This window comes from Oratosquilla oratoria, chromosome 40, assembly GCF_046742065.1.
Source record: "Oratosquilla oratoria isolate Oo_2021 chromosome 40, ASM4674206v1, whole genome shotgun sequence".
Lineage (NCBI taxonomy): Eukaryota > Metazoa > Arthropoda > Malacostraca > Stomatopoda > Squillidae > Oratosquilla > Oratosquilla oratoria.
The window spans coordinates 19,404,029-19,476,117 of NC_134816.1; the positions used below are offsets into that span (position 1 = coordinate 19,404,029).

General features: G+C 39.5%; 3 protein-coding genes across 3 annotated transcripts in view; 2 read left to right on the forward strand and 1 right to left on the reverse strand.

Moving 5' to 3' along the window:
* Window positions 1-16,333: 16,333 nt before the first annotated feature.
* Window positions 16,334-17,207, reverse strand: LOC143020485 (uncharacterized; the record flags this gene model as incomplete). Its single annotated transcript, XM_076176909.1, has 2 exons — window positions 16,334-16,630; window positions 16,677-17,207. Coding segments are annotated over 2 exons (828 nt in total), but the record flags the coding sequence as incomplete, so codon positions are not given.
* Window positions 17,208-24,849: 7,642 nt separating this feature from the next.
* Window positions 24,850-47,650, forward strand: LOC143020486 (uncharacterized). The gene is made up of 8 exons (XM_076176910.1): window positions 24,850-25,071; window positions 28,662-28,852; window positions 29,565-29,661; window positions 30,713-30,864; window positions 31,629-31,852; window positions 32,327-32,513; window positions 43,977-44,094; window positions 47,581-47,650. Exons 2-8 carry the CDS (start codon window positions 28,663-28,665, stop codon window positions 47,648-47,650), a joined length of 1,038 nt encoding a protein of 345 aa, XP_076033025.1. The 5' UTR covers window positions 24,850-25,071; window position 28,662.
* Window positions 47,651-66,124: 18,474 nt separating this feature from the next.
* Window positions 66,125-72,089, forward strand: part of LOC143020487 (galactosylceramide sulfotransferase-like) — a 42,783-nt gene continuing 36,818 nt past the window's right edge. Inside the window, exon 1 of the mRNA XM_076176911.1 lies at window positions 66,125-66,523. The gene's annotated coding sequence lies outside the window, so the exon portion shown is untranslated. The remainder of the gene's footprint in view (window positions 66,524-72,089) is intronic.

Below are 72,089 nucleotides of genomic sequence, written 5' to 3' on the forward strand. Positions count from 1 at the left end.
TATATATATATATATGTATACAAATATATATATATAAAAATATATATATATATATAAATATATAACAAGTGTAACCCAATTCTATACAAACAAGACCGATTCCTGTTTGATCGCTTCGACTTTGTTTCCACGCCCACATTGACCTCTTCGCTTGCTGTCATCGGATCTATCGTCGTCATCCATTAGCCAACCTGAGACGCAGGTGATACAGGAGACACAGCACAGGGCAAAGATATAATTCCTGTTGCTAAATTGAAGTAAAGTTTGAGCTTCTCTAACTTGACGCTAACTCTAGACGCATTTCAGGTGAGAGAGAAGTTCAAACTGTACTTCAGTTCTGCAACCGGAAAACTGTGCTGCGTCACCTGTGTTACCTGCGTCTCAGTTTGCATTTAGGCTTATCAAGAATAAAATGTATAAAGTCCGTCACGATTTGATCTTGGAAGTCAACAACTTGGGCTCATCCCTATGACGTGTTGATCTGTGATTGGTCGAGGAAAGATTGGGCCAAGAAATGGTGGTTTGTGATTGGCCAAGACCGGAATAAAGGTACGGAGTCGATTTTTTATGTCATTAAAATGAATAGATTGTTATGTAGGTATTGTCTTTAAGCAGATTGGGGGCGGGGTTTCCTTAAATTTAATTAAGTCATCTAGTGACTGCATGAAATGTATCAAAATGGATCAAAATATGCTGGGTATATGGTCATATTGCTTTGTTTCATTTACTTTTCGTTTTTTCTTTTTATCAAAACAGTTAAGTTACTTTATCTCTCTCTCTCTCTCTCTCTCTCTCTCTCTCTCTCTCTCTCTCTTCCTCTCTCCCTCCCTCTGTGTGTGTGTGTGTGTGTGTGTATTTACCTTGTTGAATATTACGGGAAGGGGAGCTACGTGTATGTGTGCGTGTGTGTGTGTATTTACCTAGTTGTATCTTACGGGAAAGGGAGCTGTGTGTGTGTGTGTGTGTGTGTGTGTGTGTGTGTGTGTGTGTGTGTGTGTGTGTGTGTGTATGTGTAGCGATACGTGCGTGTGAGTAAGACGTTGGCTTACAAATGTCAGGCTAGAAATATCAACCCCTTGAATTCCGTTCACCAAAGGAGCCACCGGCATAAAGTGGTAAGATAAGATAACCCTACGAAGAAAAGTCCTTGTCCGTGCTAAGATGCCCAGTACACACACACACACACACACACACACACACACACACACACACACTCACTCACACACTCACACACATACACATACACACACTTACACACACACACACACACTTACACATACACACACAGACATACACACACACACACAGACATACACACACACACACAGACATACATACACACACACACACACACACACACTTACACGCACACACACACACACACACTTACACGCACACACACACAGACATACACACACACACACACACACAGACATACACACACACACACACACACACACACACACACACACACACACACGGCTGTCACTAAGGCGGTCCGGGATCGAATCCCGTCCAGGGCTGAAATAATTTCAGTATCGCTGCACTGCGAGTTGTTACTCCAACTCTTGTGGGTGGGAAGTTGGTGGGTTGTGTGCGTGTAAGGTCACAGCATTACCCATAGATCGGTCATATATGAGCTCTGAGCTCTCTTCCGGGAGAGAAATAGCTGTCGATCACGAGTCCAACACGTGGTCCAAGACGATGGTCAATCACACACAACCAGTCATTCAGTCCGCATGCCAGATTACTGGCCTCCAAAAGAAACTCCAAGAAGTAAAACGTTCCTTTGGATGCCCAGAGAAGTCTTTCAAGAAGACCTCGAATGGCACATTAGAGGCTTTCAACATGAGCCAAACCATATGGGAGAACTCAGCATAGGAATGTGGTAAATAGTAAGAGGATTTTTCGAAAAGAAGTGAAAATCTGTAAAGCCAACAGAGTTGCTGCTGCTGCTGTGCAATGTAGGAAAGTAAGAAAAAGAAAGGCAAAGATAAAAAGGAAGATAAAAGGAAAGAAAAAAGAAGGATAAAAGGAAAGAAAAAAGAAGGATGAAAGGAAAGAAAAAAAGAAGGAAAAAGAAAGGAAGAAAGTCAGAAACGTAAAAAGAAAGAAAAAAGACAAAAGGAAAGAAAAAAGAAAGACGGATAAAAGGAAAGAAAGACAGAAAGATAAAAGGAAAGAAAAAAGAAAAGAAGGATAAAACGTAAAGAAACGAAGAAAGAAATAAAAAAAGAATAAGAAAAGCAAGGCCATTAGAACTTCAACAGCCTGCTACCATTCCATGTCCACACTGCCAGAAACGATCCAATCTGTCTTGGATTAGACTAGCCAAGTCGCCTTCGCGTTCGCCAAGACAAACCCCCAACCATCAAATAATATTTCCAACCATTTTCCCCATTTTTGGTTGATATAGATGCAAGCCTCGATGTTCATGTCTTCTCCCACATATCTCTTGTACCACGATACAATCCCTAATAAGTATCCCGGAAAGTTGCTTAGTGACAATAGCCCCTTTTATACACGACTGTCATTTAATTTTCCTGCAGACTGTGTGTGTAAGGATGTGTGTGTATGTGTGTTTGCGTGTATGTGTGTGTGTGTGTGTGTGTGCGTGGACGCACGGTTGCTTGTGTAATGACTTGCAGTACTGCAGTCTGTAAATATCTGTGTGTGTGTGTGTGTGTGTGTGTGTGTGTGTGTGTGTGTGTGTGTGTGTGTGTGTGCATGCGTGCGTGGACGCACGGTTGCTTGTGTAATGACTTGGAATACTGCAGTCTGTAAATATCTAAGTGTGTGTGTATGTATGTGTGTGTGCGTGTGTGTGTGTGTGTGTGTGTGTATGTATGTATGTTTTTGTATGTATACGTGTGCGTACATACGTGTGCATTTTCCAGCGCTTCTAGCGCTATGGACAATCTCGCATCATCACAAGCAGCTATAATTTGCAGACACTTTCTTTTTCGTGACCCGAACCAGTCATCTCTCTAATCAAAACCCACCAATCACGAAAACCTCATCACCACAACTAATCGTTATAACCCTGAACAACCACGACCTTCACTAAGCTCCCACTATCCTCAGACACCTAACGTAACCTTACCTAACCTAACCTAAATCTAACTCTAACCTAACTTTACCTAAACTAACCTTACCTAAACTAACCTAACCCAACCCTAATCTAACCTAACCGTACCTAACCTGATCTAACCTAACCTAAACTAATCTAAGCTAAGTTATGCTAAACTAACACTAATCTAACCTAAACTTACCTAACCGAACCTAACTCTAACCTAACCTTACACAAACTAACCTAAGCTAAGCTTACCTAACCTAACGTAACCTTACCTAACAACATAAATCTAACTCTAACCTAACCTTACCTAAACTAACCAAACCTTACCTAACCTAACCAAGCCCAACCCTAATTTAACCTAACCTTATCTAACCTGACCTTAACCTAAACTAACCTAAGCTAAGCTAAGCTAACCTAGCCCTAATCTAACCTAACCTAACCTTACCTAACCTAACCTAACCCTACCCATCTACCTCAGACATTAAAAGCCGAGGCCTCATCAACAACGTTATCATAAATTAAAAATTTCATTCATGTTAACATATATATTAGATTTATTTGTCTCGAGGGAAGTGATTTTTCCAACTAAAGGAAACTTATAAATGTTTACAGAACTGCACCATATCCATTAACATAAGTACACCTTTCACATTTCATAATACGAGTATCTGCCATCTTTACGAGCAGCCTCGTTTACATGGGGCAAGTTGAAGGTAAGTCAAGTGTGCAAGTTACTTGAACTGGAGAGGAAAGTGATCAAGTGCATGTTCACACAGGCCAAGTTAGAGGCAAATGGCCTGTGTGAACATGTATTTGCTCGCTTTCCTCTCCAGTTCAAGTAACCTGCATACTTGACTTGCCTTTCAACTTGCCCGTGTATTCGAGGCTTAACATTAATGACAATATTGCTATTACCCATCATTTTACCATAACCACAAACTTTACTACGGATATCAGAAACCAATTATATTACGACTCGATGGCGCAGTTGTACCGTTCGCGACCGCTAACGTAGCGGTCCAAGTTCGATTCCCGCCTAGAATTTAAATAATTTCAGCATCGCCGCACTGCGAGCCGTTACTCCTACTCTCGTGGGCAAGGAGTTGTGTGTGTCTGTGTTTGTGTTTGGTCACTACATTACCCATAGCTCGGCCATATATAAGCTCTAAGCTCTCTTCCGGGAGGGTAATATCTGTCAATCACGAGTCCAACACGTGATCCAAGGCTGATGATTACACATTACCAAGTGGTTCATACCTTTTGAGTGAGGCTGTACATTTGTTAACTAAATTATAGATTAACCGTTTTTGTATGCATGGCTCATGCATACGCATACCGTATTTCGTAATTCTATCTTCCAGACAGCTAATTCTACCTTTGCAAAGGCACCTTATCTCATATAATTTTTTCAGCTGTTTAATTGGACAATTTAACATCATAATGTTAGGCCCATCATGAAAGTTTATTGATAAATTTAGCTCAGAAAACATTCAATTCACTCAGATGGTAGACAAATTATAAGTTATTTCGTACAGTTCAGTTTTGAATTTAATTGAATAAACACCTACACAAAATGCCGTAAGGTTCGCCATTTGACTCATTTGTTTTGTTTTATCTATATATTTATTTATTTATCTATTCTTCTTGTTTTATTTGGGTGTTTGCTTATTTTGTTATCATTATCATTTCTGCATGTGTCCTCGTTATGGAAATATACGTGTGTTGTCAACATACATTGTCACTGTTTCATTCTAGCAAATCTAGTAAACAAAGTTCTTCTATGAAATACATTTCTAGGAATATGGAGTCAGCCAGCTGTTCGTTATTTTTTAATCTAAAATGGAATATCATTGTATGCTTGTTTTGGACTAATTTCTTACAAATTATCAAATTTGACACCATGTGAGTATGAACCTTTATTATATGTACAACTTTCTTATAAAAATATATACATTTTTATGTTTATGAGTAGGGATATATTTTCTAATATTTTACCACAAAAAAAAAAATTAAACTTTCTCTTTTACTAGGTAAACATGTGTTGTTTATTCCAACTCTGTCATCGTCTTTTAATGCAAGACGACAAACATATTGTTGGTGTTCATTTCATGACACACTAACAGTGTTGACCGATTTTTTTTTCTACTTTTCTTTCTTCGTTTATATCTTAATAATTCATTTCTACCCGAATTCCCCTTTCCTTCTTTTTTACTAAAATTTTCACCTTGATTCGGATTCCGTATACCAAAGTGTCGAACGTCTTTTGTCACGATAAGAGAAAACGGATTTTGAAGACAGTGTCCTAACGGACACGTATACCCAAAAGAAAATCCACCAATGCATTTATCAAACAAAGAATAAAACAAAAACCCTCAGGGGAATGTTATAAGAAAAAATAATAACGAATCGAATGCTGAATTAAAGATAAACATCAATGCACTCCGCTATATCGATGAAAAGACTTGCATGCGGTAATGAACGATGTATTGACCCAAGGGGCCATTAGCACGTTACTTCAAAATTGGAATCGTTTAGGAAAATGACTTTCTTTAATCTAATTGCCGCCAGGTCACGTGACTGTTTCGTTTCAGAAGAAAATGAGAAGAAGAAAAAAAGATCTGATGTGATATGATATCACCTTTTGCATATTATGGCATTTGTTAAATTTTTATCATATCAATAAACATGTCATTTGTTAATTTTCTATCTTATCAATAAATATGTCACCTTGAATGCCTTGCCATATGTGAACTATAATATCTTCAGAAAATATATATTACTTATAAATACCAATCAATTGCAATAGTTTAAAAAATAACCATTTAGAACCATTTAAAAAAAATAATAAATACTTGGTAACCTAACCATTATGTTCGAAATACTTCTCTGTTTGTTTAATATACTCTTGAACTCTAAGAAGATATACACAAACTTGATGACAAATTATATGTGATGCTCATCATTATATTTCACAAACTAAAATATATTAAACATATTTTTCATCTAGAAGAACTATACCTTGGAACAACAATTACTTGTAAACGGGGATGATCATGCAATTCTAATATGGTCGCACTTCAACTCACGACTTATAAATATCATAATCATTTCCACATCACAATTGCGCCCTCTCTGTTATCTCTCAAAATTTCTATGTATGAATACGAATTCCAACCTCATGTAAAATACAACATAACCAATACAACTTCTGCCGTATCTCCTGACGAAAAAACAAAACAAAAACAAAAACTACGTACTAAACACATTGACGGGGGAAACGGCGAAAAATTGCGCCGTGGATTACAGGAGAAGCCGTTGTAAGGTTGTTATCGTGGTATTCTCCTCTCCACAATAGACATTCCTTGAAGGAGGATACGTGGGGGACGCTCACAGAATTCATGGTTGCTTGAGGAAGTTGACCGAACCTGTCAAAAGTTGTTTGGAGTGAGAAGAGTGGCTTCGTGGGAGTTTGACCCCAAATTGATGATGATAATGAACATGAAACAAGTAACCTGCCTTTCACTGAGCATTTGTTTCCTCGATCATGGATCTGGAGTCTACATGTGAGATTGCCATGGATGAAGTACAGTCAAGGGAAAGGATGAGACCATGTTATTGAGATTGGACTTGGTTCCATATACATACATTATATACATATATATATATATACATATATATATATATATATATGATTGACTAGATAAACACCATATGAGGACGGAGCCTTTATTTGTACGACGTTTCGCTTATTACAGCTTTTTCAAGTACAAGTTGAGATACAAATGCTTGAGATTAAATAAGGGGAAAGGAGGGAACGGGGAGAGAAAAAGGGGGGGGGAAGGAAGAGGAAGAGGAGGAGGAGGAGGAGGAGGTTGGGGGGATTGGACACTGGGAAAGGATGAGAATGCTGGCCCAAACGTCCGGGAGCGAAATGTCCACAAAGGGTGGTTTAAGTATTTAATATTTTGCTGGCCATGGGTATTAGGGGAATAATGTGAGGAGATATGTTAAACATGCCCCTGTTTTGTTCAATAGTGTTCGTTCCTTGAATGATTGCTGCTTCTAAACACTTCCTGCGGATTTTGTCTGGTTCCCGCATCAGCAGCTCTGCATTCTTCCAGTCCATAAGATGGTTTTCCTTGTTTCTATGTGTCACACATGCATTGGTGGTGACATCATGCCTGACGTCGTAACGGTGTTCACGTATTCGTGTATTCAGGTCGCGTGACGTTTCTCCGATGTAAACTTTATCACATCCTGAACACGGAATACGATAAACACCGGCTTTGGTGCTCGGTGTCTGGTTGTTGTGTGTTTCCGTCTTCGTGATGTCTTTTATTGTTCTGCTTGTCTGGCACACTATTTCCAAGTTGGTGGTTCTTAAAAGACGTGTCAGGTTGGTGGCAACGTCGCCGGTTGGCAACACGAGACGTCTAGTTGTGCTGTCCTGCTGCCTACGGCTTTCCCGAATCTTAGCGGCCTGCTGTTTGCAATTATCTAAAAGAAACTCTGGAAATTTTAGTGTTAAAAAGGTCTCTTTAATAAACCTGCCCTCATTTAATCTCAAGCATTTGTATCTCAACTTGTACTTGAAAAAGCTGTAATAAGCGAAACGTCGTACAAATAAAGGCTCCGTCCTCATATGGTGTTTATCTAGTCAATCTTGTCGGCAGACTGCCACTTTTAAGCATATATATATATATATATATATCTATATATATATAAATATATATATATATATATATATATATATATATAATGTATGTATGTATTTATGTACATACTCGTATATATATTTATACATGTATGAACTGCCGAAATACAGAAAGGATTTATTGTCCTTTTAAGGAATATTAGAAGGGTTATTCATTTGTAATTCCTGTATTTACATTTCTGTGATATATATTGAGTCTCGTTGGTATTTTCATAATGCCACATGAAGATAAGAGTGCACGGAGATCACTAAATAATAGATTAATTTCAACTTTTCAGTCCTTGAACAGTCTTTATGTGAGGCATCTGTAACAGAAAACGGAAATTGATGCGTCAGAGAGAACGTAAATGTAAGCAAATTCTTTATTATTCGCGTGAATTTTTTCTTTCTTTCTTTCTTTTTTACATATACCAGTAGGTATTTTCCCCCTTGTTAGGGGGTGGCCAGCTAATGTATGCGTCCACCCTTCACCTTTCCCACACTCATTTGCTGTCCCTTTTATCTTAGCTTTTTTGATATACAATTACGCAGGCTAGTCTTTCATCCACGGTGGTCGGTGTAAGCAAGGTAAAACGAATATATAAGGTACGTTGAGCACCCCCCCTCCGCGCACCTCCACCGTGACGTCATAGGAAATCCAGAGGGGGAGAGTGAGAGGTAGAAGAAAATGTAAACTTTAAAGGAAACCATCTGTATGTATGGTAAACTTTAAAATTTCACTATGATGTTCACATAATACTGTGGCGAAAGAGCATGAATGAATGTTGCATAGTGTGCCTGGATGGTTGGTATGGTCGTGTGAGTGATGCGTGATATCGGAGAGAGAAAGCATAGCAAGGGGTATTGTAGTGAGGGTATGCGTGGGGGGACCCCAAAAGGGGGGGGGGTCCCGGCGTCGCCCGCCATACCTCGCATAGCAGCAGAGTAAGCCTAGATCTGGTGTTGAACACACGTGTAAAATCCTCATATTCGTTAGTTAGAATAGAGTGAAGAAAGTGACACTCCTGCCTTTCCCTGACCCGGACAATTGTATGCGTGATCTTATGTTCATCACTCGTGGCATAAATGGTCACGCCCATCTGCAATAGAAAAGGTGAGTTAAGGTTCCAAAATGGTACCGTTACGGCATAATGGCAAGCCTGAATAGGCCCACTTTTGGCTAAGAGGGAAACCAGAAATGGGCATAAAGCGGGCCATTTCGGGCATGTTTACTGGGTGCAGTTCACCTTGGAGGAAGAAATCAACGATTCCCTTCCATTTTTGGATACCCTTATCATCAAACATGATAATTTTTTAAAATTTACAGTCTACAGGAAACCAACCAATAAGGACGATTTGACTCACTTCCTATCCCACCATGACCTCAGTATTAAAAATGGTGTAGTCATAGGTTTCTACCTCAGAGCTCTCAGAATATGTAGCCCTGAATTGTTAGAGGACGAGTTTAGGCACATAAAGGAGGTTTATCAGAAATTAAAATATCCAGAGTGCATCATCCACCAGTGTAAGAAAAAGGCACTCAAAATAATGGAAGGGCGGGAACCAACAAAAGATCCAGCTAGGAGGCTTATCCTTCCAGCCAGCAGCGTCACCGCCACCCTCACCCGGACACTTGGGCGTTGCAACATTCAGGTAGTGGGCCAGTCCAGCAGAACTATCAAAGAGCTCTCAAGAAGGAGTGACAGCCAGGACGAGATGTGGGGAAAAACGCTGGTGTCTACCGCATACCCTGTGCTGGATGTGATAAAGTATACATCGGCGAGACCTCTTGTGACCTGAAGACCCGGATCCGGGAGCATCGCTACGATTCCCGGAACAACATCACCACCAACGCCTGTGTTATCCACCGGAACATCAACGACCACCTGATGGATTGGGATAACGCAGAACTTCTGTTTAGTGAACCAGACAGTGTGAGGAGAAAATGCCTCGAAGCGGCCGCCATTCAAAGCTTCAAAACCATTGAGCAGAACAGAGGCATGTTTAACATCGCCCCTCCTATCATCCATCTGTTACCCGCATTAAATAAATGTATGATATGTCCCCCTTAGTCCACTTCAACAAACTGTCCGAAATGTCCTCCTTTGTCTCCACCAAGTCCCACCCCTCCCCGATAACCTCTCCCAGTTCCTTCCCTGTTGGCTTATATGTGCTCAGAGTGTGTGTCATGTCTGTACTTGAAAAATCAACTTGAGAATCAACTCAGCGCTCCTAGAGGTCGGACGTCTCTTCAACCAACTCTCTCCACAAGCTCCAAGTATCATCGCCGGCCGGTGGTGGCTGGGAGATATATCTCCTAGCTGCTGCCGGTCTGGCATGGCCGACCTCTACGTTGACGTCGGCAGGCGGGTTTACACCAAGACAAATACACACACACATTTCCCAAGTCACGTAAATCTCTGTTTTCAGAGTAGTGCTTGGAAGAAAAGAGGCACACGCACACTTTCTCACTAGCAAAGCAGAGGCCCAAACCGTCTCTCTCAGTACGCCCAATCTGACCGCAGGCTGGTTGACGGAGAGACTTGGGACACCTTTCTGTCCGACCGGCCCGCAACCAAACGCTGGCCTCTCGCTGACGCTGGTGAGCGAGTTTACACTTCTGACATTTACACACAATTCCCAATCGCGTAATTCTCTGTTTTCAGAGTTGTGATTGGAAGGAAAGAGACCATACAACACCCGCCCGTCTGCCCCTCCCTCGCACCGCCACTGAATCGACTCTTCCGAAATCCAAACCCAGCCTGGGGATAAACAGGCAACGCTCGCCCCACCTGTGGCTCATCAGGAACGCGCTCGCCAGCGGTGGCGGCGAGGAGTTATCTCCTTGCCGCTCCCGTTCTGGTCACTGATCTCTTCGTTGACGTCGGCAGGCGGGTGTACACCGCCCGTCTGCCCCCCCTCGCACCGCCCCTTGATCAACTCTAAAAGGACTTCAAACCCAAAACCTGGGGATAATCAGGGTACGCTCGCCCCACCTGTGGCTTATCAGGACCGCCCTCTACACGCGGGAAGTGAAATCAACTCACTTCTCGTAAGATACACACATACACCTCTCACGAACAGAGCCACAAATCACGCACAAACATCTACACTTACTTTTTCTTCTACTAAAATTCGCTTCCTTTCTAACTTTCTCTTCTACTACATCTTCTCATTTCAGTTTACCTCCCACTAAAGATTTTTCCGTTTTTCCTCCTTTCTCTACTACTACGCCTCCTACCATTTTCTAAACTTTCGTTGGTGATCCTAGCCCCGTTGGTAATCCTAACCCCCGGCGTCAAGCGCTGCCCTCCAAGCTCCCGGTCGTTCTCCTAAGCCACGACAACAAATAAGCCCCTAATCGCTCGCAATTCGCCCGGTGGCAATAGCCCTCTTTTATACACTACTATCTTTTCATTTTCTAACAGACATTCTTCCCCTCCCACAAAACCCGATCCCGCGCAAGCGAGGTGGTCTTTTCTTGGAATCCAGAATCCAGTACTTGAAAAAGCTGTAACAAGCGAAACGTAGTACCAATATAGGTTTCGATCTCACAAGGTGTTTATTCTCACAGTCTTGTCGGCTTTTGCCATTGTGATTCATATATATATATATATATATATATAATAAATATATATATATATGTATATATATATATATATGCAGAAAAAAACACTGAGAAATAAGAAGCTTAGTCCGAACGTTTTCGTCTATTTAAGACATTATCAAGGAATACACAGTTACAGAGACAAAGGTGGATATATATACATAAAGTTGAAGACAAGCTAGGAACATGGGAAGGACACACAAGATGCTTCACAATCAGGTAGAGCCGATGTTTACATATACGGACGTTTGGTCCATGACGTTACGTCACCCCGGCTTAGTAGCACTTGGAGAAGTTCTTACAATTTTATCAATAACAAAACCATCAAGCTTAAATAATCCTAAACTTAAATTGATATTATGGTCAAAGGTTTGTTTAATATGACTGGATTCAATAATGTTTCTTTCTAATAAGGATCTACAAGAAATTATTACATTAGAATTATCCCAGTCAATAGGATGATTGTGGTCTCTTACATGGACAAAAAGGCCACTGGAACTTTGCCCACTCCTTACACTATATTTGTGCTGATTTATCCTAGTTTTTAAGTCTTTACCAGTTTGGCCGATATAAAATTTGTTACATTTAAGGCATGGAATAGAGTAAACACAACCTTCATTTACTTCAGGTGAATTTTTAATGAGCTTACTTTTTATAGTATTATTATTTTTGAAAACCAAGTTGATGTTGAATTGTTTGAGAATATTAGGCAGACCAACTAATTTCTCACTGTAAGGAAGAACCAAAAGGTTCTTTTTGTCAAATACTTTTCTTACGTGTGAGGTGTTATGGAAAGTTTTGTAAGCCATTTTATGAGATGTGTCTACTAAGTGCTTTGGATATTTTAATTCAGAAGCTATGCTATATATCTTCCTCAGCTCATCATCCAAAAATTCCAGGCTACATATCCTGTAAGCTCTAAGAAACATAGAACTAAAGACAGAAAGTTTTGTCTTCTGATGATGAGCCGAGTAAAAGTGGACATATGATGCGACATTAGTAGGTTTTCTATAAACGTCATATTTAAATTGTTTACCATTTCGATGAATTAAAATATCAAAAAATGGCAACTTATTCTCTATTTCTATTTCAAAAGTAAATTTGATTGAAGGGACCATACCATTTAGTTTTTCAAGAAATAAATCTAAGTTACGATTAACAGGCCAAAGAACCTTTTGGTTCTTCCTTACAGTGAGGGTGTCTGAGGGTGGGTGTGGTGTATACATTTTCGTTCACTCAGTACCACCAAGCCAAGACGTGCTTACCGAAATTACCGCTCTCTGAGTGTTATGGTATAGCTTATCGAGTTATCGGTTAACGAAGCTTTACCGGTAGCAGAATTTTTGTCGGTAAGCTATCATTAAGTTTGTTGCCGATAAAACCGGTAATTTCACCGGTAGCTGCCCACCACTACTCTGATCTCTACTTCATCTTCACTTTCTTTCTCCGAGTCCTCATGTGCTACACCTTCGTCACTTTCAGTGTCACTATCACTTTCACATTCACGTTCAACACCAGGACTATGATCACCATCATCACAACTAATACTACCACTGTCACTGTCTCTCGAACCTACATCACTTTCACCCCAGGTAAATTCTCCCTCGCCTGGGTGTTTCCATAACCGATCGACATGCACTACTTTACTCGCCCGTTTTCTGCCAGGCATTTCTAGTCGGTAATTCACTGCGGATATTACTTCCGTCACTTTATATGGTCCTTCCCAGTCAGATTGGAGTTTCGGTGACTTCCCAGGCTTTCTATGTGGATTATGCAGCCAGACCATATCGCCGGGCTGATGCTCTGCATTTCTGGCGCGACCTTGGTACTGCCTCCATATAGCCTGACCTGACACTCGCAGATGCTGCCTCGCCAAGCGGGAAGCCTCCTCCAGGCGCCGCTGCATCGTCATCACGTAATCACTATAGGTACGTGGAAGTTCTGCTCCCGGTGGTCGACCGGTAGAGAGGTCGACTGGCAGACGAATTTCCCTGCCAAACATTAACTTGGCTGGCGTGAATCCCGTGGCCTCATGCTCAGCTGAACGATAGGCCATGAGCATGTACGGAACCCATAAGTCCCAATCGCGCTGGTCCTCCTGACAGTACTTGGCCAGCTGCTGGACAATCGTCGCGTTAATCCTCTCCACCATACCATCGCTCTGGGGCCTCAGGGGAGAAGTACGAGTCTTATTGATGCCAAGCAGACTGCAGCATTCCTTAAAGACTCAAACTCTCGTCTTTGGTCTGAGTGCAGTTCCCCTGGGACTCCATAGCGCACGAACTCCTCCTCCACGAGGAACTGAGCTACAGTCTCTGCCTCGTGGTTAGGTAGAGCAAAGACTTCCGGCCACTTCGTGAAGTAGTCCATTACCACGCACAAGTACTTGTTTCCCCTCTCTGTGCACGGAAAAGGGCCGGCTATATCCACAGACAGGCGTTCCATCGGCGCCCCGGTGTGATATAACTGCAGGGAGGCACGAGTCTTGTGGGCGGGGCCTCTCTTTGCGGCGCACACACGGAAAGGCTTGCACCACTCCTGCACGTCTCGTCGCAGGCCCACCCAGTAGACTCGCTGCCTCAACTTTTCGAGAGTGCGTTTCACTCCCAGGTGGCCGCTGGTATTCCCCTCGTGCATCTCTTTCAGCAGCTCCTGTCGCCGAGAGCATGGCACTACTACCAGCCAGCTTACCTCTCCTGTTCGTGCGTGCGTCCAACGCCGGTGTAGGATTCCCCCTCGCAGACTCAGTGCCTCCCACTGGTCAACAAGGCCCTTGGTAGCAGGACTCTCGGGTGATACTGTCTCTTTGGGAGGCCTTTCACTGCTGGCCTCTAACCACCCAATCACCAGAGACAGGTCAGAATCCTCTCGTTGGTCCCTCTTCCACTTCTCGTCTGCCTCGGTGGTGCTGTGAGCGACGGTTACTTTCCGCACAGCCACCTCAGGCTCCCGCCGTGAGCAATGCACACACTCGGGTGGGCAGGGACGGCGACTTAGGCTGTCGGCGTTGTTATGCACCCGGCCAGGTCGGTGCTCGATCTCATAGTTGTACTGCTCCAGTTTTCCAATCCACCTGGCCAGCTGTCCTTCCGGTTCCTTCATCGTCTTCAACCATCTCAGGGCGGCATGATCCGTACGAATGGTGAAGCGCGTGCCATACAGATAGTGATGGAAGTGGGCGAGTGCTTTCATCACCGCTGCCAGCTCCTTCCGTGTGACGCAGTAGTTCCTTTCCGCCTTATTAAACTTAGCACTGTAGTAACTCACGACATACTCCTTTCCATCACGAAGCTGTGACAGCACGGCTCCCACACCCTCTTGGCTCGCGTCCGTGTCCACAATGTACGGCAAGCCCATCTGGGGGTAGGGAAGCACTGGCGCTTCCACCAACGCTCGCTTCAGTGCCACGAAAGCTTGCTGGCACTCCTCGCTCCACTCGAAAGCTGCTCCCTTCCTCGTCAGATGGTGCAGTGGGGCGGCGATAGTGGCGAACCCTGCCACAAACCTCCGGTAGTACGTGCACAAGCCCAGGAAACTGCGCAGCTCCGAGACACTCTGAGGGACTGGCCATCCTTCCACAGCGGTGACCTTGAGTGAGTCCGTCCTCACACCTTCCCTTCCGACATGTCCCAAGAACGGCACTTCTGACTTGAATAGAGTGCACTTCTTTGGATTCAGCTTCAGGCCAGCCTTCCTCATGCGGCTGAACACTTCTGTGAGCCTAGCCAGCTCCTCCTCGAAGCTGTTTCCAAACACCAGCACGTCGTCTAGGTAGACGACTGCCGCCTTCCATTGCATACCGTCGAGTACACGTTCCATGAGACGCTCAAAGACTCCAGGGGCGTTCATGAGGCCAAAGGGCATCACGTTCCAGTGCCACAGGCCTTGCCCAATCGAGAATGCTGTCTTCTTTTTATCCTCAGGCGCCATCTCGACTTGATGATAGCCTGACTTCAAATCCAGCGTGGAGAACCACTGGACCCCACCGAGAGCGTCTAACGTCTCGTCGATGCGGGGGAGAGGATAAGCATCAGGGACAGTGACGGCGTTCAGCGCCCGGTAATCTACGCAGAATCTCCGGCTTCCGTCCTTCTTCGTCACTAGGACTACCGGCGAGCATCACGGGCTGTCTGACCGCTCAATCACTCCCGTTGCTGCCAACTCTCGGACAAGCTTCTCCATTTCTTCTCTCTTTGCTGGTGGGACCCGACGAGGCGCCTGCTTGATGGGAGGACTATCTCTGCTATAGATGCTGTGCTGAACTAATGACGTGCGACCCAAGTCGATGTCTCCACTGCTGAACACGTCACGGTACTGTGCAAGTAATGCCTTCACTCTACTTGCCTGCTCAGCTGTCAGCTGCGTGATACTCCTCTCTGCCAAGTCTTCCAAGTACTCAGGCAGGCCCTCTGGTAGGTCCTTTTGTTTCTTCTCCTCCTTCGGTGACTCCATCTTGCTGTTAGCGGTGGCGATAGTGGTGGATGCGGTGCGGTGCAAGGTCGTAGTAGCAGAGGTGCGGGCCACTCTTCCTCTCCGTGCTTTACCTTGGCTGGGTGACTTGACGGCCTGAGATCTCTGCCCTCTGGGTTCCCTTACCTCATCCTTCGTGGCGAGCTCTCCATTAGGATTCAAATGCACTTCATAGCCTCTCACTGACATCCTACCCTCCTGGAGATCAACACACGCCCCCACGCAATAAAGGAAATCCAACCCCAACAGGCATTCATCTTCCATCTCCGCTACAAGCACAGGCAGGCGTTCAGTCACCCTGCCTACAGCCAATTTAACCCTGTAACACCGCACAGTTGCTGACCCACGCACTTCACACCACGTTCTGGTAGGACTCTCTCTCGTGCGAAGGTCCTCTTTGCCCCCGTATCCACTACCATCTCCACTTGGCGTCCATTGATACTCCCTGCCACCTTGATGGCGTCGGACGCCGCCACCTGACAACACCTTAGATGGCTTGGGGCGCCCGAGTGCTCTGCTGGGAAGGTGCCCTGGCCCCCAGCTGCTTCAAGTTTCCCGCCGACGGCGTCACCCCCTTGGGCTGGCGGCACTCAGGGGAACTGTGTCCTCGTATTCCACAATTCCAGCAGCAGGGCTCGAACATCGGTCGCATTCCGTCCTCCAGCGACCGTGCCCTCCTCTTGCAGTCGTGCTTTTTGTGACCTACCTGACCACAGTTGAAGCACGATCCTTTGAAAGGCTTGGAGCTCACCTTCCCACCAGGTTGAGATGTCTTGGCACTTGTCTGCGCACGCCTGGCCCAAGCACGGCTCGGGAGCAGCAGGGCTGACGCTCATGAGAAAGGCTTCAAACTCCGCTGCCCTTGCCAAAGCCTCTCTCACGTTCTTGGGCGCAGCCTGCTTCACATGTATTTGTAACTGCCTATCGTGAAGAGCGTCCACGAAGCAGTCCTTGGCCAACATATCCACGGTGTCCTCCGTGGCCATGGGGTAAGCGCCTCTCACTAGCGCTTCCACGTCCTGCGCTAGTAAGGGAAGGGCCTCGTCCTTCCCTCGCCTCCTCGTCTTTAGTTGAGCCCGGAACACCTCCGGTTGCCGCCTCCTGCCGAAACGACGCCGGAGAGCCCCAGCTACACTGTCGTAACATCGCAGTTGCGCGGGGGTTAAGTGCTCCAGCACTTCCAACGCCTGCCCTTTCAGCACACTCACCAGCTGAAAGGCCTTCTCTTCCTGTGACCAACTATGACGAGCTGCAACCACATCGCACTGTGCCTGGTACGCGTCCCAAGACACCTTCCCGTCATATTCCATCACCTTCCTCTCTTTCTCGTACCGCGTGACCTCACCACCTCCACAGGCCCCCCCGGGGTTGCAGTTCAACTGAACGACTCCCCAGACGTCTCCCTGTGAGGTCGGCCCCTGGGTTCACGTGGCAACAATATTTCTTTGTCGCGGCTCGTGCCGCTTAAATTCTTCTTATCGGCTTAAGAAACCTGCACAGCGAAGCTATAGCGATAATCCCATACCACACTCCTGGTCATATGGCCATTTCCCGAAGGTTGAGTGTGGTTTGAATTTTCCGCCAAAATCATCGGAAATTTAAAATTCCCGGCTCTGTGCAGGCATGCGCATTGTCGACCCCACCTCCCCCTCCCTATTCCCTCCCTTCTTACCCGGCTAGCTCGAGCCGGACGTCGCGTCACTTCAATGAGAAATGAAGGCTTCGCCTGTGGGAGGAGGGAGGGACCCTAAATCTGTGCAGGTTTCTTAAGCCGATAAGAAGAATTTAAGCGGCACGAGCCGCGACAAAGAAATATTATCGGCTGAAAGAAACCTGCACAGCGAAGCTATGCATGAGACGAGGACAGGTGGGAGGAGAGGTGAAGCCTGAATCAAACCGTTATTACGTGTGTCTTTCCTATGGGAGACTTATTCATTTTATCACTCAGTAGAGGGGAGACAGAAACGTCAAGTACCCACGCCGAAGAATGTGACATGCACAACATTGCACTGTTCACACAATGCGTAAATTATACGAAATTTGTATCCTGTTCAACGGTTCCTGGCCCCTCCCCACTCCTCGGTCGCCCTTTGCCCCCTCCACTTTTTTGAGATGAGAGGGGTGGAGCCGTTTCCATGGCGACACATGGGACAGGGGCGACTGAGTGGTAGAGACACCGTGTCCCCAAGGGAGTCGTCGATGTCCAGTCCCTAGGTCCCGCACCCGCTCCACAGAGTGGGTGCGGAGAAACTCCAGCGACCGGCGTAGGGCCCCCGACCGAAGCCAGGGACGCAACAACCTGTGGAGTGCTGAGGGTATCGGCCCGGGCAGGTCACGCGGGAGAAGCAGTATGCTCCTGTCGACCTCCCGTACCAGCCGTCGGCGCCCCAAGCGGCTCAGTGGAAGGGCCGGGGTCGCGAAGTTGAGGCCCCCCCCCCCGCCACCGAAGGAGGGAGGACGTGTGAGAGAAGCACGCTCTTTTGGCGCAGGGGAGCACCCGAAGGACGCTGACTGTGTCCCACTCAATCCCGAGCCAATAAAGTCTGTGTGGGAGCAAGGGCAGACCCGTCCCAGTCCACCCCGAACTCCACGTCCGCCAACACACTCAGAGCCATTGAGATGTCGGCCGATGCACCCTCCCCGGTGGGCAAATGCATCCACTAGCCGTCTAGGAACATGAGTGTGGAGACGCTTGCTTCCGTCCAACGTACGCCTACCACTCTCACTAGTTTCGTGAAGATCCTCGGGGTAAGCGAGAAACCGAAAGGGAGTATGCGAGGCCAAGTTCGTTTCCGAGCGACCTCGTCCGTGGGCGTTAGTCAAGAGGCTTCGTCCTGGGTGAAGACGTTCCCTGAGCGTCTCCCACGAAGACGGGCCTGGACCCTCGGTATGTATCCAACTCACCCCAAGTCTTCCCGCGGGAAGTTCTCGAAGCCCGTGGCGAGCGTCTTCATCCAATAGTGTGCTATGGCAATTTGTGACGTCTCGTCACCCACAAGCGGACTTCTATATGTTTAATACCTAGTGACATCATGTGATTGTACTGTGACGTCACCGGATTGATCATGGCGCCATAGGATCGTCTCGTGACGTCACAGGGACACAAATTGACGTCATAGGACTACATGGTGACGTCAATTTATCACAATGACGTCATCATACCGTGACATCACTGAGTCACAGTGAGCGTTGAAATAAATTTTGACATGGTAAAATTCTGGACCATCATGACTGTAGATTAAATTAAGTTGAATAGGAAAAGTCATGTTCATTTCGACCTAAGTCACAGTGAGCGTCGAAATTAATTTTAACATGGTAAAATTCTCGACCATCATGACTGTAGATTAAATTAAGTTGAATAGGAAAAGTCATGTTCATGTTGACCTGAGTCACAGTGGGCGTTGAATTAGTTTAACATGGTAAAATTCTTGACCATCATGACTACAGATTAGCTTAAGTTGAATAGGAAAAGTCATGGTCATTTCGACCTAAGTCACAGTGAGCGTCGAAATTAATTTTAACATGGTAAAATTCTCGACCATCATGACTGTAGATTAAATTAAGTTGAATAGGAAAAGTCATGTTCATGTTGACCTGAGTCACAGTGGGCGTTGAATTAGTTTAACATGGTAAAATTCTTGACCATCATGACTACAGATTAGCTTAAGTTGAATAGGAAAAGTCATGGTCATTTCGACCTAAGTCACAGTGAGCGTCGAAATTAATTTTAACATGGTAAAATTCTCGACCATCATGACTGTAGATTAAATTAAGTTGAATAGAAAAAGTCATGTTCATGTCGACCTGAGTCACAGTGGGCGTTGAATTAGTTTAACATGGTAAAATTCTTGACCATCATGACTACAGATTAGCTTAAGTTGAATAGGAAAAGTCATGGTCATTTCGACCTAAGTCACAGTGAGCGTCGAAATTAATTTTAACATGGTAAAATTCTCGACCATCATGACTGTAGATTAAATTAAGTTGAATAGGAAAAGTCATGTTCATGTCGACCTGAGTCACAGTGGGCGTTGAATTAGTTTAACATGGTAAAATTCTTGACCATCATGACTACAGATTAGCTTAAGTTGAATAGGAAAAGTCATGGTCATTTCGACCTAAGTCACAGTGAGCGTCGAAATCAATTTTAACATGGTAAAATTCTCGACCATCATGACTGTAGATTAACTCAAGTTGAATAGGAAAAGTCATGTCCATTTCCACCTGAGTCACGGTGAGCGTCGAAATTAATTTCAACATGGTAAAATTCTCGACCATCATGACTGTAGATTAGCTCAAGTTGAATAGGAAAAGTCATGGTCATTTCGACCTGAGTCACAGTGAGCGTTGAAATTAATTTCAACATGGTAAAGTTCTTGACCATCATGACTATAGATTAGCTTAAGTTGAATAGGAGAAGTCATGTCCATTTCGACCTGTTTTTTTTTTTTTTTTTTACTTATATCGATATCAATATCAATATATCTATATATTCATTTATTTATTTATTTTTTATAAAAATAATATTGTACAATTCACATAGTGCATAAATTCTATGTAGAATATTGTATCTTGCTCAGCGGTTCCTGGGCCTTCCCCTACCCCTCGGTCGCCCTTTGCCCCCCCTTCTTTTGCGAAGAGGGGTGGAGCCGTTCCCATGGCGACACATGGGACAGGGGTGATCGAGTGGTAGAGATACCGTGTCCTGAAGGAAGTTGCTGATGCCCAGCCCCCGAGGTCCTGCACCCGTTCCACAGAGTGGGTGCGGAGAAACGCCAGCGATGCCGCGAGGCCTCTGATGTTGTGGGCGTGGGGGGCATGGCCCGGGTCGGCCTTCCGGTGCCCTGTTGGTGGTGTCAGCTAGCCAAGACAGGAAGTCCAGAACTGTGCTAGCGGAGATGGTCACTATCGCGTGTCTCCGAAGGAAGTCCTGGAATCTCCGGTTGGGAGGGTTGTTGGATCTGGATGACGGTCGGGACCGTAGCGAAGACGCGGTCTGTCGCTTCCTGGTCGAACAGACCACGGGAAAGGGGAGCTGCTCTCACCACGCCCCGGCGAGCTATCTCCGGGGCCGACCGCGCTGCAGACTGACGAGCTGCCAGACGAGCCGCGGTGAAGGCCCTCGCTGCTGGGGGTAGGGCTGATGACGCCATGTTGGCTGTACCCTCTGCCACGGTAGAGAGTGCCGCCAGGGTGTCTCTGCATACAGAAAACACGCGAATCAAATTAGTAGGGCGAGAAGGATCCCGATCCCCGGAGGGTGTAATAAAGTCACATCGCTCAATTGTAGAACGTATAACATATGCGAAGCCGAGGTCGTTTCCGAACGACCTCGTCCTCGGGCGCTAGTCAAGAGGCTCCGTCCTGGGTGAAGACGCTACCCGAGCGTCTCTCGCCAGGACAGGTCTGGACCCTCTATAGATTGAAATATCCCACTCACCTCAATTCTTCCCGCGGGAAGTCCTCAAAGCTCGTGGCGAGCGTCGTCAGCCAGTTCCTCATCATCGCCATTGCCGTGACGGTCGAGATGGTAGAGGCAAGGTCTTGTCTGGTCGAGGCCTCCGTCGTCAGCAACTTAGCCTCCGGTTCACTAAGTTGCTGGGGGAGGGCGGGGTCCCTGCCCGAGTGCCACAAGCAATCGCGCAGGCCCTCCGGCGCGAAGGGTGGTGGCAGGACGACGGGGAATGATGAAGGGATATGCCGTCGAGGAGGAACCGTCTTGGGTTGGTCTTGGGCCCGCTCGAGAGCAGGGATGTCTAAGGCTTTCTCCCCTTTCTCCTGCGGGAACCAGGCGTTTGGGGAGAGTGCTACCGCCGGTGAGTCCCCCGACCTGTCGACAAACATATGCCCATCAGGGTTTTTAAACGAGGGTTCTCCAGGAGAGCACCTAATGCGTCCAGAGTGTTAGAGGTGGAAATCCTGGAGGGCGTGGAGGCCGGGGCGGAGAGGGGTCGAATCTTATATAGAACCTTAGCCCCCTCCGCGTCGTTGGCCCACTTTAGGATAACGTCATCTCTCCTCCTCCAGCCCTCCAGTAGCGAGTAGTCGGGAGACCAGGCCACTAGCTTGTGATCTTCTCCAAACGAGTACTCCCAGGACCGGGGAAGGTCACACCATGAGAAGGGGTGAACTCAAGAGTCCGTCATGGTAGGAGGATAAGGTAAAGAAGAACTGTAGTGGTCCTCCACCCCGTCCAACCCGACGGACGTCTGATTGGGGGGTTCCTCCTGAGAGGGGCCTTCTAGTCCTATACCTGTCGCCGGCACGGAGGGGCGGAGGGAAGGACCAGGAGGGAGAGTGGGAGGGGGGGCTAGAGCCGTAGGTTCAATAGGAGGTTGCTCTGGAGAGGGGTGCGTTATGATTTGCGCGGTCTGAAAGGCCGGATAATGTGATAGGGCCGATTCAAGGACGGGGCCTATCAGGGACGGAAGGAGGGCAGCCACTTGGGCAGCCAGAGTTCCCTCTCCCCTCGTTTCGTCCCCCGGCTCCCTGCCCTTGTGGGATTTACGGCGAGGAAAAGGAGAGCGAGGAAGGGAGGGTGAGTTGGGGGGAGAGGCTGTGGAGGGTGGGGACAAGCTGAGCGTCCTGGACCTCGGTGAGGCAGACCTCTTTTTCGAGCGAGATTTCCTGCCGGGTTCACGTGAGTGAACTAGGGAGGAAGACGAGTTCGTGGGGGTGCTTGACAAAGCAAGCCGTAAGGGTTTTAAGGACCCTTGATGGTCGGATGTATGGGGCTGCCGAGAGGCCTGAGGACGCTCGGGGACACCATACTCCGTAACATCAGACTCGTCCCCTTGTACTCCGAGAGGCCCAGGTTGTCCACCAACGGAAGTCTCGGAGACATAGGGAGACGGATGGCGAGGGCGAACGAGGCCCAATTCCACGCCTAACGCCGGATCCGCCCACACCAGGGGGGGGGGGGGTCGTCAGCGGATTTCAATTTCCGAGCTCTGCGCCATGCCTCCCGAAGAAGTTCGAGGGCGGCTAGCTTGGAACGGGTTTTGGGAGGAGCAGCACGAATCTCCTCAACCCGCGCTTTGCACACAACGCAGGCTAGGGGGTTAAAGCCAGCTTGTGAGAAACAAGGGGCATGGCGGGAGCAGAGGTCGTGGTGGCCGTCTGACGAGATCCTGGCTGTGCAGCCGGATTCCACACACAAGCGTTTGGTCTGAAAATAGAATAATGATAATCATAGAAGGGGTGTCCCAAAGGTGTCTGGACACAACACCGAAGGGGAAAAACTGCAGGAGAACAGGTAGGGCTCCCTACGAGAACACACGAGCACGAGCAGGAACCAGACTTACCGGCATGAAAAGAAGGTGGGTTGTGGAGTGACCGACTCGTCTGGTTCCGCGATGCTAAGTGACGCGACGTCCGGCTCGAGCTAGCCGGGTAAGAAGGGAGGGAATAGGGAGGGGGAGGTGGGGTCGACAATGCGCATGCCTGCACAGAGCCGGGAATTTTAAATTTCCGATGATTTTGGCGGAAAATTCAAACCACACTCAACCTTCGGGAAATGGCCATATGACCAGGAGTGTGGTATGGGATTATCGCTATAGCTTCGCTGTGCAGGTTTCTTTCAGCCGATAATCGCCTCTCGGCTGTAGAGACGCCGGTGGCGGCAAGAGGCTACGAGGAGTTGAGGGTGGAGGGGTGATTGTGCTCACCGCTACGCGACGCTCAGCAAAATTGCACCATGTCAGGGTATCGAGATTGGCTGCAATCCCCCCATTCTCCTGTCTCACCAAAACCGCCTCCAGTGTCGATACCCTGTCAAGACACGTCTGCATGTGCTCACGGTACCTCTCTTCTATTGCTTTCATCTCCTCCTTAACCTCTTCTTTCACTGCCACCACCTCCTCCTTAACCTCTTCCTTCATTGCCACTACCTCTTCCTTAACCTCCTCTTTCACACGGTGGTGCACGTCGTCAGTATACTGGTTAGCACGTGTTTCTAACGATCCCATGCTCTCCCCCATAATAGCCCTCAGTTCCTCTTTCACTTCAGTCATGACCTGTTTTTGTTTATCCATTTGGATCGCAAGCATATCTGCCATGACCTGCTGTTGCTGTTTCAACATCTCGGCCACTGAGCGTTGTGCCAAGAGCAACACTGACTGAGGAGATACATGTTCTGTAGCCTCTCGGTGCAACACCGTGTCATCTCGACGTCATGACACTCGACTCCTGCTTTCCTTCAATTTCTCTGTCTTTACCATCACCGGTGACATCCATGATCACCTGAGTCACTTATCACTTCAATATCAAATCACTTATCACTTCGATATCAAGTCACTTATCACTTCAACCTGATCCCGCTTCTGACGCCATTTGTTACGTACGCATGGACATTAATGGCACCGGCAGTGTTTGCACACAGGCTTTTAAACGGGCCGGTTATGGCTGCCGTCATTGGTCAACGAAGGGACCAGTTCTGGCCCCTTTCAGGTTTTCCTTAATGGAGCCGGTTCAAGTCCAATAACGGGCCGGTTACGGCAGCCGTAACTGGGCCACAACGCGCCGGTTCTGGGCCTTTTTGGGATTCCCTTAACGCAGCCATTTATATACAGGTACGGCCCAGTTATGGCAAATGTTATCCCCCCCGGCAACGGTCTCACTAATTGCCGAACAAACCGAACAAAACCGAGAAAAGCCGAACAAAACAACAAAACCCAAACAAGGACGGGTTTTGCTCAAATGCACACTTCTATATATATATGGTTGCATTATTTGAACTATTTTCTTTAAAATGTGTGATTTCCATGTAATATGATCAAAGAGAAGTTACGTTTTTATCCTCTGCAATTTTACCGACCCCAGCTACGATTCGTCCAGCCCGCCGTCTATGATCACTGGTGGTATGGATCAAACTACACTCTTTTAAGTTTCGGGTTCTGTTTTGCCTTAAGCTAACCGTAACGGGGCCAGTTAAACGCTGCCATTTTATAACCGACTTTAAATTGTACCGTTATCATACCAGAATGCTGCCGTTTAATCATAACGTACAAATGGGCCAGTTCTGGCCCGGTTAAGGTAGATTGCAGTGTTTATAACGTTACATCTCGCGCCATTCCATCTACGGAGATAACGTCCGAGCCTTCGACGCATGGTCCCAAGAGTTCCGATCTCACATTTTGAATCCAAAGAAACTACAAGAGCGGAGTGTTTTTTCACGGGCTGATATATTTTTCATTTTGCTGTGTCGATTCCACTCTTTATTACCAGGTAACAAAGCAATGGCATAACGTATACATTATAGCATAGTGATTACATTTCAGTGGCAGCAGTTTGTTTGGTAATGATTTTATATAGCGGGTCTGTTGCATTAAATTTCCTTGGGTGAGTGATGTGTAAGTCTGGCACTTTATCAGTTTATCAGACACTGGGCCTATAACGTTGTAAGCTATCAACGCCAGCTTAAGTAAATTTTATTTTAATTCCTGAATGTTGAAAATAGGTTAAGCAATATTATCATGTATAGTGTTGTTTATTAAAAGCCTGTAGGCCTAACAGTTATTAAAAACTCCAAAAAAACAATTCTACACCTACACTAGAATAATTCTATTATTAATATTACTAAACTAGTAGGCCTATAGTCAAAACATCTCAACCACAGCCTTTTTGATATCAGTTGTGGGCTCTATTTGATACTACTTGTTACTGTTACTAATACTAGTGGGTTGTGTTGGGTAAGGCTAGAGCTCTACTTATAAATTTATTGTTAGGTATAATCACTGAAGCATATCTGAGTTATTTGTTTATTGTGCTGTATAGAGCTGTATAAAATAATTCAAGTATTAAACAATTTAGTATTCAATATTTTTAAAAATTAGCAATGTCAATTTGGACAAAACGTCGAAAAATAAAAAATGATGTAAATCATCATTTAGAAAATATTATGAAGAAGTCTTCAGAAAATGTGGATATTGTTGATTCTAGTCATAACCAAAATGTTAACATTGTGAAAGTAGCACATAGTTTGCCATCTAGTTCTACTTATGTACAAAATACAGTTAAATATAAAGATAGTAATGAGGTACATCAAACTTCACAAGAGTCTTATAAAGAAATGGTTGGCTTTGAAATTGAGGAAGACAATACTATCCTGCATGATAGTGATTGTCATAATAATTATGATTCTTCTGACTATGATTATGTATCATCCGATAATGATGGAAATGGTGACTCACAGACTTTTCAAATTGAGTTGATGGATTTATTGTCCAGATGGGCAGTACAGTTTAATGTAACTCATATTGCACTAAAAGAACTACTTAAAATTTTGAGTCTAGTACTACCATACCTCCCTAAAGATCCAAGAACACTAATTAAAATAGGGAAGATTGATAAAATTGTGCAAATACAAGGTGGTGAGTATTATCATTTTGGTGTTGCTACTGGTATATTAAATCAGCTGACATACCGTAGTGATTTACTGGAGCAAGTCGTACTAAAGTTACAAATAAACATTGATGGTCTACCACTGTTTAAAAGTGCCAAAACTCAGTTTTGGCCTATTCTGGGGTTAATTCCAGGAACAGCAAAATCACAACCTTTTGCTATTGGTATATTTTGTGGTGATTCAAAGCCAGGTAGTGTTGAAGAATTTCTTTCTTATTTCATTGATGAAATGATAGAGTTAAAGGTAAATGGAATAAAATATGAAGATAAGACCTATCAGGTAGTTATAAAGGCTTTTGTTTGTGATGCTCCAGCACGATCCTTTATCAAATGTATTAAAGGGCACACTGGCTATGCTGGATGTGAAAAGTGTAACCAGTCTGGTGTTTTTGAGAAGAAAATAACATTTCCAGATACTAATGCACAGTTGCGCACTGACATAGCATTTGATGAAATGCATGAGAGAGACCACCACAAAGGAGAATCCCCTCTTAAAAGATTAGGTGTTGGTCTTGTGTCTCAAGTGCCTTTGGATTACATGCACCTTGTGTGTTTAGGAGTAATGAAGAAGCTGATTTGGCTTTGGTTGAAAGGACCATTGACTGTAAGAATAGGGAGACAAGTTAAAGATAGTATATCTGAAAGACTTCAAAGTTTAAGACAATTTATCCCTCGAGAATTTTCAAGAAAACCTCGTGGCTTAGATGATATTGATCGATGGAAAGCTACTGAATATAGATTGTTTCTGTTATATACAGGCTTGGTTTCATTAATTGACAGACTTCCTCTAGAAATATATCATAATTTCATGCTTCTATCTGCTGCTGTTCATATTTTAGCCAATCCCAAGCTAGCTTCAACTCATTGTGATTATGCACAGCAGCTTCTATTGTCATTTATTCAGCATTTCATGAGATTGTATGGTTCAGAGTTTGTGACCTATAATGTACATTCTATAATGCATCTTCCTGATGATGTAAAGTTGCATGGACCTCTAGATTCATTTTCATCCTTCCCTTTCGAGAATTTTCTTGGAGCTTTGAAGAGAATGTTAAGAAAACCTAGTGGTGCATTACCCCAAATAATTAGGAGATTAACAGAAATTTCAAATATAATGCAGCCTCAGGTTGCTGCACATTTTCATCCTAAAGGCCAACATTATGAAGGACCTGTCCCAGCTCAGTATCTACTTTCAAAATATAAACAGTATACTGAATTTCATAATGGGAAATTTGTCATAAGTAGAAAAACAACTGTTTTCAAATTCAAGGCACAGTATGTTTGGTTCAAAATATTTTTAGCCAAAATGATGAAATTTTTGTGGTGTATAAACGTTTCATGACTCAAGGTTTATTATTTGATTATCCAGTAGAATCTTCAAAATTGAATATTCATGCTGTTTCTAATTTACACAGTGAATTGTTAGTAGCAAATGTTAAAGTCATATCAGGCAAGTATGTCTTACTGCCCAATTGTGCCAACTCTGCTGCAATTCCTCTAATACATTCATTTTAGCTGTCATTTTTATCTTTTATGTAAAATTACATTAGAACATTGAAATTGGGATTTTGTCTTAATTTATATATTCTTTGTTTCATGAGATAGTATTATTCTATTAAGATTTATATGAATATATATGGTGTTATACCATTTGGCTGAATCATTTTACCAAAGGTTGGGATAATGCATATCAGGTATTACTAAAAATTATAAAATAGTCATGTTTTGAGAATGTCTGAAACCCACTTTTCGACCTACCAGTGAACTGTAACTGTCAAATGCCAATATAATACTATGGATTAATATAGTATTTTTTGCCCTATTACCCCTCAAGCCTGTATTTACCTTATATTTAGCTTGAACCCAAACAATTAATCTACATCATTCTATATATTTTGAGAATATAGTAATAATTAAAGGTATTAAACTGTGTTTAGAAAGACAAAAATATATGTACTATTAGTGGGTATTTTAACTTTAAATGGAAGTGTTCAGTGCAAATGCAGTAGAAAATATCCAAATGTTAGATACACACTTTTACCAGTAATGTTTATTGTTAAAAGTAAAAGTAAGTTTTCACTCGGTGATGCCTAGAAACATTATCATTTTAAAAATAGATAGGGTTGTTGTTTCAAATAAATGATTTCACGTAATACACAATTTAACCAAATGTCAATGCCTAAAACAAGGTTAAACTAAACTCTCTTGTAAAATGTAAGCTATGAATATAATTATTTGTTTTCTGAACATGGTTAGAACTTATCTGCATTCAGATATTTCTGTCATTATTGATTTTATGATACTATATCATATATTTTGATTTATTAATAATACTATTTGCTGCCACTTGAAATTTTCTCTATGCTGTAAACAATACCTATGCCTATGCTAATGTTAGCCTTTAATTGCCACAGAATGTATGTTATTGTCGCATTCACCAATAATAATACTGTTGAGATGGTCCCCAGTGGATGGATCCTGGGGCAGGATGAGACGTGGTGGCCAAAGAGTAAATCATTGACAGCAATTACAAAGATGATAAAAGATAGGGTGGTGCCAGACCACACATGGGAGAGGCATAAGATGCGTGTCATCTGTGCGGCAGGTACGTAATATCTGATCATTCTTGGAATGACATACCGGGTAATTAAATTTGTGACATATGGGCTGATTAACTCTTAATATATCCCCTCTCTGATTTTCCTTGGTACATTCAAGTTAAGTTTTTGTAATTGTAGTTGCTGCCGATTCTGCAATTGAGTATAAAACTTATTTTTAGACATTTTAAATGCTGAAGATATATCATATGTAAATTGATAAATAAATTCAGTCAGTTAAAATGATAAGAGATAATTGTTTCCCCCCATAATTATATCTCTTGATGAGACTTGAAGGTAAATATTCTTTGGTGGTAAATGAATGTTAGAATACATTCATTTGCAAAGATTTCATTTGATCTAATTCTAATAATAAAGTGTCCACTAAACTTTTGATTGTTTTTTTTTTACTTTACAGCTATTTTCCTTATTTATTATATCACCCCTTTGAATTCAGTTCATTTGCTGATTTTTTCTTTTGTTCTTAAAACTGCTGATAGTAAGTTACAAAGTATCTGTGTTCATTTTTTGGGTTATGGTATCTTTTGATTTGAAATATTCTCAGGTTTTGTAATTGATAAGGCAGTTAAAAAACATGTGCCTCTTTATCACATTGGCTTTGAACAATTTTGAAATAATTCCCTAGAATTCTCCTATAATCTTAAATTATTTTTCTCCAATAAAACTCATATGAGGTTTTTTGTATTTTTTGCCCTCCAGATACATATGAAGATGGAAGACGGAAAGCAAGGGAGGCTGAAGAGACAGATAACCCTGTCAGCCAAGGTGAAGAGGAGCTTGGACGAGGAGCAAGAAGGTATAAATTGGTTTCATGTACTTTTAGCTTATCAGGTATAGCTGGCAGATAGCTGCGATCTGCAACTCCGAGCAAAAATATGATTATTTACATAATAGAGTGAAGGAGAAGTGTGAGGGGAGATAAATTGACAAAACCATAACCAAAAAGAGATATTACAATCTATTATTTAATCAATGTGAATTACATAGACACGGTAAAGGAAACATGGACTGGAGGTGAAGCTTTTATTCCTGACGTTTCGTCTAACGAAACGTCAGGAATAATAGCTTCACCTCCAGTCCATTTTCCTTTACCGTGTCTATACAACTTGTTCACATGGATTTTCAATGTGAATTACATAAAGAACTGAGATGGAGCAATAACTATATATAATAGGCAGATTTGATATACAAAACAGGACATCCTCAAAAAGGGTAATAAATGAATGAAAAGTTTCTGTCCTGATTTATCTTGTGCCGGCTTTTCTGGATAATATATATATTATCAGAAATATTTTGGTTGAAACCCTTATATATTGTAAGTATATTATCCTAATTTTGCAGGATAATGAAGCTGTTATTTTTTTATTTGTGAGTATAAATTAGTGGGAGGTGATTGGTGCTTTGATTGGTGATGGGTAACTTTTGTATTGCTTGTAAAATCCTATGCTTATATCTGACCTTAAATAATTCCTTATATTTAGTAGTTGGTTATATTACTCCATATACAAGAGATATATAATGGGATAATATTCGGATTTTATTGTTGTGTTCTTGTAGTAGGTAAGGTGTACTTAGTTACTATGATTGTGGACCAAAATATTCAGTAGAATTACATTGATTTTAATTTGCTTTTCATAGGTATACATTTTTCATTTATTATTGACTTCATTCATTGTATGAATTTTAGAACTTGTGTGCCCATATTTTTGGTGCATACCCAGCTTCATTACTTATTTCAGATGTGATTTTCCTTATTGGATATTAATGTAGAAACGTTTTTTTGTGTATTGTTTAGGAATGGTGAAAATCATGTTCTTTATTATAGGGGTGATTTGAATTTTTTGCAGGATTAGATCAAGATACCCTCCTAGTAGCGACGAGGAAGAGGACTATGTTCCAAAAGCAAAAAGAAAGTTGGCCAAAGCACCTGCAATCCAAAAGATGCCATCAGTTGTGTCAGTGAACATTCCGCAATTCGACACGTTTGACGATGCAGCGGGTGTGTCTGACATATTAATTGATACATCCAGCCTAGCTCCAACCAGTACCCCAATTAGTGTCAACAGCACCCGTTAGCTCAGGTATCATGTTCGACAATGCAGGAGGTGTGTCTGACATATTAATTCATACATCCAGCCTAGCTCCAACCAGTACCCCAATTAGAGCGTCAACAGCACCCGTTAACTCAGGTATCTGTTTATCTGTTAAACCTATTTCAGTCAATTTCTATCGAAAAAATAATATATTTAAAATTTCTTGCTTTGTTTTAAAAAATTATTCTTAGCATTAGTTCTGGTGGTAACTTTTACTGGTTTGAAGCTATGCCAGTTAATAACTTTTCCAAATAATATACATACATATACCAAGGCTTTTTCCCCCTTTAAGGGGGGGTAGCCAAAAAAGAACAAGGCATAAAATCACTCCCACCCTTTCCATCCCCACACCCAACTCCCTTCCACCCTCCCTCCCATCTTAGCCCTTCTGGATGATTATAGATGATAATATAGATTCTAATGGATGATAATATAGATTCTATGGATGATAATATAGATTCTACTTAATTTCAATTAAGGGCTGCTTATCATTTCTGTCATATGAATGATTGAATGTACTTCTCATTCTCAAAAGTTGTGAAATAATTTATTTTTATGCTAACCGGATGAGATTAGTACAATGTTAATATTTTTTTTGTGTAAGATGCAAGATAATTTTAAAAATAAAAAGTTTATGGTATTCATTTTGCGTATTTTACCCTTTTTGCAGCGCGAGATGTAGAGTTTCTTACCATTTTAATGGAATTGAAACATGATCTGGAGGAGCTACGTGCTGAGGTGAGAGCCTGCAGGGCAGAGCTGCAGAAGCTCAATAAAACGAGCGGAAAGGTTGATGACGCTGAGCTTCCAATGCAGTTGCCACTCACCTCCTTAGAGGAGTTTGACGTATTCGAGGGCTGGTTAAATGAAGATAAAACACACCAAAAGATATTGGTAAGAATGTTTTTTCAATGTACGCTAGCTTTTCTGAAATTATCTAGATTAATATACGACAAAAAAGGAGTACCACTCAGATGCATTTAAACGTTTGCCAATTACTTCTGTTAGAAAATTATGATGACTCTGTCCAAATATTGTATTTACCAAAGTTTCTTATATTGTCTAGTGTCTGTAGAACGTACCTTATTTATTGTCATGTTTTACACGAGTACATACAATAGCATTTTAAGGATTGTTACTGGTAATTCTGACCCAACTACGATTGTGTCATTTTAGAGGGCATATTTTGTTGCTGCAGTTATTTTCTAGTAGGTGTCTCTTTGTTTTTAATTTATTATTGCTATTCGACTTTTAAATACTTTTTTAGGCTCCATCCTGCTCCCTAACCCGGCTTCTCTTTCTAATAATTGTCTCTGCTTAAGTTTGTCATTCATAGTTCATTTCTGTGTAATACCTCTTCTACTTCAGGAGAACAAGCTCTGCTTGATTGGAGGCTTTGACCTACGGGACTGCGTCAGGAGGATGGGCTCTTCGCTACTAAGCCACCTGCTCCAGGTCAAATTCAACTGGATTGGAACGAAGGGCTGGAAGAGCAAGGATGATGCGGAGGCAAAACGGGGTTTCAAATCCACAACGCTGTCTACAGTCTGGATTGGTATGTTTTATCTTTCGTCTAAGAGAACTATTTTTTAATGAATATTGATATCGAAATACTGGTGATATGTATGAGGAATGAATAGCATCATTTTCGTTAATAATTTTTTATTCTTATTTACAGTTTGAGATTGTTGAAAGTGCATCAGATGCCCCTTGTTATATTAAACGAATAACCCGGGTATATGGGGGCCATTGTGGGGTTGTTTTTAATAATGTCAAGATTCTATATATCGACCCTATTTTGGTTTACTTGTTAGGGTGCTGAAATATGGTTTTGGGCACAATGATCACTAACGTAATTTATTGAAGTTATTAGCTATAGGTGTTTACACTGTCTATTTCACATGTTTCTGCATGATTGTTTTTTTTTTTGTTATATCCCTTGTGTCTTACTTTAGTAGGCATTTAAATAAATAAACGTCGAATTGGATCTATTTCTAATACTATGCATTTCTTGCAAGCTTGTTAGCAAGCAGTACTTACTGAAACCTAATCTTAGTACAAAAAACTTATAATTAAGCACTTCCCTAGAAACTATTTACATATTTCGATAACAAAAATGTAATCCTCTTGCTAAACTTAATTGCAAGTTGTTCCTTAAGAATAGTTTTAAAAGCATATAGAAATACATGTTTTCTTTATTCAGTGTCCTTCATATGAAAAAGCTAGTAAATCCTTGATGTTTTGACATTTCATGGATTCCAAAAAAAAAGAGAAACTCACGATGATATATCTCAGGAAATACATCGTTCCACCTACTTTAAAATGATACGCCTATTCCTATGGTTGGCAGCAAATGCATCGATAATCATATCCCTGTCTAACATCTTTGCTCTTTGGGAATTGATGTTTAATACTCCAAGATTACTGGTACGTTTGTCACCGCTACTGTTACACAAGTAGGTTTTCAGTTGCTTTAGGCACGAAAAGCTTCTTTCACATGATGCTGAGTTAACTGGAAGAGTAACATTAATACGCACTAGCTTATACAAATCTATGAATGCATCTTTGTACGGTTGGAGCATGATGGCAAGTTGCATAGGTGTGTCCACTTCCATTCCCTGCTCCTGCTTTCTGGCAATCAACCTTCTTAGTTGGTGCAGCTCTACGGATAGATCTTTGTCCTCCACCCCTTTATTTGCAGCCATTCTCGATAGCTTTTCCTTGTTCAAAAAGGTTGGATGATTGGGGTTGAGGGCAGATACTCCAATAAGTACCTGACATGCATCGCCGGAAAACCTTCTTCTCAACTCACTGAGAAACTTGTCTATCACGGAGTAGTAAATCCGTCTCTTGGTAACATCGGAGTCATTCGAATCATCATCTTGTCCTATGCCGGATGTTATGACAAACTCATCCAAGTATCGTGGGGCTGCCCTTTGCCTCTGACGTGCAAGTTGTCTGCGAATCCCTACAGTCTGGCACAATTCTTCAGCATGATTTCGTAGTTGCTCCCAGCTCTCTTCGTTTCTCATCTCTGTGAGACTAGACATCACTGCTTCAACCAAATCAACTGCTGAGGCAAGCTGGAGATTGGGGGACTGGAGTTGAACTGACAAGGTTTTCGTCAAATGCAGCAAACTCTCCATGAACACCAGATTCGTCACAAAATGGTGATCCAGAAGGGCAGTGAGTGACCTTGGTCCACTGGCCCTGTCCACATTTCCCCCTTCCATTAAATGTTTTAGGGTTGCAACGATGCCAGGTAAGGTCCTCTTAACAGCTTGGCAGGCTGAGTGTTGGCATGCCCAGCTGGTGTCCGATAACCGTTTGAGTTCTATATGTGGTCTTTCTGGGTTCAGCTCCTTTTGGAATTTTAAAATTCCTGATACACCACCGACGAGGAGAAAAAATTGTACAGTGATTGGATTGTGACGAAAAACTCAGAGATTGACCTTATATTGTTTACACAGTCAACTAAAACGAGGTTTAGCCTATGAGCATAGCAGTGGATGTATACAGCCTGTGAAACATCTCTTCTGAATCTTTCTTGGACCTCATTGGTGCAACCCGACATAACTGCCGCTCTATCATAGCACTGACCGACACAGGTATTGTGGTCAATTTTACATTTGGCTAAAGTTTCTTTTATCTTCTGGAGTAACAATTCTGCATCAAGGCCTTCAGCCGGTGTGAAATCCAAGAATTCTTCATGAAGTTCCTGATCATGGAGATACCTCACAGCAATAGAGATCTGCTCCTTCTTCGCTATATCCTTCGTTTCGTCCACCATGATGGCAAAGTGCACTGCTTGTTTCACCTCATCACTTATCTCCTTTCTGATCATACCTACCATTATTTCAAGTAATTCATTCTGTATGTCGTGGTGAGTATATTTTGCATTCCCCGGACCGTTAACTTTTTTGCAACTGTATGATCATACTTGGCTAGCACATTAAGTAATTCCAAAAAGTTTCCTCGATTGTCGGATTCATTCCCTTCTCTGTGCCCTCTCTGGGCAACATTTTGACATGCTGTATAGAGAAGTACATCAATAACTGCTTTAATGTACCGCCGATTATCCACCACTGTCTTGGCATGTCCGGCATCAATGGCTTGATAAATTGTTGCCCCTGTAACTTTCTACAATTTGAATTCTCCCCAAGCTTTCATCGCAAATTTATGACAAGCTGAAGTATCATGAGCCTTCAGAGACATGGTTGCCTTCTTCCAATTCTTGAATCCGTTGTGGGTGAATGATTGTTCAGCAAAAGAGTAAGCTGCATCTTTGACCACGTAATATTCAAGCCAAGAATATTGTTGGTGCTATCTTTTATTGAATGATCTTGTCTGACCACCTTGCATGTGTGAAGGATATTTCTTCAAATCAGGACAGGTAGGCCCACTATCTGGCAGCAGGCTGATGTTGTTTGGCCCTGGAGGACGTCTTGTGTTTTTCTGGGTATTGTCTTCATCCACCTTCTCTTCCAACTCCGGATTTTCAGTAGAACTAGGTTCTTGATCGTCGTCATTAACTTGTTGCCTCTTGTGGGGAATTAGGAAAAATAAAACACATGATTAAAAATGGGGGTGGGACGAATTTTTCTTTAAGTACTATAGGCCCTATATATAACACAATAACAATCAGAAATTGTGTTCATTTTCGTGGTTCATTCAGCCCTCGCTAGCAATAGCTGATTCGGACCACTTATAGACTTCGTGACTAATTCGTCAATTGTCACCATTGGGAAATACATTAGGTAGGTTAGGTTCACTTTTGGTTAGGTTTTAACTGAATCAGGTTCGGTTAGGTTAGCTTAGGTTAAATATTTGTATAAGTATTCCATCCTTTTGATGACTTTTGTTACAGAAATATGTTAAGCTTATTAATTTTTACATTGATTCTAATTCTCCAAGAAGAGATTAATATTTCTTCTTTAACATTTCTATCTTTCCTCTTTGTCTTTTAACACAAAATTCATATAAAACATTATTGGCGTTCTCAATATCACTATTATCAAATAACAACATTTATAGTATAGTAACAGTGTCATCTTGATAGGGTCGCTGGATTCGTTTAAAATCCAATATTGGTAATATTGGACTCAAAACTGAGCGGGTCCCCCTGCGCTAATGTGCTGCGAGCAACAACCACTAAACGAATAGAAAACATCCTTAAGAAACAAGAGCCTGTATAGTTATTAGTGGAACTGTGGAATTAAGAAAAAGCATGTGCTTCACAACGAAACAAGAACAGTGGAAAGTACATATACAGTTTTTTGTACAATTATACATAAAAATGCCCATATATCAATAGCAGCATCACAATATAAAAACAGATACATGAAGTGAAATCATCTCCATGTGGGGAAAACGATTTACAAGATTGAAACAGCAAGTTGAAAAACCTCAGCATGTACAAAATCACAAACCCACAACCAACCAAACTGAAACTGCATGAATAACAACCACGAAAATTCCTCAGTGTTTCCAATCAAACTGATTGAAGTTTATAGTTGCCAAGAACGCAATTTCGCCTAAAATATGCATCTTGCTTATGAACACTACATACCAAACTTGCACGGACAACGAAGGCTGTAAAATTGAAACTTCAATTTATTATATTTAATTAATCTGAATTGATTTCATCATCTATTGCGTCTTTAAGAAATTACTGTCTCATTAGTCATTGATATTAGTTATATCTTGTTTTCCATATAATTACGATCCATTCATATTGGCACCATCTCAAATATAACAGAAAAAAATCAACGTGGGTAGACGATAAGAATGAATGCGAAGAAAAGTTTAAGAAGAGTTGAGAACTATGATGAAGTTTGGAGTGTAACAGAGGTCAAATGTGATATAACTTGGGTGCGTCGAATTTATATATATATATATATATATATATATATATATATATATATATATATATATATATGATGAAGGGTGGAAAAAGAAGTCACGGGTCTAGTTCCGAGTTCCTGAGTTTATTCCTGACCGGTTTCGCTCTATGCTTCTTCAGAGGAATGTGACTGGAGTGAAGGTGGCGGTATACATAGTCTGAGTAAGACCGCGTTCCCCCCTTGGAGGTGGGTTCCGTTTGGTTGTACAATGGTTTATAATTTTTAATACAATGAACAATAGTGATAATACAGTATACAATAAATTGTTGTGATGTTATTATAAAACAGCTCCGGTGTGTGTGGAATGTTGATCGAGGGTGTAACAGTGTAAGTGAAGTGAGTGGTGTATTAAATAATATAAAGATAAATATCCAGATAAAAATATAGATAAAAATAAATAAATAAAAATAATAACGATATGCGATGAGATGTCATGTCACTTTAAAATAGCACATTATTATTTTTATTTATTTATTCTTATTTCTATTTTTATATTTTTATCTGGATATTTATCTTTATATTATTTAATACTATAAGTTATCTTATGACACTTTTTAGGATTCCCACATTTTTACACCACTCACTTCACTTACACTGTTACACTCTCGATCAACATTCCACACACACCGGAGCTGTTTTATAATAACATCACAACAATTTATTGTATACTGTATTATCACTATTGTTCATTGTATTAAAAATTATAAACCATTGTACAACCAAACGGAACCCACCTCCAAGGGGGGAACGCGGTCTTAGACTATGTATACCGCCAACTTCACTCCAGAGTCACATTCCTCTGAAGAAGCATAGAGCGAAACCGGTCAGGAATAAACTCAGGAACTCGGAAATAGACCCGTGACTTCTTTTTCCACCTTCATCAACTTGTCACAATGTACCAGCATATATACATATATATATATATATTTATATATATATATATATATATATATATATATGTGTGTGCGTGTGTGTATTCACTTTTTTCACTTGGTCTTTGGATCACGTGTTGGACTCGTGATCGACAGCTATTTCCCTCCTGGAAGAGAGCTCAGAGCTCGTAGGTCCGATCTATGGGTAATGCTATGACCTTGCACACACACACACCCCCAACTCCCCGCCCACGAGAGTTAGAGTAACACCCCTCAGCGCTGCGATACTGATATTATTTCAGCCCCGGGCGAGAGTCGAACCCGGACCTCCGTAGTGGCAGGCCAGAGTTCTAACCACAGCGCCATGAGAGGTGTGTGTGTGTGTGTGTGTATTTACCTAGTTGTATTTACCTAGTTGTATTTTACGGGAAGGGGAGCTATGCTCGTGGGGTCCCGTCTTCATATCTCATTTTATCTAAACTATTTTTAAATTCATGTATTGTTTTTGCACACACCACTTTCTCATCTAACTTGTTCCAACTGTCTATTACTCTGTGAGGAAAGCTGTTCTTTTTCAAATCTCTTCTATAGCTGTCTTTTTTTATTTTCTTTCCGTGTCCTCTTGTATTTCTGTCATCCCATTTTATCAGATTCTCTCTATCAGTAATTTCTATGCCTTTCATGATTCTGTAAATAGCTATCAAATCTCCTCTCTCTCTTTCTTTGCTCTAGTGTCTGTAGTTTAAGTTTTTGTAGTCTCTCTTCATATGATAGTTTTGAGAGTGTTTGTGCCAGTTTTGTGATTTCTCTTTGTAATCTTTCAAGTTTTTTTATACATTTTTTTGTACTTGGTGACCATATCGTTGCTGCATATTCCAATCTTGGTCTTATCAGGGTGATTAGGATTTTCCTCACCATTTCTTCATCCAGGTATGTAAATGCCACTTTGATTGTTCTTATTAAATTATAAGTTTCTCCAAAAAAATTTGTTTAAATGTTTCTCAGGTGACATATTATTCATAACAATGACTCCATGTCCTTCTCATTTTCTACTTTTTTTTATTCCTTCTTCTCCCAAATAATATGATCCTGTTATTCTGTTTTTTGCTTCTTCCAAATTCCATTATACTACACTTTTTTGTATATTGAACTCCATCTCCCACTTCCTACTCCATTCTTGTACTTTATTTAGATCTCTCTGTAGTGATTCACACATCTTCTTCAGTTTTCACTCTTTTCAGTAGTTTTGCATCATCTGCAAAGAAGCTCATATAGCTTTCAATTCCTTCATCCATATCATTAAATATATTCTAGCAAACATTATTGGGGCCAGAACTGTTCCCTGCGGGACACCGCTTATTACTTCATTCCATTTTGAGTGCTGATCTCTTATCACTACTCTCATTTTTCTTTCTTGCAAAAAGTCTTCCATCCAATTTAGCAATTTACCTTGTATTCCTCCTTCATATTCTAATTTCTTAAGCAACTTCTTATGTGGTACTTTGTCAAAAGCTTTTTTTAGGTCTAGAAATGCACAATCAGCCCATCCATCTCTTTCTTGTATTATATCTATTAGCCTTGAATAGAAACATATTAAATTGGTGACGCATGATCGTCCTTGTCTGAATCCAAATTGCCTTGGATTTAGTACGTTGTTTTTTTCCAAGTATTTTACCCATCTACTCTTGATAATTCTTTCACAAATTTTTGCTATTGTACTTGTTAGAGAGAGACTGGTCTATAGTTGGTAGGTTCTTCTTTATTTCCTCCTTTATATATAGGTACTATATTTGCTTTTTTCCAATCTTCTGGAACTTTTCCTTCTTTTAAGGAACTGCTTATTATGCTATGTATTTTGTCTGCCAAGTGTGTCAATATTTCATTCTTTGTTACTTCTATTTCTTCCATAGGGGGGACTTTTTCTTTCCACTCAATCTCTTCAGGTTGTATATTTTCCCTTGTAAACACTGATTTAAAATGTTTGTTCATAATTTCTGCCATGTCCATTTCCTCAGTGTATTCAACTCCTCCTTGTCTTAATTTCTCCAAGTCTTGTTTGTTTTTCAGTTTATTGTTTACAAATCTGTAGAATAGTTTTGGTTGATCTTTACACTTTTCTATAACATCTTTTTCATATTTTCTTTTTTCCTCTCTGCACTTTTGTACATATTCATTTCTATAACCAGTATATATTTTTCATTTTTCAGGTCTTCTGTCTTTTTTCCATCTGTTCCAGGCTTTGTCTCTTTTGTCTTTTAACTCTCTACAACTTTTGTTGTACCAGCATTTTACATATTCTTTTTCTTGTTTTTGTCTTGGGACATACTTTTCCACTCCTTTTTTTGTAAAATTTTTGTCAAAATATTCCATTATTCTTCCACTGTTGTTTCTTCTTTGTATATTTCTTCCCAGTTTTCTTGTTGGAAGAATTCTCTTATTTTATCAAAGTTTGATTTTTTCATACATCATTCTTCCTTTTCTATATTGTTCATTTCTTTTCATATATTTTTCTTCTTCATTAAGTTCCAGTTCAATCAATATGTGGTCACTTTTACCTATTGGTGTTTTATATTCAATCTTGTCCACTATTCTAGGTTCAGATGTAATTATTAAGTCTAGCCTCGATGGTACTTATTCAATTCTATACCTAGTGTTCACTTGTATCCATTGTGTCATTGAATCGTCAGTCATCATCTCTCAAGTAGAGCATTTCCCCATGAGTCATCACCACTCTTTACTGTCATTTTCTTCCCAGCAGATTTCTTTGCAATTAAAGTCGCCCATCATAACTATTCTTCCTCCGTCTTCCATTATTTTAGTTAATGCTATCTTTGTGTCCTCTAACATACTTTTATATTCACTCTCCTCCCATGAGGCTGTTTTCGGAGGCACATAATTGATCACAAATTTTATGCTCTTCTTATCTCTGTCTTCCACTTCTATCATAATCATCTCTACTGTATTCTTTCCATATAGGACACCTTTCACGTTTATATCCTTCTTAGTCAGGAACATAACTCCACCCCCTTGCTTTTTCTCTCTGTTTCTAATCCAATAATTGTATGCATCATGTCCTACACTGTTGGGTGGTAGTGGGCCTTTTAATTTTGTTTCTACAATTCCCATTATGTCCGGTTCTTTTTCTTTCAAATAATCATTCAGCTCATTCAATCCTGTTATTAATCCATCTATATTTGTGTAAGACACTCTTAGTTTTCTGCCACTTCCATTGTGTTCTCTGTTTCCCTTATGTTTTTCTTTTGTATGTCGAACTTCCTTAGTTTCATGTTCACTACTCTCCAGTAGAATTCTTGTTTTTCTGACTCCGTTCTGGTCTCGTTTTTTGCCTTAGCTTCCAGTCTTTTCTGCTTTTCTTCCTCTCTTTCCTCTTTATTCATTTCTCTTTTTATCCATATCTTTTTGTATTGTTCACTTGTTGCTAGTTTCCCTGTTTTGGATAAGATATTCTCTGCCGTTGTTTGTGACTTGAATTTAATCTTAATTGGTCTGGTCTTGTCTGTGCTATACTTTCCGAGTCTAAATTTCTCTTCGATTTGTTTCATAATTTCTGGTTCATCTTCCTGAACTGATTCTAGTAATTGGCTTACTTTTTCATTTTCCTCTTTGATTCTTGTGGTTCTATCTGTGTTGTGTTTCTCTTCCATTCCTAATATAATTATACATTTCTTCTTGTCTGCTAAATCCCTTACTATATTCTCCTTTTGTCTCATCACTTTAATAACTGAGTCTTCAGTATGTTCTTTCAATTGCTGTTTGACTATGTCAGTGAATGAAACCTTATTTTCCTTCTTGGGTTTTCTTCCAATTTTTACTTTCTTTAGCTATCGTTACTCTGTTTTCTTTACTATTCTTCTTCAATTCCTCATTCTCCACCTTTACCTCTCTTAACTGTCTTTTTAGGTCTTCTATTTCATCAGTTAAGTTTTTATTCGCCACTTCTTCCAATCTTTCAACCCTTTGTAAAATGGTGTTCATATGACCTAACCTACTCTCCAAGTCCTCGATCACCTTATCAACCTTCTTCTCTAGTCTTGTCAGTCGGGGGGGGTTTGTGTCCCCCCCACTCTCTTTAAATCCCTTGAAAATATTCTCATCACTTTCTACTGTATTGTTCCTATCTATACTTCTAATCTTTACATTCTTATTAGACATTCCGTCGTCCTCCAGCTCGTCTTGTGGTCGTTTGTTTACTTTACGGCGGTCTGTTTGGACCAAGTCCTATACTTCCTCATTACCTTCCATTTTCCCAGCAATCCCTCCCCTTCTCCTCTTTCCTTACTTTCCCACTACCCCACGAGCAATTTCCCCCCACCCTGTAAATACAAAAAGGCACTTCTCTTTGCGTTGGGATCCACAATCTGCACTTTTCTTCAGAACGTTCTTCAAGCCGTCCGTTCGTTGAAAGTGTGTGTGTGTGTGTGTGTAAATTCCACTACAATAATGTATTGTAACCTATTATAAAGTACTTTTATATTATCGGTATTAAAGCAATCATTGGTATTAACTAAAAATGTTTATTAGCATAATCATTAATCCAGTGTAATTTTGTAGTTTGAAATTATTTTTAAATGGTCTCTTCTCTTCCAGCAGTAAACATTCACCGACCCCCTGATTATTCATCGACCCCCTTTCGACCCCTTGGCTATTCATTGACCCTTTGGATGTTCCGATCGACCACTTTGAGAACCCCTGGTCTAATCTTTGGGAATACTATTGTCGCCTGGCCACGCCCTGATTCGTTGCATAGTCTATCTCAGATAGGCTATGCATATATATGTCACACATTTCAGATAGGCTATCTGTAATGTGTGACATTTCTACAACGGGTTACAGGTGATTTGAGGCGTGGGTCATATAAAATGAAAGCAGTTGAACTTGCATAACGCCGCAATAATACACATATATTACAAAGGATTACAAAGGCGGAGCATGCCGACAGGAGACCTTTTGATCCATATCTAGGTCGGATGCGAGAAAAAAGATCATATTAATAATAAAATAATAAATAAAAACTATAATAATGTAAATAACAAATAAAATACATAAATAAATGCATATGTATAGTTAAATAATAAACAAACAGTTAAATAGTAAATAATAATAAATTGACATATAATTAATAATAAATAAAAATCAGACAGACAAATGATAACAAAACAAAAACAAATAATATAAGATAAATTATAATCATTACAGCATCTTACTTAGGTATTTATCTAAATGATTCTTAAAGCTTCGAACTGAACTACATTGCACTACCTGTGCAGGAAGTTTATTCCATTCATTAACTACACGGTTGGCAAAGTTGTTTCTACCTACTTCCAAATTGAATCTATTTCCGGTGAGTTTAAGAACATTGTTTCTTGTCTTATTCTCATTCAATGTAAAAATTTGGTCACTTTTGATGTTGTCAATTCCCTTTAGAATTTTAAAGACCTGTATCAAGTCACCTCTGAGTCTACGCTTTTTTTAGGGAAAACAGATTAATATGTTTTAGTCGATTTTCGTATGATTTATTTTTGATATTTGGAATCAGTTTTGTGGCTCGCCGTTGTACTCTTTCCAATCTGTCAATGTCTTTAATGAGATTCGGTGACCATACGGAAACAGCATATTCCAAATGTGGACGAACTAACGATTTATATAGCTTGTTAATGAGTGATGGACTTTTGAAATCAAAAGATCGCGCAATCAGTCCCAGAATCTTATTTGCTTTCTCAGAGGCTGAAATACACTGCTTGGATGATTTGAGGTCGTTACTGATAATTACGCCGAGATCTTTTTCACTATCCACTTTTGTCCTCATTTCAGATGGGGAGGGGGTTAATGGTAGGGCTAGCGCTGATGGCTGACAAATTTTTAGACCTGGCCATTAAAAATTCCACTTAATACAATTATTCTAATGAGTGTTTTAAATGTTCAAGATGCTCATTTCAGTTGGGGGGCTAATGGGGCGGGTGGGGGGGTGACCACTTGGCTCCGCCGCTATGCACAATAGTACTTCGATATGTCAATAAGCTCTTCGACAAAGTCTGGTATGCCGAGCTAAAACTGAGAATTATCCGCCTTCAGTTTCCTATGTTGATTCCCAACGAGACGTAGTGCAAGAATCAAACTAAAAGAACACCAAAGTGATCACTTTCTCCTTAACAATGGGATCGTGTCTATCGCAAACATCAGTCCTGTATGCGGATGACGTAACACAAATGATCGTCAATCCAGGAATATCAACCAAATGTATGGAAAAACAAACGGAAAGGGTGATCAACCAGATCACGGAGTTTGAAGAGAAATGGCAAATGAAAGCCAACAACAGATTCGAAGCGATATCAATTGCCAAGTAAGTCAATACTAAAAACCGCACGAGACGAAACTATAGAATTCTCAATGACTGGCAAGTTACTGAAACTGATCCAACGGTACATGTCAGCGATAGGTTAAAACAAGCAAAAGTTATTATCGCGACAAAACTAAGATTTATAGGAACGAAGAAGAAAACCAGGGTGCACTTATACAAAGCCTTAGCAAGGCCCATAACAGAATACCTTACGTCCCTATCAACGCCTTATCCAAACCCGACTTCAGAAACTACAAAGCTTTCAAAACAAATTAGTCGGAGGACAGATTAGCCTACACTGCAATTAACAGAGCTGGGTGCGTTCCTCGGTGCGTTCCGCTTTAGTTTGGCCGCGGTTAGTGATCCCTAACTATTAAAGCAATATAGGTGCCGGTATACTATGTGGCCTACCGGACCTTTATTTCGGTATGAACCTGCCTCTTAACCTTTAATGGTTTGGGAGCTCTAATCGCTGCCAAACTAAAGCGTAACGCACCGAGGAACGCGCCCACCTCTGACAATTAGATGTTAATGTACAGGTTAGCTTAAAACCTGTACGAGAAGTGTTGAGGTGTAACGGGGGGAACTAGATTGATAGATAAGAATATATAAAATATAAAATTGAATAACAAAGAAAAGAGAGAAAGAAAGAAGGAGAAAGAATGAATTTTGAATTTTAGGTTAATCGTTGGTCATCTTCGGGTTTGTTGTCTTTTGCGCATGCGCCGTGACGTCATGGGCAGAGATTGGTAGATGAAAAAAGAAAAAAAGAAAATTGAATAACGAAGAAATAGATTGATAAATAAAAAAAGATAAAACAGGACCTCATGGGCAGAGATTGGTAGATGAAAAAAGAAAAAAGAAAATTGAATAACGAAGAAATAGATTGATAAATAAAAAAATATAAAACATGACGTCATGGGCAGAGATTGGTAGATGAAAAAAGAAAAAAAAGAAAATTGAATAACGAAGAAATAGATTGATAAATAAAAAAAGATAAAACATAAAATTAAATATCAAAGAAAAGAGAGAAATAAAAGAAGGAGAAAGAATTAATTTTGAAAGAATTAATCGTTGGTCGTCTTCGGGCTTGTTGTCTTTTGAGCATACACCGTGACATCATGGGCAGAAATTGGGAGACAAAAAAATAAGTAACGAAGAAATAAATTGATAGATAAAAAATATATAAAATATTGAATTAAATAACAAAGAAAAGAGAGAAAGACAAAAAGAATAAAAGGAGAAAGAATTAATTTTGAAGGAATTAATCGTTGGTCGTTTTCGGGTTTGTTGTCTTTTGTGCATGCGCCGTGACGTCATAGGCAGAGATTGGTAGATAAAAAAAAATAATGATAAAAGAAAATTGAATAACGAAGAAAAGGAGAAAGAATTAGTTAATTTTGAATTTTAGGTCGTTGGTCGTCTTTGGGTTTGTTGTCTGCGCATGCGCCGTCACGTCATGGGCAGAGATTGGTAGATAAAAAAGATCAAAGAAAAGAAAAAGAAAAAGGAAGTCAAATAATGAATAGATTGATAGATAAAAAAAAGATAAAACATAAAATTAATAACAAAGAAAGAGAGAAAAGTGAAAGAAAAAAAGAAGAAAGAATTAATTTTGAAAGAATTAATCGTTGGTCGTCGTCGGGTTTATCGTCTTTTGCCCATGCTCCGTGACGTCATGGTCAGAGATTAGTAGATAAAAAAAAAAAAAAAAAGGAAGAGAAAAAGAAAAGGAGAAAGAATCAGTTAATTTTGAATTTTAGGTTAATCGTTTGTCGTCTTCGGGTTTGTTGTCTTTTGCGTATGCAACGTGACGTCATGGACAGCAATTGATAGACAAAAAAAGAAAAAAAAACGTAAGAACATAAAACATAAAGTAACAGAGAAGAGAGAAAGAGAGAAAAAGAAGAAGGAGAAAGGATTAGTTCTTAATTTTAGGTTAATCGTTGGTTGTCTTCGGATTTGCTGTCTTTAGTGCATGCGCCATGGCGTCATGGGCAGAGATTGGTAGATAAAAAAAAAAGAAAAAAAAATGAATAACGAAGAAACAGATTGATAGATGAAAAATGATAAAACATAATTAAATAACAAAGAAGATAGAGAAAGACAGAAAGAAAAGAAGGAGAAAGAATTAATTTCAAAAGAATTAATCGTTTGTCGTTTTCCGGTTTGTTGTCTTTTGCGCATGCGCCGTGACGTCATGGGCAGAGATTGGTAGATAAAAAAAAAATAGATTAAATAACGAAGAAAAGAGACAAGGAAAAAGAATTAGTAAATATTGAATTTTAGGTTAACCCTTACACTGTCGTCCACGGCAATTGCCGTGGATGGGATGTGACAGATATACACCGCCAACGGCAAATGCCGTGTTACTATAATCACATTATATTAATACTTGGCAACTCACCTATCAATCACTTGATTGGCTGCGACCATCCTAAAAAAAATCAGTAAAGATTCAATTGTCAAGAGTGGAGTATATCAGTTACTGTGAACAACATACACTCGTATGTTCTGATTAGCTGAGCAAAGTAGCCACCAGTTCATTTATCTTTTAGGCAAGAATGTCACAAAGCCATATACATTAGATAAGACATAATTAGTTTTGTTATTTTTTCTTGAACCTTAGCTAAACTATTGCTTTGATTTGTTAGTCTACACTAATGAGCAACGGCTCATATTTTTTTTTTTTCGAAAACAGTTTCTTGTTTAGTAAAGTTATATGGCAAGATTAGGAATATGAATAAACAGTACAGAATAATACTGAAACACAAGAAATAAAGTCAGGCATGAAAATATCATGCACACAATAAAAAAAATCTCGCTTTATAATGTTAGGGTTGCAGTTTTTCTCTTTCCCCATAGTTTCTTAGCATGCCTAATGCATAATATACTATTATCATCTCGTGGTACAGTAGTAGAAATACTTGTTGAAAGATATGTTTGAAATAATTTATGTAGTACTTTGCAAAGTGTATATATACTCGGTCTGTCCACCTTATTGAAAATTACGTTATGACGTCACGTCGCCTACAGATTCATGTGGACTTGAGGCGAGCAGGGTCGGCTTTCAGCGACAAACCATACACACCGTGCTAATATTTCTCGTGTGGGATAGAACACTTTTGTTGGCATGGTTGTCTGGGAGCATGTGTTTTGTCTTATGAATCTTTCTGATTTTCACGATTTGCATGTTGTTATAGTTATAAGATCCATTTGTCACTTAGAGCCTCTCTTGTCAACTGGCCTATTAGAGTTGCTATTTCATTCATCGTTATTTCATCACAATAGCTATCATCAGTATCATCATTACCATTATCCTTACCATCATTATCATCATCATTATCAATATCATTACCGTCACTATTATTGTCATCCATCATTGTTATCGTCAGTATTATTATCACTATAATCATCATTATCATTATGATCATTATAATGGAATACATTATGGTATTATTGCTATATTGTGTATTCTTTTTGTATTAGGTCACACATAATTAGCGGTAATGACGGATACTTGGACCCAAATCAGCATTGGTCAAAAGTGATGAAGTGATCAAACTTTGCTATTATCATCAAGAAGAGCGGATGGCAATTCTGGATCATATGATGACATGAATCACGATCATCGAGCAGACGACAGCAGTGAGACATCGATGGTCCTGGTGCATCGGGGAGAGAGTATGAATGGAATTCGAGTGAGGATGAAGGAGTTGTACCGACCCCCACACCACCTGACACGAACCCCTACTACAATGTGGGTTTTTCTTCCTGGAGTGATGGTCATGATTTTGAGCCTCACATTCACAATTTTGATTCTAGCTCATCAGGTGTGACTTCAATTTTTTTTTTTTTTTTTTTTTTTTTCGTTGGACCTGATGGAACGGAAGCAGAATATTTGGAAGCCTTCTTTGACAATGAAGTAATGGACAAAATAGTGCAGAAGACTAATCTACAACATAACTATCTCATAACACAGGAGAGTGACAATTCAGAAGAAAGTAATACACACAGGCACCTCAGGATATGGAAAGACGCAACAGTCAGGAAACTCTTTGTGTTCTTTGCTTTAATTATTCTGATGACACACGCAAAGAAACATGTCATCAGCGACTATTGGAAAAAAGAACCGTTGCTGGGTACACCAACATTCGGGAAATTCATGTCAAGAAATAGGTTCCAAACACTACTAAGGACCTTGTCACTTTGCCACGAATACACAACCTCGACCAGACGACCGCATGTGGAAGATATGTGATGTGTTTATGATGATAAAGGAACGGTAAAGCCGATTTCTCAAACCCTTCTGCAAGCTGATAATAGACGAATCGCTTGTGCTATTCAAGGGACTTCTTATTTTCAAGCAGTATATGGAGACGAAAAGGAACCAATTTGGAATCAAATTGTTTGTCTTGTGTGATTTTGAGGCTGGTATTGTAGTGGACATGATCCCATACACAGGTACCAACCAGCATTGATTACAATCGAAATGACCCTCACGGAAGCACCAGGAACATTATATATATATGAAAAAAAGACTCTGCTTGCACCATACATGGAGAAAGGCCACGTCTTGAATACAGACTCCTCCTATTACTCAACCCCAGATTTGTCCCGTTTTCTGCACGACAAAGGGGTAGGATCTTGTGGTACAACTCGAAAGACACGGAAACACATGCCTCCACTTTTCAAGGCACACAAAACTAGAAGTGAGGACCACAACGTTCAGAAGTGGGGAAAGGCCATGGCAATGCAGTGGCATGGCAAGCGTCAAGTCATTATGCTGTCAACTCTGCATACCGGAAAAATGATGACTACAGGGAAGGTGAATTACAGGACAGGTGAAGTAATAAAGAAACCAGACCTTGTGATTGACTACACGGCAAATATGGGTCTTGTAGACAAGGCCGACATGATGGTCATCTTTGTGGAATGTGTGAGGAAAACTGTGCTCAATGCCTATAACTTCAGGCTTATAAGGAGTGGCAACAGACCAACGTCTCTGAAGAAATTCACGTATGCAGTGTCGTAGCAATTGCTGGAGAAGTACGGAGATCAAAGTTCACCACACCCAGGCCAGGCCGCCACTCGCTACTTCAAAACATGCCCGATCGTCTGGCCTGTACAGCGTGGGTACAGAGGCACTACCTGGAAATCTCTCTCACCCCCAGCACCTACTGCTGCCTCAACAAAACGTACAAAAAGACAAAGGGATTGCCACGTTTGTATGAACACCATCCTGCGACCAAAGAAAAGAAAGTCAACATCTTACCATTGTAAGGAGTGCAATATAGCACTCTGCTCAGGGAAATGCTATACGCAGTACCACACTCTTCGGACCTATTGAGTGCTAGAGTACTGAAAAAGAAATATGCCTTGTGGCTACACGCCAAACGACGCATCATTCCATTTGTAAAAGGTGTACTTGTATTGAATGTGGTGCTGACTGAAGTTTATTTCCCCTCTTTCTCCACACTAGCTTTCCTTCCTAAATCTATTGTTGCATTTCTCTTTTCTTCAGACATTTACGCCTGTCCTTCCTTTACTTTCCTCTCCTCACCCCTTTACTATCCTCTCCCTTCACTTCTCTTTCCTTTCTCATCTCATTCCGCATTATTTATGAGTAATTATATATTCCTGCTGTCCACTTGCTATATGATCTTATGGTCTAAACGAAAAGGTCTATAGGAGTTATCACTATAACGAAAATTATTTGTTTGGTCTATTATCATATTTTCATTCTAGTTTTCACTCATTTATTATCAGTTTTGATGTATTGGGAATTGTTCATTTCTCGTCTGTCTGTATTATTTCCTTCATGATATAATGTTGCATTGTTATGAATTGTAATTCAAACCCCTACTAGAAAGGGATGGCAGTAGTTATTACTGTAATGGAAGTTATCATTTTCAACTTTTACTAATTCTTATTGTATTGGAAATGATATGTTCTAAAGGTGTATTTCTTTATATTTATAATTTGAAAATGTAAAATCAATTCATGAATCTATACGTCACCATCTAGCATCTCTTTAGCTCCAATCATTTGTCGTTGAAATGTGTGCTAGAGACAGATGCGCTTTCTCCTCTCTTTCCAGATGGTAGGTACTGTATCCAAGGATGAGGGAGTGCTGTAGTCGCTGAAAGCCGACCCTCCTTTCAACCCCTCATTTCGTTTCGTTTCCTCTATTTACTTTTCCGTCTAATATTCCATAATTATTTCTTTGTCGTGTTCTGCAGTATCATAACGTATTACGGAGAAATACTTTATTTGATGGAAAGGTAATTATATGAATTTTTTTTCATGAGTATCGGGTCCTGACGTTTCATTTTCACAATTTATTTTATTTCGGGAGGATAGGGGTGATATATATATATATATATATATATATATATATATATATATATATATATATATATATATATATATATATATATATATATTATTCAAAAGAGTTCGTTTTTCAACGGTATATTCCCCTCGAAATTAGTCAAGATCTATATTCAGTATGACGACATAATTTAGCCAATCATATTCCAGCACTGCCGTCGAGTTGCCAATAGCTCATTTTCACTCAAATTATTCCAGTATTTCGCATTATTTCTCCAAAACAACAGTATGCATAAGCATGGCAATTTTTTACTATATCAATTAGATAGTAAGCATCGTTTTGGCAAGACAAAAACTAAATGAAGTTATGATTATGCTTTTACCCTAAGCTAAAAAAAGTAATGTAACGATGTGCAAGAATACGGCAATGTACGGGTAAAATTTTTATTTTGTTTAATAATTTTATTGATCTATTTATTTATTTATTTATTTATATACATATTGCGTTTTATGTGATTTGATTTTCATTTATTCCTTTATTTTTTCTTTATAAATTCTATTTGTATTTTTATGTTTTTTATTTACTTATATTCTCAAGGGTCAAAAACATCTTTACGGGTTTTTGGGGAAAAAAATATCGATTGTATTTTTGTCGTGTGTGAAGGAAGTCCATGTGAGGAAGTTTTGACGGTATTTCTGTCCCGTTGAAGGATTTTTTTTTTCGCTAATAGAACAAAAATTTTACGATTTTTCTGCCAAATGTGAAGGAAGACATCAACATAGAAAACCAAAATTGACGGAATTTTTGCCTAGTGTGAAGATGGAAATCGACGTCATTTTTGCCTAGTATGAAGAAGGAAATCGACGGTATTTTTGCCTAGTGTGAAGACGGAAATCTACGGCAGTTGTGCCTAGTGTGAACATAAAAATCAACGTTATTTTTGCCTAGTGTGAAGATAGAAATCGACGGTATCTTTGCCTAGTGTGAAGATGGAAATCGACGGTAGTTTTGCCTAGTGTGTACATGAAAATCAATGGTAATTTTGCTTAGTGTGTATATGTAAATCGACGTCATTTTTGCCTAGTATGAAGAAGGGTATCGTAGGTATTTTTGCCTAGTGTGAAGATGGAAATCAACGTTATTTTTGCCTAGTGTGTAGATGGAAATCGACGGTATTTTTGCCTAGTGTGAAGATGAAAATCGACGGCAGTTTTGCCTAGTGTGAACATGGAAATCAACGTTATTTTTGCCTAGTGTGTAGATGGAAATCGACGATAATTTTGCCTATTGTGAAGATGGAAATCAACGGTATTTTTGCCCTGTGTGAAGATGGAAATCGACGGTATATTTGCCTAGTGTGAAGATGAAAATCGACGGTGTTTTTAACTAGTTTGAAGATGGAAATCGACTGTGTTTTTGCCTAGGGAAATCAAAATGTCATGGTATCATGGAGCGAAATTTTCAGTTCAGCACGTGGCCTTACGTAACACTGAACGAAAAATTCTGAGAAAGCCCTTAAACAAGTGGAGAGAAAAAATGCTTTAAGAATATAGAAAAGACGATGAATTTTGACAATTGTTCTTATTAAAACTGAGCGAAACATTCTGAGAAAATCCTTGTATACATTTAGAGAGAAACGTTTTAAAATATGAAAAGACGATGTATTTTGACAATTGTGTTTATATTAACACTGAACGAAACATTCTGAGAAAATTTATAAACACGTGGTGAGAAAAATGTTATAAAAAATATAAAAAACACGATGAATTTTGAAAAGTGTTCATATTAGCACTGAACGAAACATTCTGAGAAAATCCTTAAACACGTGGAGAGAAAAATGTTTAAAAAACATAGAAAATACGATGAGTTTTGACAATTGTGTTCATATTAATACTGAGCGAAATATTCTGAGAAAATCTTTAAACACATGTAGATATTTTTTTAGATATAGAAAAGACGATGAATTTTGAAAATGTTCATACTAACAGTGAGCGAAATATTCTGAGAAAACCTAGAGAAAAGCATTTTAAAATATAGAAAAGACGATGAATTTTGAAATGTGTTCATATTAACACTAAGCGAAACATTCAGAGAAAACCCTAACACGTGCAGAGAAAATTGCTTTAAAGTTATAGAAAGATGATTGTTGACAATTGTGTTATTAACACTGAGCGAAACATTCTGAAAAAACTCTTAAACACTTGTAGAGAAAATATGAAAAAAATACTCATATAGAAAATACGATAAATTTTGACAATTGAGTTCATATTAACACTGAGCGAAACATTCTGAGAAAATCCTTAAACACGTGTAGGGCTTTTTTTTTAATATGAAAAAGACGATGAATTTTTAAAATTGTTTTCTTATTAACACTGACCGAAACATTCTGAGAAAACCTAGAGAAAAACTTTAAAAATATAGAAAAGACGATGAATTTTGAAAAGTGTTCATATTAACACTGAACGAAACATTCTGAGAAAATCTTTAAACACGTGGAGAGAAAAATGTTTAAAAGATATAGTAAATACGATGAATTTTGACAATTGTGTTCATATTAACACTGAGCGAAACATTCTGAGAAAAACCTTAAACACATTTAGAGAATCTTTTTAAATATAGAAAAGACGATTAACTTTGAACATTTTCATATTAATAGTGAGCGAAACATTCTGAGAAAACCTAGAGATAAACATTTTAAATATATAGAAAAGACGATGAATTTTGAAAAGTGTTCATATTAACACTAAGCGAAACATTCTGAGAAAACCCTTAAACACGTGCAGAGAAAAATGTTTTAAAGTTATAGAAAGATGATTTTTGACAATTGTGTTAATATTAACACTGATTGAAACATTCTGAGAAAACCCTTAAACACTTGTAGAGAAAATATGAAGACACTCTTATAGAAAATACGATAAATCTTGACAATTGAGTTCATATTAACACTGAGCGAAACATTCTGAGAAAATCCTTAAACACTTGTAGGGATTTTTTTAATATAGAAAAGACGATCAATTTTTAAAACTATTTTCATATTAACACTGAGCGAAACATTCTGAGAAAACCTAGAGAAAAACTTTTTGAAAATATAAAAAAGACGATGAATTTTGACAAGTGTTCATATTAACACTGAACGAAACATTCTGAGAAAACCCTTAAATACGTGGAGAGAAAAATGCATTAAAGACATAGAAAAGACGATTTTTGACAATTGTGTTCATATCAACACTGAGCGAAATATTCTGAGAAAATCCTTAAACACTTATAGAGAAAATATGAAAAATACTCGTATAGAAAATACGATAAATTTGGAGAATTATGTTCATTTTAATACAAAACTAAACATTCTGATAATTGTGTTCATATTAGCACTGAACGAAACATTCTGAGAATATCCTTAAATACGTGGAGAGAGAAATGTTTTGAAAATATAAAAAATGCAATGCAACTTGACAAAACATTCTGAGGAAAGAGAGAAAACCTTTTTGATATATAGAAAAGACGATGAATATTGAAGTGATCATATTAACACTGAACGAAACATTCTGAGAAATCCCTTAAACACGTGGAGAGAAAACTGCTTTGAAGATATAGAAGATGATTTTTGACAATTGTGTTCATATTAACACTGAGCGAAACATTCTGAAAATATCCTTAAACACTTGTAGAGAAAATATGAAAAATACTCGTTAAGATAATACGATAAATTTTGACAATTATGTTCATTTAAACACTGAGCGAAACATTCTGACAATTGTGTTCATATTAACACTGAACGAAACATTCTGAGAAAATCCTTAGACACGTGGAGAGATTTATTTTTAGAAGTATAGAAAATACGATGAATTTTGACAATTGTGTTCATATTAACACTGAGCGAAACATTCTGAGAAAATCTTTAAACATATGTAGAGAATTTTTTTAGATATAGAAAAGACGATGAATTTTGAAAAATTTCATACAGTGAGCGAACCTAGAGAAAAACCTTTTGAAAATATAGAAAAGACGATGAATTTTGAAAAGTGTTCATATTAGTACTAAGCGAAATATTCTGAGAAAACCCTTAAACACGTGGAGAGAAAAATGCTTTAAAGATATAGGAAAGATGATTTTTGACAATTGTGTTAGTATCAACACTGAGCGAAACATTCTGAGAAAACCCTTAAACCCTTGTAGAGAAAATATGAAAAATACTCGTATAGAAAATACGATAAATTTTGACAATTGTGTTCATTATAACACTGAGCGAATCGTTCTGACATTGAGTTCATATTAACACCGAACGAAACATTGAGGAAATTCTTAAACACGTGGAGAGAATTTTTTATTTTTTTTAATACAATAAATTTTGGCAATTCTGTTCATATTAACACTGATCAAAACATTCTGAGATAATCCTTAAACACATGAAGAGAATTTTTTAAATATAGAAAAGACGATGAATTTTGAAAATTTTCATATTATCACTGAGCGAAACATTCTGAGAAAACCTAGAGAAAAGGTTTTTTAAAAATATAGAAAAGACGATGAATTCTGAAAAGTGTTCATATTAACACTGAATGAAACATTCTGAGAAAACCCTTAAACACGTGCAGAGAAAAATGCTTTAAAGATATAGAAAAGATGATTTTTGACATTATTTTGTGTTCATATGAACACTGAGCGAAACGTTCTGAGAAAATATTTTTCAATCTCTAAATATCCCGTGACGAATATTATTGTTTCGAAAAAATATATATAGAATATATTTTGATACAAATGATATGCTTACAAGTTTATGATTTTTTATATTTTATAATTTAATATAAAGACATGATGGCAAGTTGCATAAGTGTGTCCACTTCCATTCCCTACTCCTGCTTTCTGGCAATCAACCTTCTTAGTTGGTGCAGCTCTACGGATAGATCTTTGTCCTCCACCCCTTAATTTGCAGCCATTCCTGATAGCTTTTCCTTGTTCAAAAAGGTTGGATGATTAGGGTTGAGGGCAGATACTCCAATAAGTACCTGACATGCATCGCCGGAAACCCTTCTTCTCAACTCACTGAGAAACTTGTCTATCACGGAGTAGTAAATCCGTCTCTTGGTAACATCGGAGTCATTCGAATCATCATCTTGTCCTATGCCGGATGTTATGACAAACTCATCCAAGTATCGTGGGGCTGCCCTTTGCCTCTGACGTGCAAGTTGTCTTCAAATCCCTACAGTCTGGCACAATTCTTCAGCATGATTTCGTAGTTGCTCCCAGCTCTCTTCGTTTCTCATCTCTGTGAGACTAGACATCACAGCTTCAACCAAATCAACTGCTGAGGCAAGCTGGAGATTGGGGGACTGGAGTTGATCTGACAAGGTTTTCGTCAAATGCAGCAAACTCTCCATGAACACCAGATTCGTCACAAAATGGTGATCCAGAAGGGCAGTGAGTGACCTTGCTCCATTGGCCCTGTCCACATTTCCCCCTTCCATTAAATGTTTTAGGGTTACAACGATGCCAGGCAAGGTCCTCTTAACGGGGTTCGGAAGAAAGCCCCATCGGAAAAAAAGCCCCAACGGAAAAAAACAAAAATGCCTAGGAAAAAAGCCCCACCGGAAAAAAAACCCACTTAGGAAATTCTCTGACGGAAAAAAGCCCCACCTTGAAAATACCCAGGCGGAAAAAAACCCAAATTCTAGAAAAGCCCCAATTTAGGAAAACAAGATAACAATTTGAAAATAAAACTATGTGTTTATTGCTTAAAAGATAAGTTTACTTGACACTATATGAAAATAATACAATATACTAAATATTAATAAAACAATCGGAAATTACTTCAATTCGACACAAATAATACATGACAATAAAAAATCAATGATATAATTGAGGCTAGCTATGCAGTATAAAGCATAAAAGTATTAAGTATAGAATAATACAAAGTCAGCACCAGTTTACATGATATTAAATGAAAATACTACAATATACTAAATATTATGAATAGCAGATTTTTAGTATAGAAAAATACAAAGCACTAAGTTATGAAATAGTACATTTGAAAGTTAGCACTATTTTGAATAAATCTAAATCGAAATAAAAGCGGATGCGGTGGGCACAGCCTTTAAGAAACGCTTCAATGTCTTTCTGGCCTGCTTCGAAGTCTTTGCAGAGAGTGGAAAGCCTTTTCTGAAGGTCTTTTGTATGTCTCCTCTGGCGCTTTTGTGGTGGTTGGCCTCGGGCATTTTCCAACAGTGTCGTTGCAACAAGGGCTTGGTCTTTTCGTAGAGCCTCGATCGCGATCCACACGGAAGGATGGTCGTGGCCGATCATCTGTGTGAAGGCTTGATTCCACGCCTCACAATGGTTGTTCGTACGATGCCCGCCAGACAAGGTTACTTCGTGTACGTTCCCAAGTTCGGGTGGAAAAAGGGGTGGCGTTCGGCGCATACGAAGCGGCGGTAGCACATCACCTGGGCGTTCGGCAGGCATCTGGATACGACGATATCCTCCAGACACGTAGGTCGCATCGAAATAATCTACCAGACAACTGAGTTGCTCCGGAATAACAGTTCTTAAAAATTCCATCCCCTCCGAAACTCTGTCACATGGCAGAAAAGCCAAGGCATCTAACATAGAACAAAATAATCTACTTTCTTCGTCTGTCTTGTACAGTGTCACAAGGCCTAATTCCTGTATCTTCCTCCAGGTGTTCTGCGGTAAGTGGAAAAAACAACCGTGGCACTGAACGTGATCCCCGAATACAGTCCGGATAGCATTCACAGTCGCGAGTTCGAAATCGGTTGTGATTGTCGTAGGATCAAGGTTGAATCCTAGTGTGGCACACTGTTCAACAATAGCTTGGAACAGTTCTTCATATATGCTCTGAGTTTTGCCAGAAAGAAAGGCGCAGACACATGTTATCGCCGACTCGCCTAAAGGGCAACGAATCATATAGAGTTGATGAGAGAGTTTCGGAGCAGTCCGGAATGTGCCATCCATAAACCATTGAGTGGAATGAGCAAGATAACGCAATCCTTCTTCAGTTGCAAAGGCAATAATCCGTCTACTGCTATCAGCACCACTATCATAGAACATGAACTCCTGACCATCCAACATAGTCCATGAATCGTCCAGTTTTAAATCTTGCAGACAAGCGGGATCTTTCGGAAGAGCGTGGCGCTTATGGTTGCGAATCGTGCGTTTCACAGACTCTGAGTTTCCAATCTCAGCACGCGCTGCGACAGGAAGATTAACAACAGTATCGGCAATAATCTGACTTGGCTTTCCTCTGGTGGCAGAAGCGTGCTCATTCATTTGAACTCTTGCCTTCGTGGCATCTACTTTAGAAGTATTAGAATTATGACTATGTTTTGTACCTTTGATTTCAATTGATATATCCAAGTCCGTGTACAGTATTGCACTGCATTTCATAGCTTTTCTCCGTGAACACTCCCATCGTATAGACGTTTTGTTCACACTCTTCTTCGTGTACATATAACCATCGTAACAAAGTTTCTGTCCACCTTTGTTGTTTTTGATAATTTCCATGTTGAAATATATATATATATATGTTGAAACATTCTGACAGGTTGACGTAAGCGGAATAGGAAACACAGGGAAAAAGACTCCTCTACCTCCTAGAGGAAGACCCAACAATCCCATCCATGAAAGGAATTCCGAAAATCCACAAACAGGACATTCCCCTCCGACCTATAACTTCTGGCATAGGTAGCGCACCGCATAGACTAGCCAAGCTATTGGCCAAACCTCTTTCATCATCCTTAGGTAGCATTAGCGGAACACACCTTAGAAACTCCTCCGACCTAATAGACAAACTGAACACATTTGACTTCACAGACCAACGCCTGGTAAGCCTTGACATAACTTCCCTCTACACAAACGTAACAATAGATGGTGCCCTTCGGGCTGTTAAAGAGACAGTACAACACATTGACACCGACAACTTACCCATCAACAAGCGTGACTACTTGGAGTTGGTAGATAAGTGCATAAAGTTTGGTTCTTTTGTTTTTAACAAACAGGAATACAGGCAACATGAAGGCCTTCCAATGGGGTCTCCATTGAGTGCGGTGGCAGCATCGCTCTACATGGAGACTTTGGAAAGGGACCACTTTCTGCATATCGTCCCAGTTAACTCCAAGTGGTACCGTTATGTTGACGACATCCTCTTCATTTCACACAAAACAAACGACACAAGAAACCTACTGGAACAACTGAACAACGTGGACAAAAGAATTAAATTCACAGTAGAGGAAGAGACCAACGGTTCCCTACCTTTCCTAGACGCTGTCGTCATCAGATCGGACAGCAGCGCTAGGTTCAAGGTATACCGTAAACCGACAAACAAAGACGACTTCATCCACTATTTTAGCGCACATGACGAGAAGACCAAATCAGGGGTTATCATTGGGTTTTACCTTAGGGTAGAATATGCAGCGAAGAGTATTTACAAGAAGAAATTGAATACGTAACCGCTGCATTCAGGAACCTAGGGTACCCAGAGGGCATGTTAGGGACGTCACTACGGAAAGCAATTAAAATCAGACAGAGGAAAGGAAGTGAAGAGAGGACAAATTTACGATACCTTGTGGTTCCTAACTCTGGCCTCTCTCACATGCTTTCCATAACGTTGAGACAGACAGGACTCACCATAGTAAATGACACAGGGAAGAAAATAGGACACTTGACCACCAACAGAACCAAGACGAACCGTGACAATAGCATCGTTTACAAAATTCCCTGCAAAGGATGTGACTGTGCATACTACGGAGAGACATACAGAGGACTTAACAACAGACTCAGGGAACACAAAGCGGACATTAGACACCACCGAGAAACCAACGCTCTAGTTAACCACATTGACACAGAGGGACACTTACCTAACTGGGAGGGTTCCACCATTCTAGCTAAAGGACTACACAAGAAACAACGGAAAATAATTGAATCACTTTACATTGCCAACCACAAAAACACAAACAAGAGAACTGGTGACTTGAAATGGACAAAATCTACCGCGACACTTGCCCTCCAAGAATGGCTTCCCAGACCCCCCCGACCCTAAGTAGATACCTTTTTCCCACTTTGGCTTTCCCTCTCCAGCTTTCTTCCTTTTACTCTGACGTTCCTCCATGCTACCAACCCTTTTTTATCATGATTTATTCTTTTAATACTATTCGTTACTATTCATTTTCAACACTATTATTTTCATCATTGTAATTATTATTATTATGATTATTATTCTTATTATTATTTTTATATTTTTATTATTCTTATTATTATCACCATCATTATTATCATTACTTTCATTATCTTTGTAATTATTATTGTTATTATTATTGTTACTATTATTATTTAAATATTTAATTTTTCGATTTTTTATTATCATTGTTATCACTATTATTGTTATAATTACTATTAATCATTTCTTTTTTTTTTTCTTTGTTATTAGTATTATCAGATTTTTTATTTTTTATTATTATTATCATTATTATTATTATTACTTTTATTTTATTGTTATTATTATCATTATTATTATTATTACTTCTATTTTATTGTTATTATCATTTTTGTTATTATTATTGTTATTATTATCTAAAAAAATTATCATCATTGTTATCATTACTATTGTTACATTTACTATTATTAATTTCTTTGTTATTAGTGTTATCATATTTAATTGTAAATTTCATCATTGTTACGTTAGCCACAATGTAATGTTCACACTCGTCACCAACTATGGTAACTCGGGGAGGTGGTGAGGTCCACCCCATGTATATAATGCCCACAGCCCGTTTGTAAACCTATTCCTTTGAAAAAGCATACCTGCGAAACTAGTCAGGAATAAACTCAAGACTAAGACTCCTGTGTTTCCTATTCCGCTTACGTCCCGTGTAAAAGCTGTCCCTCTTCATATTTTGGTGAATCTGGTCGCGGACTTAATAAAAGGATAAATGAACATAAAAATGACGTAAAAGCCCATAGGACATCTAACTCCATAGTAATACATGTGGATAAACATGGTCACCTTCCAGACTGGAACAACACAACCGTATTAAATAAAGGTTCATCCAAGAAACTAAGGAAGACAATTGAGGCAGCATATATCAACACTAATAACAACATTAACCATAGAGAAGGATTTATATGTTTAGCAAAAGCCACAAGCTTATTAATAATAAAAGAATACGCAGATAAAATAACAAGCTCTCCGAAGCGTCCCATAAGATGACCCGTCCGTGTATAAAATATCCGGTTACGTCTAATTTGTTAGCTTTGTGATCAAGACCCTGCGGGTCGAAACGTTAAGGCGTAAAATTTTCCCATTTCTCCTCGTCATCTTCTTTCACCTTCAATTTTATATATATATATATATATATATATATATATATATATATATATATATATATATATATATATGAGAGAGAATGTGGGTGGGGAAGGGCAAACGAAGATGTGTTAGGAATAGAGTTTGTAATGCTGTAGTCCTCTGAAGAAGACCAAGTTGGTCGCAACGTTAGGGCAATAAACTCTATTCCTAACACATCTTCGTTTGCCCTTCCCCACCCACATTCTCTCTCATTTGTCTGAAATAATCTTAAATATATATATATATATATATATGATATATATATATATATATATATATATATACTTAGGGCGCAGGTTTTCTTTTATACACACTGAATTGAACACCACAGCATTTTCACAGTTATTAATTTTCTTCTTGATATTTTCAAGTTTCCTCACTAAAGTTCTAATATTGGGAGGATGAGCGGAAACGAACTTTCCAAAGTTCTCCATTTTAATATTTGACGTTTCGACTACATAGAGTCATTATCAAGTTACAAGAACAGTTAAGGCAACACAATCTACAGATACGTTACATGGTCACAGGAAAAAATAGAATGCTACACTCTTAGGTCAAGCGCGATCTTTAAACCTCCGATGACCTGACCCTGGAAGACTTTCTCAGAGCTTGAGGAGGGGGAGGGGAAGGGGGAGGGAGAGGTGAGGGGGGGAGAGTAGGAGTCGGAGTAAGGTGAGGTGAAGTAGCGTGCTTAGCATACACAGGGAGGTTATATAAAGAAATAGCAGACAACAAATTAGCCTGTACATTGATCACAGGAGACAATTCTCTTATATACACAGCCTCTAACATTTTTAGTTCCTTAATATTATTACACTGGGCTAGCACTTCAGTGTTATGAACAATGGTTGCTCTATGATATGAATGATACTGTGATGAATGTGGGACTTATTTACCCACACCATTAGGGAAGCCTACTTCACACCTTTAATGCAATTAAACATCTCAACCTCACGGAATGTGAAACCAACTCACCGGGCCCTTTGAACTAGGTTTTATTTAAAACTAGTATTACTGTTATTAATAATAAGTATTATTATTTATAAATTGGTTTTTTTTTTACTGGTGGGGCTTTTTTCCGGTGGGGCTTCTTTCCACCCAGGGATCTTCCTATGTGGGGCTTGTTTCCGATGTTTTTTTTTCCGTGGGGATTTTTTCCGTGGGGATTTTTTCCGCTGTGGCTTTTTTCCGGGATCCATATATATATATACATATATATATATATATATATATATATATATATATATATATATATATATATATATATAGATATATATATATATATATATATATATATATATATATATTTATATATAAATTCCACTACAATAACGTATTGTAACCTATTATAAAATATTCTATATTATCGGTATTAAAGCAATGATTGGTATTAACTAAAAAAAATTATCAGCATAATCATTAATACAGTGTAGTTTTGTAGCTTGAAATTATTTTTAAATGGTCTCTTCTACTCCAGCAGTAAACATTCACTGACCCCCTGATCATTCATCGACCCCCTTTCGACCCCTTGGCTATTCATTGACCCTTTGGATGTTCCGATCGACAACTTTGAGAACCCCTGGTCTAATCTTTGGGAATACTATTGTCGCCTGGCCACGCCCTGATTCGTTACATAGTCTATCTCAGATAGGCTATGCATATATATGTCACACATTACAGATAGGCTATCTGTAATGTGGTGTGACATTTCTACAACGGGTTACAGGTGATTTGAGGCGTGGGTCATATATAATGAAAGCAGTTGAACTTGTATAACGCCGCAATAATACACATATATTGTCCTCATTTCAGATGGGGAGGGGGTTAATGGTAGGGCTAGCGCTGATGGCTGACAAATTTTTAGACCTGGCCATTAAAAATTCCACTTAGTAAAATTATTCTAATGAGTGTTTTAAATTTTCAATTTGCTCATTTCAGTTGGGGGGCTAATGGGGCGGGGGGGAGGGTGACCACTTGGCTCCGCCGCTATGCACAATAGTACTTCGATATGTCAATAAGGTCTTCGACAAAGTCTGGTATGCCGAGCTAAAACTGAGAATTATCCGCCTTCAGTTTCCTATGTTGATTCCCAACGAGACGTAGTGCAAGAATCAAACTAAAAGAACACCAAAGTGATCACTTTCTCCTTAACAATGGGATCGTGTCTATCGCAAACATCAGTCCTGTATGCGGATGACGTAACACAAATGATCGTCAATCCAGGAATATCAACCAAATGTATGGAAAAACAAACGGAAAGGGTGATCAACCAGATCACGGAGTTTGAAGAGAAATGGCAAATGAAAGCCAACAACAGATTCGAAGCGATATCAATTGCCAAGTAAGTCAATACTAAAAACCGCACGAGACGAAACTATAGAATTCTCAATGACTGGCAAGTTACTGAAACTGATCCAACGGTACATGTCAGCGATAGGTTAAAACAAGCAAAAGTTATTATCGCGACAAAACTAAGATTTATAGGAAATTCTCTGACGGAAAAAAGCCTCACCTTGAAAATACCCAGATCCATATTTTTCTGGTGTTTGATCAAACATTTTGGTGTTTTATGATTTTTTTTTTATTTGACCAAATGACAAGAATCTTGTCATCGGAGTTTAATGGGTTAATCCCACCCACCCACCCCCCCCCAAAAAAAAAAAAAAAAAAATCAGGGGTCACGCTATATAGGAGGTCGATATTCTATCGATTTTAATGACATCCCAACAAACAAAATCACTCAGCATTCTCGAATAAGCACATAAGTAAGTAAATCGATAAGTAAACAAATAAATAGATAAACCAATTAATGATGTAATGAATTAATAAATAAATGAATAAATATATCAAGAAAGATATTACATACACAGATAAAAAATGCTGATCAATTTTTGCTTCTGTTGTCTCACATACACGCACACGCACACACACACACACACACACGCACACACACACACGCACACACACATACATACACGACTTGTGGCGCAGTGGTAGAGTTCCTGACTGTCATTACGGCGGTCCGGGTTCGAATTCCCGCCCAAGGCTGAAGTAATTTCATTTTTGCTGCTCTCCAGGTCGTTACTTCAACTCTCGTGGGCGGGAAGTTGGGTGTGTGTGTGCGTGTAAGGTCATAGCATTACCCATAGATCGGTCATATATGAGCTCTGAGCTCTCTTCCGGGAGGGAAATAGCTGTCGATCACGAATCCAACGCGTGATCCAAGACCATGGTGAATCACACACACACACACACACACACACACACACACACACACACACACACACACACACACACACACACACACACACACACACACACATATATATATATATATATATATATGTACATACTGTATACTGTATATATATATATATACATATATATATATATACATACATACGGTCACAAATTTTCAAAGGTTATTGCTGTGATAGTACTAATACATTATACGTTATACGTTATGTTTCTTTTAGGAGGTTTGACCCACACTTTGGGGGTGATGTGAGTAGCGGAGCAAGAAAAGGGTTGCTTTGCTCTATGGATTTAATCTAGTCAATCGTAGCCAGTTGTCTTATGCAGAGCCAGTCCTGATCTGCGCTAGGAAGCAATGCAACTGACCACGAAAGCTGTGACGGTTGCCAATACATCAATTTTTGGTCGTACATCAATATTTACAATGTGACAGAAGTAGGTATTAACATGTTTAAGTGATACACTCAACATTAAACAAAAATATATACAACTATGATACATAGATGGACATGGCATATTTTAATAATAAATGGTGAAAAATGAAATATAAAGATAATTCCTTCTGTGGACGTACGCTCCTCCAATGTCGTATCGTTGTCGGACCAGGTGTCCTAAGAGGTCAAGGTCAGATCGGCTTAATTCCCTGTTAAGTGACCTCTGGTCGGGTTCTGGTTAGACCTGACCTTCAACAGCTGTTTGGTGCTGCTGCTGCGACGTAGGCTACGCGACGTCGTATGATATCTACTCGTATTGTGACGTCCTGTGTGACGCGTAGTTGTTACGTTCTGTGACGTGTAATATATATTCCAACATTCTTTTTGTTAATCAGTCTAAGGTCTATCGTTCCAGGTTCCGAAAAATGTCTCCAAAATTCCAGTCATATACTTTCCAATTATATATATTATAAAAGTATCACAGTAGTCATCCAAACATGTCCCATAGTATCAGAACAATTCACGATGTAATGTGAGGAGCCTACGCCAGGAGGCACTGAGTAGCTGCATCCGAAGCCGTCACCTTTGCCCTATTATGCGGTTGACTGTTGGGGCAGCCGATCAACACTCACTGGTGGAAATCGGAGAGAAGTGCGGGATTCAAACCCACAAGTAAGTGATTATGAGAACAGTATGCTTCCGAATATGCCACCTGCGTGTAGTGGTTCTAATGTAATATCATGTAAACTTGTATGAATGTGAAACTTATTGATACCACAATCCCATGTACCCTCGCCTTTTATTTACTCTTATATCTACGCGCAAACTCATGGTACTCATAGCGTACACTGAAACGGTACCTGATGACATCACTTAGAAAGCGCGCAGTTTTCTGTGTGGCCTTCAGAATTCACAGAAGTTAGTCAGGTTCCCAGCGCGCGATATTGGAAAGATGTTTGTCATTCACAGTTACTGACAAATCAATCAAAAGAAAGACAATTTGAGGAGGGCCTTTATTAGTACAACGTTCCGTTTGTTAGAACTTTATAAAGTATCTAGTCATGGTATACAAAAATATCTGAAAACAATTAGGAAGACCTTGAGGTCCGGGTGAAGGTCAATAGACAAGGAGGATGGGAAGCTTCAAGTTCTTCTCTACAATTGTGAAGAACTTCGAGTGAAAGTAGTGAATGCGCGTGAAGATTACAATCCTTGTTCCCAGTCGTGTTGACATCAGGTTTGATGAGTAAATTACTTTCCTTTGATCAAAAGTCACATTGCAAAAGTGTTGGTTAACGTTAAGTGGTGTTCTGAAACATTTTATTCTAGTTAACCTGTCGTTGGGTTTCCTAGGTTAAATAGAATCCGTCGGAGACAGTCATAACTTCTATAAAATCGTGGTTAAAGAAATAATTATATATAATCATAGATGCTGGAGACTTTTAAGAACAAATGTCACCTTTTAGACAAAACCCTGGGTGATCACAAGGCTATAGCAACATAGGTGATTAATGACTAGATTAAGTAATGATAATAACGATAACGATAATTAAATCCCAAAATCGCAAGTGGTCTTTTTCTGTACGACAGTTCTTCCCTGCATGACGCCGTACCACTTTCACTCAGCTTCTAGCGCAGACTACGCGTCTTCCGGAACCCAAAGCGGGCACAGAGTGAGCAGACTTATCAAGATATTCTCTTCCCTCTTGTTCCAAGTGCTCTTCTTCCCGCCACAAAAGCAACTTCGTGTGTAACTGTGATAACTAAAACCAGATTAAAGAGAAAGAATCCAACCATCTTGCTGTCAGAAATCTCATTGGAGTGTATCCCCCCAAATTCACTAATGAAATTATCGTATTAGAAAACTGTTGTCGAATAGAAAGTGTCGGAGATGTATCTACGTTTGGCAATAAAATAAATCGGACTAGCTCGTGATTCCGTCATTGTCCCAAGTCAGAAATTGATTGTCGGAAGAGGAAAATGATTTGTTGGGCATTGCGCAACTTGCAAAAGTGAAAGCTTCCTCATCTCGCGAAGTTCCAGCGGTCTAAGGTAAGCACACGCTGGTTCGCGATTTGACCACTTCATTACATCATCATTATGATTGTTATCGTGAAGGGTGCAATAGCGTTGCAGTATTCAAAATTTTACTTATTCTTTTGTTCATTTGACGTAAGTGGAGTAGGAAACACAGGAGTCAGATTGTCTCAACTTTTGTTCATTTATTCATTCATTCATTTATTTGTTCGCCTATTATCTATTAATTTACTTGTTTATTTATCTATTTGTTTATTTACTTATCTATCTCTTTATTTATTTATCTATTTACTTATTTATTTATTTATTTCCTTCTTTATCTAATTTGTTCATTTATTCACATATCAACAGGTTGTCCCAAAATTTACTCTTTGAAATGTGTGTGTGAATTTACCTAGTTGTATTTTACGGGAAGGGGAGCTATGCTCGTGGTGTCCCGTCTTCATATCTCATTTTATCTGGACTGTTTTTAAATTAATTTATTGTTTTTGCACACACCACTTTCTCATCTAACTTGTTCCTAATGTCTATTACTCTGTGGGGAAAGCTGTTCTTTTTCAGGTCTCTTTTATAACTGTCTTTCATGATTTTCTTTCCGTGTCCTCTTGTATTTCTACTATCCCATTTTATTAGATCCTCTCTTATCAATAGTTTCTATGCCTTTCATAATTCTATAAATAGTTATCAAGGCTCCTCTCTCTTTTCTTTGCTCTAATGTCTGTAGCTCAAGTTTTGCTAGTCTCTCTTCATATGATAATTCTGAAAGTGTTGGTGCCAATTTTGTAGTTACTTTTTGTATTCTTTCAAGTTTTGTTATACATTTTTTTGTACTTGGTGACCACGTCGTCACTGCATATTCCAATATTGGTCATATCAAAGTGACTAGTATTTTCTTCACCATTTCTTTGTCCAGGTATGTAAATGCCACTTTGATTGTTCTTATTGAATTATAAGTTTCACCAAAAAATTTATTCATATGTTTCTCAGGGGACATATTATTCATAATAATGACCCCCAGGTCCTTCTCATTTTCTACTTTTTTTCTATTTATTTTTCTCCCAGTTTATGTGATCCCACTATTCTTTCTTGCTTCTTCCAAATTCCATTATACTACACTTCTTAATATTGAATTCCATCTCCCACTTCCTACTCCATTCCCATACTTTATTGAGATCACTCAACAATTTTGCATCATCCGCAAAGAAGCTCATATAACTTTCAATTCCTTTATCCATATAATTGATATATATAGCAAACATTATTGGGGCCAGAACTGTTCCTTGTGGAACACCATTAATCACTTCATCCCAATTAGAGTGTTTATCTCTTATCACTACTCTCATTTTTTTTCTTGCAAAAAGTCTTCCATCCAATTAAGCAGTTTGCCCTGTATTCCTCCTTCAGTTTCTAATTTCTTAAGCAACTTCTTATGTGGCACCTTATCAAAAGCTTTTTTCAGGTCAAGAAATGCACAATCAGCCCATCCATCTTTCTTGTATTACATCTGTTAGCCTTGGATTTAGTACGTTGTTTTTCTTTTCCAAATGCCTTACCCATCTAATTTTGATCATTCTTTCACAAATTTTAGCTATCGTACTTCTAAGAGAGACCGGTCTATAGTTAGTAGGATCTCCCTTGTTTCCCCCTTTATATATTGGTACTATATTTGCTCTTTTCCAAAGTTCTGGAACTTTTCCTTCTTTCAATGAACTGTTTATTAGACTATGTATTTTGCCTGTTAGTTCATTCCTGCATTCTCTCAAAATCCAGTTTGCCATTTCATCTGGACCATGCGATTTTCTGACATCGAGATTACTCAAGTGTTTCATTATTTCATTCCTTGATACTTCTATCTCTTTCATGGGGGGACTTTCTCCTCCCATTCGATATCTCTAGGTTGTATGTTCTCCCATGTAAACACCGATTTAAAATGCTTGTTCATAATTTCTGCTTTTTCTATTTCCTCTGTGTATTCAACTCCTTGTCGTAGTTTCTCTAATTCTTGTTTGTTTTTCAGTTTGTTATTTACAAATCTGTAAAATAGTTTTGGTTGATCTTTACATTTTTCTATGACATCTTTTTCGTATTTTCTCTTACCTGAACACTTGTACATATTCATTTCTATAACTAGTTTATATTTTCCATTTTTCAGGTTTTTTGTCTTTTTTCCATTTTATCCAAGCTTTATCCCTTTTGTCTTTTAACTCCCCACATATTTTGTTGTACCAGCACTTTACATACTCTTTTTCTTGTTTTTGTCTTGGAACATACTTTTCCACTCCTTTATAAATTTTTGTCAAAATATTCAATTTCTCATCTACTGTTCTTTCCTCATTGTGTATTTTTCCCAGTCAGCTTTTTGAAAGAATTCTCATATATTATGAAAAAAATCATACATCAATCTTCTCTTTTCTATATTGTTCGTTTTTTTTCTTGTATTTTTCCTCATTTAGTTCCAGTTCAACCAATATGTGGTCACTTTTACTTATTGATGTCTTATATTCAATCTTGTCCACTATTTCGGGTTCTGATGTGATTATTAGGTCCAGTCTCGATGGTTCTTCCTCATTTCTATACCTAGTATTCTCTTGTATCCATTGCGTCATTGTATGTTCTATAATCATATTAAGTAGTACATTTCCCCATAGGTCGTCTCCACCCTTCACTGTCATCTCTTCCCAGCAGATTTCTTTACAATTAAAGTCACCCATTATAACTATTCTTCCTCCATCTTCCATTATCTTATTTAGTGTTATCCTTGTGTCTTCTAACATATTTTTGTGTTCTTTCTCTTCCCACGAAGCCGTTTTAGGAGGCACATAATTTACTGTAAACTTCCTGCTCTTCCCATCCTTGTCCTCCTCTTCCATCATAATCATTTCTACTCTATTCTTTCCATATGTGACATTCCTCATATTCATATCCTTCTTAGTCAGGAACATAACTCCACCCCCTTGTTTTACCTCTCTGTTTGTAATGCAATAATTATATGCACCATGTCCTATACTGTTGGGGGGTAGTGGACCTTTCAGTTTTGTCTCTACAATTCCCATTATGTCCGGTTCTTTTTCCTTCAGGTAATCATTCATTTCGTTCAAGCCTGTTATTAATCCATCTATATTTGTGTAAGATACTTTTAATTTTCTGCTACTTCCATTGTGTTTTCTGTTTCCCTTCTGTTTTTCTCTGCTATGAACCATTTCCTCACTTTCATATTCACTACTCTCCAATAGAATTTCTCTTTTTCTGACTGTTCTGTTCTCGTTTTTTTCCTTAGCACCTAGTCTTTTTGTTTTTCCTCCTCTCTTTCCTCTTTATTCATTTCTCTTTTTATCCATACCTGTTTATATTTCTCACTGTCTGCTAGTTTCCCTGTTTTTGCTAAGATATTCTCTGCTGTTGTTTGTGACCTGAATTTAACCTTAATTGGTCTGGTCTTATTTGTATTGTATTTCCCTAGTCTATATATTTCTTCTATTTCTCTCCCTGTTTCTGGTTCATCTTTTTGAACTACTTTTAATATCTTATTCACTTTTTCCTTTTCTTCCTTTATTCTTGTAGTCCTATTTAGATTATACTTCTCTTCCATTCCTAATATAATTATACATTTCTTTTTATCCGCTAAGTCTCTTACTATATTCTCCTTTTCCCTCATCACTTTAATAACACTGTCCTTAGTTTGTTCTTTCATCTGCTGTTCCATTATACCTCTAAATTCCATTTTATTGTTCTCTTGTACTTTTTTCCAACCACTTACCTCTTTTGCTATGGACTCTTTATTTTCTTTATTACTCCTCTTCAATTCCTCATTCTCATCCTTTACTTCTCTTAACTGTCTTTTTAATTCTACTATTTCTTTAGTTAGGTTTTGATTCTCCTTTTTTAGTTCTTCCAGTTTATCAACTCTTTGAGTAACTTTATTTGGTTAAACTTAGCTTCCCAATTTTCATTCATTTCTTTTAGTTTTTCCTCTAGATTTACTAGTCGGGGGGGAGGTTGTCATTTCCTCCCTCATTAAATCCATAGAACTAGTCATCTTCACCTTCCATTGCGCTGCTCTTATCTATATTTCTAATTTTTACATTTTTACTAATCATATCGACTTCACCACTATCGTCAGGCCGTCTTTTGCTGACATGCCGTCTGACTTCCTGGGCCCTATCTACCCCTTCCTCATTTCCTTCCATTTTCCCAGTAATCCTTCCCCTTCTCCTTTTTCTTCACCTTCCCACTACACCACGAGCTTTTCCCTTCCCTATTAATACAACACAGGTACTTCCTTGTTGTAATCCTCGAAATTTGAAAATATCACCGGAGTCCAGACTTCGCTGCCACCCCGACCGACGTGTGTGTGTGTGTGAGTGTGTGTGTGTGTGTGTGTGTGTGTGTGTGTGTGTGTGTGTGTGTGTGTGTGTGTGTGTGTGAGAGAGAGAGAGAGAGAGAGAGAGAGAGAGAGAGAGAGAGAGAGAGAGAGAGAGAGAGAGAGAGAGAGAGAGAGAGAGAGAGAGAGAGAGAGAGAGAGAGAGAGAGAGAGAGAGAGAGAGAGAGAGAGAGAGAGAGAGAGAGAGAGAGAGAGAGAGACTCACCATGGTCTTGGATCACGTGTTCAACTCGTGATCGACAGCTATTTCCCTCCCAGAAGAGAGCTAAGTTCTCATATATGACCGATCTATGGGCAATGCTGTGACCTCACACGAACACACACACCCAACTCACCGCCCACGAGTGTTGGAGTAACGACTCGCAACACAGCGATACTGAAATTATTTCAGCCCTGGGCGAGATTGTGTGTGTGTATTTGTGTGTGCTTACAAAACTCTCAGTACATTGATAATCAAACAGCTAAACCAATTCAACTCTGGTTTATCTTTTAAGTATAAAGGAATTTAAAACATATGTCAAGACAAACCACTTCCCCATCTATACAAATAACACAGTTATTCTAGAAACAACACACACACACACACACACACACACACACACACACACACACACACACACACACACACACACACACACACACACACACACACACACATATATATATATATATATATATATATATATATATATATATATACACAAAGGATTACAAAGGCGGAACATGCCGACAGGAGACCTTTTGGTCCATAACTAGGTTGGATGCGGAAAAAAAAATGCAATAATGATTAATAGATTAAGAAAAAATAAATGAAAAATATGATAATATAAATAACAATAAACAGAATAAATAAATCCATAGGTATAGGTAAATAATGAATAAACAGATAAATGGTAAATAATAGTAAATTGACAGATAACTAATAATAGATAAAAATCAAGCAAATAATACCAAACAAACAATAACAAACAAATAAACAAATAATATAAAATAAATGGCAGTCATTACAGCATCTTGCTTAGGTGTTTATTTAAAGTCTATACGAATCATAAAGCTTAGAACTGAACTCCATTGCACTGCTTCAACAGGAAGTTTGTTCCATTCATTAACTACATGGTTGGCGAAGTTGTTTCTGTATATATATATATATATATATATATATATATATATATATATATATATGCTAATAAGAACACGGGT

Coding starts and splice junctions, on each gene's coding strand:
- LOC143020486 (XM_076176910.1), top strand. CDS start 28,663: ATGTATGTTATTGTCGCATTCACCAATAATAATACTGTTGAGATGGTC. Junction 29,662..30,712: donor CTTGGACGAGGAGCAAGAAG/GTATAAATTGGT, acceptor AATTTTTTGCAG/GATTAGATCAAGATACCCTC. Junction 31,853..32,326: donor AAACACACCAAAAGATATTG/GTAAGAATGTTT, acceptor CTTCTACTTCAG/GAGAACAAGCTCTGCTTGAT.